Source organism: Amblyraja radiata, chromosome 29 (assembly GCF_010909765.2).
Source record: "Amblyraja radiata isolate CabotCenter1 chromosome 29, sAmbRad1.1.pri, whole genome shotgun sequence".
NCBI lineage: Eukaryota > Metazoa > Chordata > Chondrichthyes > Rajiformes > Rajidae > Amblyraja > Amblyraja radiata.
In genome coordinates this window covers 3,328,609-3,400,697 of record NC_045984.1, presented here as the reverse complement: position 1 = coordinate 3,400,697, position 72,089 = coordinate 3,328,609, and the positions used below count along the sequence as shown (strand labels likewise).

Here is a 72,089-nt window from a genome sequence, read left to right as displayed (position 1 = left end):
TCTTACTTTGCCGATACCTACAACCTCATCTGCACCTGGTCAGTGAGAGCTGCCAATTGTCACATCCAAGCACCCTTTCGTTACCTTATTCAATTCCAATCAAAATTAAGTAAGGAAGGATATTAATTTTTCGTCCACACTAGGATAATGTAGAAAGAGTGTGCGGGTGATCGATGGTCGGCGTGGACTCGATGGGCCAAAGTATATAAAAAGAATAAGATGGATTACAACAAAGTGGATGAGGAGCCAGTGATGACTGAATGGACCGAATGGCCTCTTTTGCGGTGGATGGTTTGATTTTGTGATTGACTCTTGGTCTCTGTTTTTCCAACAGGTCGAACAAAAATAATGGATGGAGACTTGGCTGAGTTGATCGTGGGCAAGGCGGTGGAGCACATGTTTGAGAAGGATGATGGATCCAAGAATGAATGGCGAGGGATGGTGCTGGCCCGTGCACCCGTCATGACCACTTGGTATTATATCACCTATGAAAAGGACCCTGTTCTGTATATGTACCAGTTACTGGAGGATTACAAAGAGGGAGATCTGCGCATCCTGCCTGATTCAGGTACGCACTTGGCTGCAGAACTGCTTCCCAATGGTGCACTCATAGACCCGCACGCAGTACGCCCGGGCGGTTCGTACATGATAGGAGCAGAATTAGGCCATTCGGCCCATCAGGTCTACTCCGCCATTCAATCGTGGCTGATCTATCTGCCCTCTTAACCCCATTCTCCTGCCTTCTCCTCATAACCCCTGACACCCGTACTAATCAAGAACCTACCTCAGCCTTAAAAATATCCATTGACAACCTGCTGTGCCAATGAATTCCACAGATTCACCCCCTTTCCAACTTTCAACCAAATCCTGTTCATGGGCACGGTGTTTAAAAGGCACCGTAGCTTGGTGCTGGCTTTGTTGAGTCCTGAGTTTACCACTATTGGTCGGATATGCCACCTGATCGTTTATTATCAGGCGACATTTCAGGACAGGACCCTTCTTCGGACCCAGTCTGGAGATGGGCCCTGACCAGAAACGTCACCTATCCATGTCCTCCAGAGATGCTGCTTGAACCGCTGAGTTACTCCAGCACTTTGTGTGCGATGCAAGATTCCAGCATCTGCAGTTCCAAAATAGTTTCAAAACAAGGGCTGTCTTCCGATAGAGATGACGAAAGGGCATATTTTCTTGGCGCAGCAGTTGAGTTGCTGCCTTACAGCACCAGAGACCCGTGTTCGATCCTGACTATGGGTGCTGTCTGTATGGAGTTTGTACGTTCTCCCTGTGGCTGCGTGGGTTTTCTCCAGGTGCTCTGGTTTCCTCCCACACTCCAAAGTTTTGTAGGTTAATTGGCTTCAGTAAAAATTGTAATTGTAAATTGCCCCTAGTGTGTAGGATAGTTGTGTACGCTGGTCGGAGCGGACTCAGTGGGCCGAAGGGCCTGTTTCTACGCTGTATCTCTGAACTCTGAGAAGGCTGTGAATATTTGGAATTCTATTCCTCGGAGAGCTTTGGAAGCAGAGTCACTGAATATGTTGAAGGTGGAGACCAAGCAATGTTTGAACTATGTAAGGGAGTCAAAAGGTATGGAAAAAGAGTGGGAAAATGAGTGGGAAAGGAGAGAAGGAATGGGTGATGTTTCGGGTCTGAAGAAGGGTTTCGACCCGAAATGTCACCCATTCCTTCTCTCCAGAGATGCTGCCTGTCCCGCTGATTTACTCCAGCTTTTTGTGCCTATCTTCAATTTAAACCAGCATCTGCAGTTCTTTCCTACATCTATTAAATCTTTCCCCTCTTAAACCTTTCATCCTCGGGTTTTTTGATACCCCTAGCTCGGATAAAAGATTCTGTTCATTCACCCTATCTATTCCCCTTGTGATTTTATACACCTCTGTAAGATCACCCCTCATCCTCCTGCGCTCCAAGTCCTAGCCTGTCGTGGTCAGTTTGGAAGGATATGGGCCAAATGGGACGGCTTAAATGGCGCACCTTGGTCAGCATGGACGAGTTGGGCTGAAGGGCCTGTTATCATGCCGTCTTACTTTAAGCTTGATCAGGCTAGTCATAGAGTCATACAGTGCAGAAACAGGCCCTTCAGCCCAATTTGCCCACACCGACCAACATGTCCCAGCTACACTAGTCCCACTTGCCTGGGTTTGGCCCATATTTCTCCAAACGTGTCCTATCCATGTGTAAGAAAAAACTGCAGATGCTGGTTTAAACCAAAGATAGGCACAAAAAGCTGGAGTAACTCAGCGGGACAGGCAGCATCTCTGAAGAGAAAGACTGGGTGACGTTTCGAGTCGAGACCCTTCTTCAGACTCTTCTTCAAAGTCTAAATTGCCCCTACTGTATAGGGAATGGATGCAAAAGTGGGATAGCATAGACCTAATGTGATGGTTGGCATGGACCCGGTAGGCCGAAGGGCCTGATTCCATGCTGTACCTCTGAATAGGGTGATTTCACGAAAGGTCACTGGAGCGTAAATCCCCACTCACGTGACCGAAAATTTTAACTGGGGGACAAGCGTCACTTCCGGTACATGTTAGTGAATGGGAAAACACGCACTTTCACACCCGTTAAAAACATCGAAAACGGCCAGTTTTTGAGCTGCAATTAAGTGAGCCAGTCGGGGTGACCGTGAGGAACAGCTACCTAAATTTACAGTCCAAAAAAAAGATAGAAACTAAGGTAAATACAAGAGGGAGCTGAAGGTGTAAAAAAGGCGGAAGTTGATTGCCGACATTTTTCGTGGAGATTTAAAGATCCAAAATATCGGGAATTATCGCGTTTGCTCGCTACATTTCATCAAAAGTGGCATTATTGACTTTTTATCTTTATTCATTTGTTATATGAAAAGTATTAAAAGTTAGAAACCCGTCAGTAAAATTGCAAAATCGCCCATGGTTCTCGGGTGGGTTTTAACATGCAAAATGAACACGCTTCTGAAGCTCCATTTACCATTTAAATAATCGTAAACTTGCATCTCAGTAAAATTGATTTCCAAACGCATTGAGAGTTTACGATTATTTAAATGGTAAATGGAGCTTCAGAAGCGTATTCATTTTGCATGTTAAACCCCACCCGAGAACCATGGGCGATTTTGCAATTTTACTGACGGGTTTCTAACTTTTAATACTTTTCATCTAACAAATGAATAAAGATAAAAAGTCAATAATGCCACTTTTGATGAAATGCAGCGAGCAAACGCGATAATTCCCGATATTTTGGATCTTTAAATCTCCACGAAAAATGTCGGCAATCAACTTCCGCTTATTTTGCCCCTTCAGCTCCCTCTTGTATTTACCTTAGTTTCTATCTTTTTTTTGGACTGTAAATTTAGGTAGCTGTTCCTCACGGTCACCCCGACTGGCTCACTTAATTGCAGCTCAAAAACGGGCCGTTTTCGATGTTTTTAACGGGTGTGAAAGTGCGTGTTTTCCCATCCACTAACATGTACCGGAAGTGACGCTTGTCCCCCAGTTAAAAATTTCGGTCACGTGAGTGGGGATTTACGCTCCAGTGACCTTTCGTGAAATCACCCTATTGAACTAAACTCTACTGATAAAACAAAGCCCCCCAATTGGGAATCAGCAACTCCTGCATGTGAAAAATAAATGGTTTTACAGTATAAGGAGGGTTGAAGACAAAGTCTAGACCAAGGGTTCCTAACCTGAGGTACATTTACTACCCCCAAGGGGGTAAGTTTCGCCCACCCAGGGGGTAAATTTGTTGATTCTGGATTTGTACATATTTTTTCTCATGGACTAACTGTGTTTGGTTCTTGTATACCGGTATCATTAGTTGTTCATAAATAAGTGAAATAACATTGTTATGTGCTATTAAAGTTGCCAGGGGTAAACGGGACGAGAAAGGTTGGGAACCCCTGGGTCTCTAGAGGATGCGGAAGTGAGTTCAGTGAATCCAAAGGAAGCAGCCTTGGACAGTGCTCATGGTTGCTCTCTAGTGGCTCACTGTGGGAAGTGCATGTTTGCCTGCCTTTCAAGAGAGGATGGTTCCAACCATCAAAATGTTCAGGGTGAAAGCTAAGGTGTGAATTGCAGACTCCCGGGCAAGCTTACACATTTCCTTTCAGTAGCCACACGAAAGGGAACTGATTCCCTCTAGCCCAGAGATGGAAATTAATTAGAGAATTCAGGTTCAGATTTATTATTGTCACAAGTTTGATGAAAAGCCTTATTTTTGCATGCTATCCGATCAAATTAGATAACACTTGTACATAAATACAATCAATCAATCAATCCAAACTCAGGTACAATAGGTAAAGTGAAGAGGAAGATGCAAGGTAGACAAAAATGCTGGAGAAACTCAGCAGGTGAGGCAGCATCTATGGAGCGAAGGAATAGGCGATGTTTCGTGTCGAGACCCTTCTTCAGAGTCTGTACAACTGTACAACTGTACACCTCTCAGTGGCGCTTCCATTCACAATGTCCTTCCTTGGTCCGCATCCCAAAATTCAACGTCACACTTAAGTAATTTGAACGCCATTTGCCATTCATTGGTCCACTTACCCAGATGGTTAAGACCCCACTGTAATTTTTAACAACCACCCTTCACTGCTTATGCTGTGTCCTATTTTAGTTGCATCTGCAACCTGTACCCTCTCACGCAAATCGTCAAGTCCGTTTCTCTCTATTTGATGTTGTTGAGTTCATGGATAGTGTTGAGTTCATTAATGGTGTTGGTTCCAGCAAGAAGGGAATATTTTACCACATTCCTCACATTCCTTGTTGATGTCTATAGGGCGGTAGAGTTGCTACCTTCCTCGCCAGAGATCCGGGTTCGATCCTTACTGCAGGTTCTGTCTATACAGAGTCTCTACCTTCTCCCTGTGATCCCGTGGGTTTTCTCCGGGATCTCCAGGTTCTTCCCACATTCCAAAGACATTCCAGGTTTGTAGGTTAATTGGCTTTGGTAAAAATTGTAAATTGTCCCCAAGTGTGTAGGATAGTGCTAGTGTACGGGGTGATTGCTGGTTGGCCTGGACTTGGTGGGCCGAAGGGCCTGTTTCCACACTGTATCTCTAAATTAAAGTAAACTGGAGTAAAATGATCAAATATTAGAAGGCATAGCTTTAGAGTGGGAGGGGCAAAATGTAAAGGAGACGTGCGAGACAAGTTTTATTTTTACACGGGGGAGAGGGGGGAACATTGCCAGAGGCAGAATCAATAGTGGCATTTAAAAGACTTGTGGATAGGCACACGGAAATGGAGGGATATGGGTTATGTGCAGGTAAATAAGTGTTAGTCGTGGCATCATATTCGACACAGACATTGTAGCTGAAGTTCCTGCATGTACTGTTCTTTTCCGAAGACAGACATAAAGAGCTTGAGTAACTAAGTGGGTCAGGCAGCATCTCTAGAGAAAAGGAATAGATGACGTTTCGGGTCGAGACCCTTCTTCAGACTCAGAGTCAGGGGAAAGGGGAACGAGAGATATAGATGGTAATTAGGACAAATGAATGGATGATGTGCAGAAAGCAACAATAATCAAAGAGGTGCCCACAATGGTCCATTGTTGGCTGTGGGATAGGTGATAACCAGTTGATACAGATAATGGAACTCAGCAGTGAAACTAGTATGGGGACTTGGGTGGGGGAGGGAAGGAGAGAGAGGGGGATGCAAGGGAACTGGAAGTTAGAGAAATCAATCTAGATCCGACACTATTCATGAACTCAACAACATCAAGTGCTGAGCAACAGACTGGACGATTTACATCAGCGCGTGTTCAAGGCAAGGATAGTAATTTTGCAGATGACATTTAAATAGAAGGTAACATAGACAGTGAAGAAAGTTGTCAAATATTACACTGCAATCTTGATCAGCTGGGGAAGTGGCCACGGAATGGCAAATGACGTTCAATTTAGTTAAGTGTGATGTGGCATTTTAGAGAAATCATATTCAAGTACTGTTCTGTGTTCTGGGATGGAAGGCTTTGAGGTGCTGGGAGGTGTGCCTGCATGATACCCAGTCATGCCTGCTCTTGTAACGGCCAGGTATTCCACAAGGGTTCGTCTAGAAGATCACCTATAACTTTGGAATTTCATTAGTCTGAAGGAGGGTCTCAACCAGAAACGTCACCTATTCCTTCGCTCCATTGATGCTGCCTCACCCGCTGAGTTTCTCCAGCAATTTTGTAATGACCTTATAACTAAAGATGAAAAGCAACAAGCATGTCATGTGTTTGTTGATCGTCAAAGCAGGCGTTAAACGACGGTACAAAGTGTAGCTCCATCCAAGATGTTGCAGCCCAGACCATCATACAAACCAACCTCCCTTCCATTGACTCCATCTCCACTTCACGCTGCTTTGGCAAGGCCAGCAGCATAATCAAGGACCAGTCTCACCCTCTTCTCCCCTCTCCCAGCAGGCAAGAGGTTTAGAAGTGTGAAAACACAGACCTCCAGATTCAGGGACAGTTTCTTTCCAGCTGTTATCACGCAACGGAACCATCTACCAACAACTAGAGAGCGGTCCTGACCACCCATCTACCTCACCGGAGACCCTCACTCAGACCATCTGTAATCGGACTTTACTGGACTTTATCTTGCACTAAACGTTATACCTTTTATCATGTATCTGTACACTGTGGATGGCTCGATTGTAATCATGTACATAGTCGTTCCGCTGACTGGTTAGCACGCAACCTTAGACTGGTTAGACTTGTTAATTTTCTTTCCTCCCCCCACCCCCTCCACAATCAGTCTGAAGAAGAGTCCTGTCCCACATAGGTGATTAGTGGGCAAAATTAGAGCACATGATATTGGAGGTAGGGTATTGACATGGATAGAAAATTGGTTGGCAGACAAAAAACAAAGAGCAGGGATTAACGGGTCCCCTTCAGATTGGCCGGCAGTGACTAGTGGGGTACCGCAAGGCTCAGTGCTGGGACCGCAGCTATTTACAATATACATTAATAATTTAGATGCAGGGATTAAAAGTAACATTAGCAAATTTGCAGATGACACAAAGCTGGGTGGCAGTGTAAACTGTGAGGAGGATGCTATGAGGATGCAGGGTGACTTGGACAGGTTGGGTGAGTGGGCAGATGCATGGTGAGTGGGCAGATGCATGGCAGATGCAGTTTAATGTGGATAAATGTGAGGTTATCCACTTTGGTGGCAAAAACAGGAAGCAGATTATTATCTGAATGGTGTCAAGTTGGGAAAAGGGGATGTACAACAGGATCTGGGGGTTCTTGTTCATCAGTCTGAAAGTAAGCATGCAGCTACAGCAGGCAGGTAAGAAAGCGAATGGCATGTTGGCCTTTATAACAAGAGGAGTTGAGTATAGGAGCGAAGAGGTCCTTCTGCTGTTGTATAGGGCCCTATTGAGACCACACCAGGAGTATGGTGTGCAGTTTTGGTCTGCAAATTTGAGGAAGGACATTCTTGCTATTGAGGGAGTGCAGCGTAGGTTCACCAGGTTAATTCCCGGGATGGGGAGACTGTCATATGCTGAGAGAATGGAGCGGCTGGCTTGCATATTCTGGAATTTAGAAGGATGAGAGGGGATCTTATTGAAACATATAAAATCATTAAGGGTTTGGACACGGTAGAGGCAGGAAACATGTTCCCGATGTTGGGGGAGTCAAGAACCAGGGGCAACAGTTTAAGAATAAAGGGTAAGCCATTTAGAACGGAGATGAGGAAAAACTTTTTCATACAGAGGGTTGTGAGTCTGTGGAATTCTCTGCCTCAGAAGACAGTAGAGGCCAATTCTCTGGATGCTTTCAAGAGAGAGTTAGATAGAGATCTTAAAGATAGCGGAGTCAGGGGATACGGGGAGAAGGCAGGAACGGGGTACTGATTGTGGATGATCAGCCATGATCACAGTGAATGGCTGTGCCGGTTCGAAGGGCCGAATGGCCTATTCCTGCACCTATTGTCTCTTGAAACATCACCTATCCATGTTCTTCAGAGATGCTGCCTGAACCACTCCAGTTACTCCAGCACTTTGTACCTTTTTTTCCACATGGAACTCCTTTCACCTTTCAGACGTGACAAAAAACGAAACTAAACTCAGGTTCAATCCTGACTACGGGTGCTGTCTGTATGGAGTTTGTACGTTCTCCCTGTGACCCGCGTGGGTTTTCTCTGGGACCTCCAGTTTCCTGCCACACTCCAAAGATGTGCTGGTTTGTAGGTTAATTGGCTTTGGTATAATTGTAGATTTTCCCTAGTGTGTGTAGGGTAGTTTAGTGTGGGGGGATCGCTGGTCGGCGCGGACTCGGTGGGCCGAAGGGCCTCTTTCCGCGTTGTATCTCTAAACTAAACCCCAAAGACGTACAGGTATGTAGGTTAATTGACTTGGTATAATTGTAAATAGTCCCAAGTGTGTGTAGGATGGCGTTAAGGGCCTGTCCCACTTACGCGACTTTTTGGTGACTGCCAGCACCCATCATAGGTCGTTACAGGTCACCGAAAATGTTCAACATGCTGAAAATTCAGCGGTGACCAGAACAAGGTACGACTCTTTGGCCGACTACTCACGACCATACAGGCTTCACCCCGCGACATGTCGCCAGGGTGTCGCCCATATGGTCGTGAGCAGTCTCCTAGTCACCCAAAGAGTCGTAGCGTCTTTCTGGTCGTCGCTGAATTTTCAACGTGTTGAAAATTTTCGACAACCTATGACGGGTGTCGGCTCGTAAGTGGGACAGGCCCTTTAGTGTGCGGTGATCGCTAGTTGGCGAGGACTTGGTGGGCCGACGGGCCTGTTTCCGTGCTGTGTCTCTAAACAAAACTAAACCATAAATTAAAACTCTTCACGAGGACTGCCTTGGGGAGACTGCCATGATGGACGGTGGGAGAACAAAGGGGGACCCGGTGTAGGGGAGGGGGAGGGGGGCACTTCTCTGCCCAGGGGATAAGTCTGCGTGCATGCGTTTGTTTGTTTGTTTGTTTGTTCCAGTGAAGGTGCTGTGCACACGGCAGTCGCTTGTCTTGCTCTTTATATTTTCACTTTTAATTTAATTTTAATTTCAAGTCACCGTGTACCTTGTTGTGTGTTACGACTGTTGGCAGACCAATTTCCCTCCGGGGATGAATAAAGTTGTATCGTATCGTAATTAATTGTGCGCTCTCCTGTGACAGAGAACAAGCAAGTGTTGCCCACGGAGCCCGGAGAGGTGATCGAGAGCCTGGTGGGGAAGCAAGTGGAGTACGTGACCGAGGACGGCACTAAGAGAACGGGGCTGGTCATTCACCAAGTGCAAGCAAAGCCATCCGTCTATTTCATTAAGTTCGATGACGATTTCCACATCTATGTGTATGACTTGGTCAAAACCTCCTAGCTGCATGCAACACTTGTCATTGCCGTCACAAAGAGATTTTACTGTGAACTGTGAGCTGATCACTGAAGAGACTTGTGTTCTTTATGTTAGCCCTCCCCCCCCCCCCCTTCCCCCCCACTGTGTGTTTAATTCCCAGACTCGGAAAAAGTGACATATACGCATCCGTCTTTTGACATTTCCCCCGGAACTTGGCCTTCGCACGCCGCTCTGCTGCACCGACCAATGCAGCTTCCGTGGGCTGTAACGCTGTCCGTGAAGCCAATGGAGAAGTCCTTCGCTGGCAGAGTCTGCTGATCCCAGCCCTGTTGGACCCCTGAACTTACCAGCATAAGTTATGCTGGTTCCAATGCGATCACTTTGTGCAAGGGGTTATAAAGGAGACTGCACCAGCCTTGGGCTCCACCCAGCTCATCCCCCCCTGTGCCTGACAGTGGCTGGGCTCCTTCCTATTGAGCAGGAGGCAGCAATACAGGGGGAATGCAGTGACCAAATTAGGCAGTAGACTCCTATTTCAAACAGATCCTAAAATGTTTGAGAGATGTTATGTTTGTCTTTAAAATGTGTGGTGCTCCCAGGATAGAATGTTTTCTGATTCCTGTCAAAAGAGCAGTTTTAAAGAATTTAATCTAGTTTTGCTGAGGGGATGGGGATATTCTTGAGTGGGGAACTACACAAAGATATCTTTGCGGCAATTGTTTTACTATTTCAGATTGGCGGTGGTGTCTGGTGTCATGCATGCTGGTCAACGTTAATACTCAGCTACCTGTGTTAGGCTTCCATTTGTTATAAACCTCTTTTTCTGTACAATTAGATCCGGTATAAATGTCTGTTTGCGTGAGTGTGTGTGTGTGTGTGTGCGTGTGTGTGTGTGCGTGCGTGCATGCGTGCGTGCGCCAGTGGGAGAATCAGTTCGTCATATCTACCATGCTACGGCTAACACAAAGAATATTGTCTCTCCGATGTGCATCGTTTGTAAGACTCGTCCGATCTTGAGTTTGTCTTTATTCTGTGTCTTTGACTTTTTTTTTTAAGGTAAATATCTTGGATTTCATGGCCTTATTCCTTTTGAAGCGAAACTCTTTCCAATTTTCAGTCCAAATGGTGTGGGGGATGTGTTCTCCCAGGTTCACTCACTTCTGCTTTGAATAAAACTCATCCTTTAGAAAGAAGGCAAGAAGGTTTCTGGTGGAGAAGCAAACTGCAACCCCTCCCACCTTTCTTCCCTCCAAGTCCTGGTACATCAGCGTAACTCCTAAACACCGTGTAACTTCTAAAACACAGTAAAGCGTTGCCATTGCACCAAACCAGATAAAATCTTACATCTTCTCCCCAGAATAGAATCATTCGGGTGAGGAGGGAGCAGGGTTGTGGCAGTGCAGTAACGCAAGGGGTATTAGATTTTGGAAGATTAACCCTGGAGAAGTTTGCAACCAGGGCGACACGGTGGCGCAGCGGTAGAGTTGCTGCCCCACAGCGCCAGAGTCCCGGGTTCGAACCTGACCACGGGTGCGGCCTGTGTAGAGTTAGTACGTTCCCCCCGTGACCACATGAGTTTCCTCTGAGTGCTCCAGTTTCCTCCCACATCCCAGACACGTGCTGGTTTGTAGGTTAATTGGCTTCAGTAAAAATTGTAAATTGTCACCAGTGTGTACGGAATGGATGAGAAAATGGGATAAGATAGAACTAGTGTGAATGGCCGATGGGTGGCAGGACCTGTTTCCATGCTGTACCTCCAAACTAAACATTTTCCAATGGGATCCAGATGTGCCTGTTCATAGATCAAGTGCTAGATCAGAATTAGGCCATTCGGCCCATCAAGTCTACTCCGCCATTCAACCATGACAGATGTATCTCTCCCTCCTAACCCCATTCTCCTGCCTTCTCCCCATAACCTCGGTACCTGTACTAATCAAGAATCTATCTATCTCTGCCTTAAATATATCCACTGCCTTTGCCTCCACAGCCTTCAGTGGCAAAGAATTCCACAGTCACCACTCTGACTAAAGAAATTCCTCCTCATCCCCTTCCTAAAAGAGCATCCTTTATTTCTGAGGCTATGACGTCTAGTCCTAAACTCTCCCACAAGTGGAAACATCCTCTCCACATCCACTCTATCCAAGCCTCTCACTATTCTGTACGTTTCAATGAGTTCCCCCCCTCATTCTTCTAAACTCCAGCGATGTTAACCTACTCATTCCTGGGATCATTCTTGTAAACCTCCCATGGACCCTCTCCAGAGCTAGCACATCCTTCCTCAGATATGGTGCCCAAAACTGCTCACAATATTCCAAATGCGGCCTGACCAGCGCCTTATAGAGCCTCAGCATTACATCCCTTTTTTTGTGTACAAGCTCACTCGAAATAAATGCTAGCATTGCGTTTGCTTTCTTTACTACCGATTCGACTTGCAGATTATCTTTTTGGGAATCCTGCACCAGCACTCCCGAGTCCCTTTGCACCTCCGATTTCTGGATTCTCTCCCCATTTAGAAAATAATCTATAACCATAAGAATAATTCTTGCTACCGAAATGCATGACTTTACACTTTGCTACACTGTATTCCATCTGCCACTTCTCTGCCCACTCTCCCAACCTGTCCAAGTCTTTCTGCAGAGTCCCAGCTTTCTCTACACTACCTGCCACTCCACCTACTTTCGTATCATTTGCAAACTTGGCCACAAAGCCTTTAATCCCCTTGTCCAAATCATTAATATACAACTGTTATTACCATTGTGGTAAAAGTTTGCTTGGCATGGGCAAAATGTCCACACATTTCAGGGAAATACTTCATTGTACAATAAGTATTTCATGTGAATTATTTGTAATTCTCTTTTAATGTTTAACTTTTTTTTAAGCATGTTAGTTACAGTTCCTATCCTTTTCTTCAGCACACTTGATGCTGAATGTTCACAGAGATGAAAAATGTTACATTACACCAAGGATTTCTGCTACAAGTTTGGCACATTGTTGGTTTTCTTACCGGGACCTCATGGTTTCAGCTTCGGTTGCGGAGAAAATGCTGTGTGATTCTATTCGGAACAAGGAGCATGGCCTAAAAAATAACTAGTCTGAAGAAAGGTCTCGACCCGAAACGTCACCCATTCCTTCGATCCAGAGATGCTGCCTGTCCTGATGAGTTATTCCAGCATTTTGTGTCTATCTTACATTAAGCCATTTCTAGTTTAAACCACTAGTCCTGAAGGGAAAGAACAGAAAAAAGTGTGTGCACTTGAACACATAAATAAATCCCAAATTCTATTAGAACCTAATGGTGCAAGTAAATTTGGCCCAATACCTCGTCTTACTGATCATCACCCTCTCAAGCAGGTGATACCAGCCTTAAAATCTCATCAGAAATGGAAGCCTTGGATCGGATCTCAACATTCAAGTGAAGAGAGGATTCTAGATCTATTTTCATGACTAGGATGGTACCTCCATTCTAGACGGTGTGAGGGGAGCAATGAGATCAATGTACCCCCTCTCCCCTCCCCAGCTACTTTCCCCACCTCCCCCTCCCCTTCCATATTTGCACTGTAAGATGTTAACTAGCACGCGATTCTGCTTGTGAGTTAAACAGTAGCAGCACTGAGTTTGGGTGTTGGCAAAGCCTAACATGGGTTCTTCAACTAGTCATTAAGCTTGGCAGGCTTGTTAAGATGCGCGCTTCTGGCCTAGAGGCCAAAATGCTTTCAAGATATATGTATATAATTATAAAATATGCAACACGTACAAAAGAAATGTAATTCATTATTGATTTATGTATGTAAACTTTGTTTGCCTTCCCCATGCTCTTTGGGGCGGGGGAGGAGGTGTTATTTTATAGTGTTGCCTTTATCATTCTGCAAATGATTGCTCCCCAGATTAATGACTTCAAAACTCTTTGCGAGTTTTATTGCGATCGTGCGGCTAATATGGAGCAGCTGGTGGAGCTGCTGCCCCGGAACGACAGAGACCCAGGTTCAATCCTGACCTCTGGTGCTGTCTATGCGGAGTCTGCATGTTCTCCCTGTGACCGTGTGAGTTTTCACCCACATTCAAAAAACGTGCGAACTTGCAGGTTAATTGGCCACTGTAAATTGCCCCTTAATCTCCTAAGGGAGTGGAAGCGAAAGTGGGATAACATAGAACTAGTGTGAACAGGTGATCGATGGTCGGCGATGATCGAGGGCCCGTTTCCACATTGTGTCTCTAAACTAAATACACTACTCAGTCTTAACTGTTTCTGATATTTTAAGTGATATGAACCTGTTTAGCATTTGTGTTTTCTGGTTGAAAGTGTTCTCATCAGAATAGTTTGGTTCATATTATTTGGCTTCTGGGCCAAGGTTTGTTTAGCTCTGTGACACTGAACTTTAACAAGGAAAGTGCATCTGTGAACTGTTAATACCAAGAGAGTAATAAGTTTCCAAAGCCTGCAGTGCAATTAAAAGCTCCAGTATCAGGGAGTGTTTTGGCCTGTACTCCCAAATGGACTTCACAGTCAGTTGAAGGCAAAAGGATAAGTTACGTGATAACATCCCACCCATTTGTTGCATTGAACACAGGGCTCTTGAATCTACATCAGTAAGTCTGTGAATGAAAATGTGTTGTCTTTCAGTAAAAACAATGGCTAGAGCAGGCAAGAGAAGGCAGCAGTCAAATCTGCCCACTTAGATATTTTCAAATGTAACAAAACAAAAATAAGAGGCACGATGGCGCAGCAGTAGAGTTGCTGCCTTACAGCGCCAGCGACCCAGGTTCGATCCTGACTATGGGTGCTATCTGTACTGAGTTTGCACGTTCTCCCCGTGGCCTGCGTGGGTTTTCTCCGGGAGCTCTGGTTTCCTCCCACACTCCAGACGTACAGCTTTGAAGGCTAATTGGCTCTGTAAAATTGTAAATTGTCCCCAGTGTGTGTAGGATAGTGTTTGTGTGCGGGGATCACTGGTCGGCACGAATCTGGTGGGCTGGAGGGCCTTTTTGTGTGCCGTATCACTAAACTAAACTAAATCTTGTAGGTCTGAGAACTCTTGCCATGATGTATGGGGGCTGTCGTGCAATGTCCATCGAATAGCTGTAATAGTAACCTGACTTTGTTGATCAAATCCCATCTTCTCAGCTTGCTATGTAACGAGATAATCCTGTAATAAAATGTATTGATAATGCTTGCAATGGAACTATGGAACATGTAGAGCTGCTGCCTCACAGCGCCAAAGATCCGGGTTCCATCTTGATCTGTACACAGTTTGCATGTTCTCCCTAGTTTCATCCAGGTGTTCCGGTTTCCTCCCACATCCCAGAGAAGTGCGTGTTTGCAGCTTAATTTGCCTCTGTAAATTGCCCCTGGTGCGTAGGGAATGGATGGGAAAGTGGGATAGCATGGAACTGGTGCCAACAGCGATCAATGGTCGACATGAGCTTGGTGGGCCAAAGGGCCTCTTTCCATGCTGTCTCTCTTTACAAAATTAAAGTTGTAGAAGCCTTTCTGATCCTCAGCCCAACTTCCCCACACCGACCAACATGTCCCATCTACACTCGTCCCACTTGCTTGCATTTGGCCCATATCCCCATAAACCTGTCCTATCCATGTACCTGTCCAATTGCTTTGTGAATTTCTGACCATATTCTGCCAGGCGTCTCATTCTCTCGGTGCCAGACACTGCGCTGAAAGAGCAAGGTGTCCAGGATAATTGAAGACATCCTACAGATCCTGCATCCACTTTGGGCACCGAATCCTTGAAGCAAACCGTGGTCTATCTTGGCACATCCTGGTAGGTTTAGGTTTGGTTGCACAAGGTCTGGCGGCAAATCTTGTAACACAAAAACATCCTTTAGTTTTGGTTAATCATGCCTCTGTTACCTTTGTCCTCACGTTAGGAGGTGGAGCATTAGTGCTGTCAAATTGCTTTGTAGATAATCGAGCCTACATCTGTGGTGTGGTCTTGTAGTTGCATTTGTTTCTAATTGTTGTGTAATTTGAGCAGTATCAGATCCATCAGGGTCAATAAATCGATGTGGGTGAATCCACCCTGCTGCAGTTGTACAGTTCAACTCGATCTATTCTCGACAGAAGCCTGCTTTATAGTGTGGCAAAACACGGGATAATATAGCATATGATCACACAAACTGCTGGAGTAACTCAGCAGCTGGGGGAACATGGTTCTGGTCGGAACCCTTCTTCAGACCCGACCCGAAACGTCACCTTTCCATGTTCTCCTGGCCCGCTTAGTTGTTCCAGCACTTTGTTTTTGTTTTGTAAACCAGCATCTGCAGTTCCCTGCTTCTACCCAGTGTAGCATCTAACTGGATTTAGTAATGCGAAGGTTTAGATAAATCATCCAAGTCCATCAAATTTCCACTCGGTAAATTTAAAAACACCGTTGTAAAAAAATCTGTACTTAAAAGTTGGTTTAGTTTAGAGATACAGCGCGGAAACAGGCCCTTCGGCCAACCGAGTCCGCACCTACCAGCGATCCCCGCACATTAACACTGCCCTACACACACTAGGGACAATTTTACATTTATACCAAGCCAAACCTGCACGTCTTTGGAGTGTGTGAGGAAACAAGAGCTTGGAGAAAACCCACACGGTCACGGGGAGAACGTACAAACTCCGTACAAACAGCTCCGTAGTCGGGATCGAACCCGGCTCTCTGGCGCTGCTGTAAGGCCGAAACTCTACCGCTGCGCCACAGTGCCGCCCTACATTATTGTTTGCTCATGACTAGGAAAATAAATCTTTTCTGACCTCATCCAATCTGTCCTTTCACCTACACCAAAAAATGCCGACTGAAATGGCCTCCTTCAGACACTCAATTCAAGGGCAACTTGGATTGGGAAAATTGTGCCAGACTATGTAATGCCTACACATCCTACAAATTATTTCATTCTAATATGGGTGGCACGGTGGAGCAGCGGTAGAGTTGCTGCCTTAAGGGGCTGTCCCACTTGGGCGACCTAATTGGTGAATTTAGAAGACTTTTGGAGAGTTTGAAAAAATGTCATGTTGAAGACCTCCTTCGACTATAGTTTAGTAGACTATCTAGCTATGGGAAAATTGGACACCAAATAGTGTAGAGTGAAGACGACCTCCTTCGATCTCCTTCGACCTCCCTTCGACCATGATGAAGACTACCTTCGACTACCCTCGATTACCTACGACTAACATGCCGACCTACTACGACTAAACCTACGAGTAAAAAATGTATCGATTTCTTCCATGGCGACCTTTTTTTACTCGCAGGCATTTTTCAACATGTTCAAAAATACGCCGCGACCTAGCTGAGGCCTTGAGTACGCGGGGACTACTCTCGAGCATGAAGGAGAGTTACAAAGACCTATGACCTTGTGTCGACCATGCTACGAGTATGAGTCGAGGGCAAACTCACCAGAACTCGCGAATTAGGTCACACAAGTTGGACAGGCCCTTTACAGCGCCAGAGACCCGGGTTCGATCCTGACTACGGGTGCTGTCTGAATGGAGTTTGTACATTCTCCCCGTGGCCGCATGGGTTTTCTCCGGGATCTCCGATTTCCTCCCACACATGAAAGACGTACAGGTTTGTAGGTTACTTGGCTTCCGTAAATTGTCCCAAGTGTGTGGGATACAACTAGTGTGCGGGGATCGCTAGCGGGCACGGACTCGATGGGCTGAAGGGCCTGTTTTCGCACTCTACTATAACTAAACTAAAGCTTTTCAATAAAATGTCTGAGGACTACCTTTACAGTGAAATATCCAAAGGCTTTTCACAGGAGTTAGCAAGCAAAGGTTGACGCGAAGAAAGATAATGAGGTTGATGATGAAAGGTTGATTTTAGATTTCACAGTTAGGAAGCTATGGAGTTATGGAGCATGTTCTTGGACCAGTCCTCGACAACCTGGTCCTAGGTCAGCAGTGCCAACCTGAGAGGCTTTAGCTGCGGGTAAATCTGAACTTAATTCAATCCTTAACCCTTCTCTCACTCCCACACCCATCATTAACCTTGTAATTATTGTCCTTCCCTCGCACCCAGACTCCATGTCCTACCCACAACCCTCACTCTTCTGCCACAGAAAATGATCTTCCTCCTCTTAAAGCTTTAGTTTAGAGATACAGCAAGGAAACAGGCCCTTTGGCCCATCGAGTCCATGCCGACCATTGATGCCCAACACTATCCTACACACACTAGGAACAATTAAAAATCTACCGAAGTCAACTTACAATCTTTACTGAAGCCAATTAACCAATAAACCTGGACGTCTTTGGAATGTGGGGAGGAAAGCCCACATGGCAAACTGTGTCTATAGACAGCTCCGGTGGTCGGGATAGCACCCGGGTCTCTGGCGCTGCAAGGCAGCAACTCTACCACTAGATCCCTGGCCCACCCTTGTATCTCCGTGTTACCAAACCCGCCACCCAAGCTCACTGCGGCTGCCGCCTCCATCACGGGTCGGTTGCCAAGTAGCGCTGGGGTCCCAGCCATCCACACCAGCCACGCGCCCCGGGTGAGTGTGGATGACAAGTGTGGCCAACCCTGGCGTACAGCGCGGCACTGCGGTACCGTTGCTGCCCGAGTTACAGCCCCAGCCACTCGGGTTCGATCCTGAACACGGATGCTGTCTGTGCCGAATTTGTATGTTCTCCCTGTGACCGCGTGGGGTTTCTCCTGGTTCATTGGCTTCTGTAAATTGTCCCTAGTGTGTAGGATAGTGCTAGTTAGTGTACGGGGAGATCGCGGACTGTATGGGCTGTTTGTCTAAAGTGTGGCAAGAGTACAGAGGGATTATTTGGGGAAAGGTGGATTGCGGGTGTGAAACGTGCACAGTGATTCTGTAAAAAGAGGACAGAAATCACACATTATTTCTGCTGGCTTCTCCGTTGTTGGGGTGATTGATGTGCCTGCTGTGGGCGGTGTGTGAAGGTGGATACATGTGGTGTGCTGGGCTGGGCGCACGTCGTCTCGAGCACCACAGATTTATTTCCCGAAAAACAAACTTTATTCAGAATAATATAAATATATATATACAAAACAAGAACAGTACAAAAACTCTTCCAACATTCACAGCGCCAGTGGGTTGAGTTGCTGCCTCACGGTGCCAGAGACCCGGGTTCGATCCTGACCACGGGTGCTGTCTGTGTGGAGTTTACACGTTCTACCCGACCACGTGGGTTTTCTCCGGGTGCTCCGGTTTCCTCCCACACTCCAAAGCCGTAGGTTAACGGTTGACGTCTGTAGGTTAATTGGCTTCTGTAAGTCGTAAATTGTCGCTAGTATGTAGGATGGGGGTAGTGTTGACTGGTCGCCGAAGGGCTTGTTTCCACCTGTAAGTCTATACATATAGAAACATAAAAATAGGTGCAGGAGGAGGCCATCCAGCCCTTCGAGCCAGCACCGCCATTCATTGTGATCATGGCTGATCGTCCTCACTCAATAACCCGTGCCTGACTTCTCCCCATATCCCTTGATTCCACCAGCCCCTAGAGCTCTATCTAACTCTCTCTTAAATCCATCCAGTGACTTGGCCTCCACTGCCCTCTGTGGCAGGGACTTCCACAAATTCACAACTGGGTGAAAAAGCTTTTTATCACCTCAGTCTTAAATGGCCTCCCCTTTATTCTAAGACTGTGGCCCCTGGTTCTGGACTCGCCCAACATTGGGAACATTTTTCCTGCATCTAGCTTGTCCAGTCCTTTTATAATTTTATATGTTTGTCTAAGATCCCCCTCATCCTTCATGTTCATTAGTGCTATACTGGGTAGTGTTCACAATACTTATACCGAACACCCTTGCCACTCACCTGGGGTCTTCTTGCGTATGGTGTGCACAGCCTAAAGTTGTAGGTCAACTTGTTCTATTTGATCTTTTTGCGTACGTCGGGTTGATTGCATTAGTCGAAACAGGGTGGACTAGGTTGCAATCTCCCACCGCTCCCCCTGGGGTGGCATCCCTTCATTGTCTGAGGGGCGTCTCCACCACACCCTGCCCCCCAATGACCAGTAACGGACCCTTGACTGTGGTCCTCCCCCACCGAGCCTTGGCATTGGCTACACCAAGCTTCCGCTGGGAGGTAAACAAGTCTCGGGCAGACCAAAGAGTGTCTTTCACCAAGTCGATGACCTTCCAACAGCAGTCGACATCCGTCTCCGCATGTGTCCCCGGGAACACTCCGTAAATTGTAGCGTCCTCGGTTACAGAGCTGTTTGGGATAAACCATTATGCGAACCCTTGCATCTTTCTCCAGACTAGGAGTTAAAAAAAATGTTCCCAATGTTGGGCTAGTCCAGAACCAGGGGCCACAGTCTTAGAATAAAGGGGAGGTCATTTAAGACTGAGGTGAGAAAAAACTTTTTAGTTGTGAGTTGTGAATTTATGGAATTCCCTGCCACAGAGGGCAGTGGAGGCCATGTCACTGGATGGATTTAAGAGAGAGATAGAGCTCTAGGGGCTAGTGGAGTCAAGGGATATGGGGAGAAGGCAGACACGGGTTATTGATAGGGGACGATCAGCCATAATCGCAATGAATGGCGGTGTTGGCTCGAAGGGCCTAATGGCCTCCTCCTGCACCTATTTTTTATGTTTCCAAGACTCATCGCAAACCCATACTCTGCGAAGAGATGGGCAACCAATGCGTGGTCCCAATCTCACTGCCACGTCAGAACTTTGGTCTCGGGACTGGGTCTCCTGGTGAGGTGTGAAAGGTCCACTCTTGGCCCTGGGGCAAATGGAACAGATGACTTCCAGAAAACGGTGTAAAAAAAACCCAAGGTATCAAGCCTTCAGTAAATCATGGATTATCAAACCTACTTGAGGGTTTCAGTTGGCACAGGTCATTCAGATTTGATCGAGATTGAGTTCAGCCTAATGGGTTTTTGCTACAGAATGTGGTATTGACATTTTCAGACCAATGACTGGTGATTTTTCCTCAGGCTTCCTCTCAAGAGCTTCTGCCTTTGGTGTGAGACAATTTTAGCACCACCGCATGGTAGCACCAAGGAGACTGTGTAAATTGTTTAATTAGGAAAATTAGTGAAGAGAGTGTAGGATCCTATTTCACTGCTGCCTATAAGGGAGCACACTGCGTTGTTATGGTGAGCATGAAGCATGGCCAGTCAAGTCATTATATTTGGGTTAAAGTTCCCTGAACTGCCCCCATTCCCCAGAAGGTGCGCCTTGAATCTATACACTCTCCAGTTGTGCAAGCCCATTTTAAAGGGGAATGGGCCAGAAAATAGGGTCAAATGGACATGTCTGGAAGCAAGTGTAAATGCTGCAGTGAGCAAAGATGGCTGGCGAGTTCTTTCCAATTGTGAAGGCTGATTGCTGAGGAAATTGTAAATGTTATAGGTTTATTATGCTAAATATTATTTGCATTGTGTATGTTCTCCCTGTCAAGGATGTATCTTCAGTGTTGGAGACGGCTTGGTCACCTCCACTGGTTGAACCTCCCCAACTAAACAAATGTTCCGTTGAGTTCATTGAACGATCTGTCTGAACTCCTCCTTGACTTTTTATTCATGTATATATGTGGACGGTCTCTTTGGGTGTGAGTACAAGTTTGAAACACTTCAATTTCAAACGATTTGAAGAAACATTTTGATATTTCTCATTGTCATGTTGAATTACCCAGTTGGACAAACACCAAAATATCATCGTTGATTCCCTTGTTACTCATGATCCGAAAGGTACTGGCCCCGAGCGAGACCGGTGACATTTCTTCTGCAGAATTTAATATTGAAATTAATTAAAATACAAAAAAAATAGATCTTGTGTGTGTACATAGTTCCTGTCTGTAAATTGCATTTGCTACGATTCCTTCTGACCAGCAGTTAATGTAAAAAGTGTCATTGCAATTGGGATTTCCATAGGAAATAGATCCAGATAGCAATGTCATTCAGCCACTCTGGCATTGTCTGGTCTTTTACATCAGTACCACATTAATGCACTAACAACATATCCCACGATTGCCTTGATATCTGATAATCCACCGTCTTGATTATAGAGTGACTGAACCTCCACAACCCCCTTGCTTGAAGAATCCTTACACATCACCACCCTCTGGGTGAAGGCATCTCATCCCTTGCTGAATGGCCTACACCTTACAGTCATAGAGCTGTACGACATGGAAACAGGCCCTTTGGCCCACCTTGTCCATGCCAACCAAGTTAGCATACTGGGCTAATCCCATTACTGCCCGCATTTGGGCCGTAGCCTTCTTAGCCCTTCTTCCTATCCATATATCTATCCAAATGCTGTGAAAATTCATAGTTATGTCTGCTTGTACAGATTCCTGGGGCAGTTTATTCCAAGTTGAAGAAGGTTCAAGGTTCTAGACACCTTGCGAGTCAGTGGAAATGTTATTGACTGGTCAAGCCCGCTAAGAACTTGGCACATTCCAGGGATGTCACCTCTCGTTCTTCTAACCTGGAGAGTACGGGCCTCAACGATGGCACCACAGTGAGCACAAGGTGTCTTTCTGTTTCCACTGGGGTCCAGTGCCATTGCCGTACTGTGAGCAACACCACAATGGGCGCCCTGGTGCAAACAATACAAGGTGCAGTGCATGTGGCATCAGATTCAGTGCCAGGCTGGTGTTCACTCAGCCGGCAATCCACATGATACGTCCGCACACATTTGGCCAGATGGAAAGGATCAAGAACCAGAGGCCATAGGTTTAAGGTGAAGGTGGGGGAAAAGATTTAATAGGAACCTGAGGGGTTACTTTTTCCACACCCACAGTGAAGGGTGTATTGAACGAGCTGCCGGATGAGGTTGTTGAGGCAGGTACTACCGTGACGTTTAAGAAACATTTGGACAGCTGCATGGATAGGACAGGATTAGAGGCATATGGGCCAAACGCAGGCAGGTGGGACTAGTGTAGATGGGACATGTTGGTTGGCATGGGCAAGTTGGGCCAAAGGGCCTGTTTCCACACTAAGACTATGAGAGGCAAGAATCCTGCCCACACACCTTTGAGGGACCGTTGAGCGGGCAGGCTGGGGATTAGGCTTTGATATTGAGCAATTTGCCCAACAACATTAAAACAGCGGCTGATCGGTCTCGGGCTGGCATCCCAGGAAGAATGTGTGTCCTGAAGGCTGTGGTGGTGGGGGGGGGGGGGGGGTTGTTCACAGCAGACTGCCAAAGAGTGGAGAGGATGAGTGTAGTTCATGCCTTTAGTTGAGCACAGGAGAACATGGGTCCCTTCTCTTTGCCCACAGTCTTGCCCCTGTGGCAGCAAACCTGCTCTGTAATTACCCGCTACCTTTAACATCAGTGTTAGAACTGACTGACTTTTGGTTTCCCTCTCAGAAGGAAGAATCTCAACAGCTTTTAGAGTCAGACTACATCATCGAAACCTGTGCTAACGGCCACATCGGAATGGCAGCATTTTAAAACCGTTTCAAACTAAGTTGCTGCATTTTAAATAAAAATAATAAATGTCTGGTTGATATTTTTATTCCCCAGTTGTGATGTCCTGCAGTCATTTCCATGAAGAATCACACACAAAAAATAAAAATCCTTATTACTGAGCGGTGGACTGAGTGCCTCGGTTATTCCCCAAAGATTTTGTTCGTCTTCCCTCCTGGTTTATTTATCTAATCCATAGCATCCGGGCGCCTCCTACATCCTACAGTCAGTCCGCTGCCGTTGGGATTTTCTGGGACATTGTTGGAGGTACAGTTCAGTTCAGATTATTGTCACATGCACTGAGGTGCAGTGAAAAGCTTTTTGTAGCGTGCAACCAGTCAGCGGAAAGACAATAGCTGATTACAATCGAGCCATTTACAGTGTAAGAATACTTTATGTCCCACGTGAGTAGGCACACTCAGATTCTTTGTTTGGTTACACGATGTATACAGATAGCAGCCACCTACAGCGCTGACAAAGTTACAATTCACGCCCACTCCCCCTTTTGTGCCCCCCACAGTGGTTCCCCCATGCCATGTATAGATACACGATAAGGGAATAACGCTTAGTGTAAGGTAAAGCCAGCAAAATCTGATCAATGATAGCCCGAGGGTCGTTAATGAGGTAGATAGTAGTTCAGCGCTGCTCTCTGATTGTGGTAGGATGATTCAGTTGCCTGATAACAGCCGGGAAGAAAACGTCACCCATTCATTTTCTCCAGAGATGCTGCCTGTCCTGCTGAGTTACTCCATCATTTTGTGTCTAACTTCCGAATAAAGTCAATTTTTGGTTTGGACATTACCCCTGTGACTGCGTGGGTTTCCTCCAGGTGATCCGGTTCTCTCCCACATCCCAAAGAGGTGCTGGTTTGTAGGTTAGTTGACTGTAAAATTGCCCCTTAATTGGGATAATGTAAAACTAGGGTGAATGGGTGATCGCTGGTCGGCGTGGACTCGGTGGCTCCAAGTGCCTGTTTCCCAGCTGTGTCTCTAAACAAAACTAAACTGAACTTTGTTCATCGCACAAAACTATGCCCTCAGGTCTTTGACATTTCCACCCTGCAGAAAAAGGTTCTGGCTATGGACTCAAAATATGAGGCAGCACGGTGGCGCAGCGGTAGAGTTGCTGCCTTACAGCGCCAGAGACCCAGAGATCCTGACTACAGGTGCTATCAATGGAGTTTGTATGCTTTCCCTGTCAACACGTGGGTTTCCTCCGCGTGCTCCGTTTTCCTCCCACACTCCAAAGACGCACTGGTTTATAGGTTAATTGTCCCTAGAGTGTAGGATGCTGCTAGTGTACGGGGTGATCGCTGTTTGGCGGGGACTTGGCGATCTGTAGAGCCTGTTTCCGCACTGTATCTCTAAAGTCTAAAGTAACTCTAGCAATGTTTAAGAAACATTTGCATAAGTACATAGATAGGACAGGTTTAGAGGGATATTGACCAAATGCTGGCAGGTGGGACTAGTGTAGATGAGACATGTTAATTGGTGTGGGCAAATTGGGCTGAAAGGAATGTTCCCAAACTGTATGACTCGATAGTCTAATGGCCTGAAGTATCCGGCTTTGTTCCATGCCATCGACTAATATTTCAATCTAATGCACCATCTGCAAGACAACACTTTCAACAACGCCACACTCCCTCAATAGAAAGTCTCTGGAGTGGGACTTAAACCAACCAGTGTCTGACTAGGAGGTGTGTGTTGTTACCCAGTGAGTTGGCACAGACAGTCAAACTGAAGTAAAGATAGACACAAAAAGCTGGAGTGCTCAGCGGAAAAGGCAGCATCTCTGGAAGAAAGAATGGGTGATGTTTATGGTCGAGACCCTTCTTCAGACTGGAGCCTGAACAAGGGTCTCAACCTGAAACATTACCTATTCCTTCCCTCCAGAGATACTGCCTGTTCCGCTGAGGTAGTCCGGAATTTTGTGTCTATCTTCGGAGTAAACCAGCATCTGCAGTTCCTTCCTACACAAACTGAAGGATCATTTTTCAGTCCCTACAGGAGAATGTAGATGTCAGTGTTGAGAAATTGTTTTTGGAAACGTGAACTCACTTTACTCATTGTGCGTAGGTTTTGTTGTCAAGTTGCCAGCAGCCTCAACACAGGGGAATTGTGTTGAAATCAGGTTCCCGGAGGACATCCTGCTGCAGATGAGATGAAGTGAGGAGCAGAGGGAGGGAGAGAGGGAGGGGGACATCTGAGCCTTTCACATTAAAACTCATGGACACAGATTTGCTCCTGAATACCACTTTTCTGGGTCCTGAAACGTGCGGTATGAATATTAATTTCACTCACTTCAAGTAATCCTTGCATCCCCTCTCTCTCCGTCACTTCCAAACTAAATTCACTGGAATTTCGAAGGATGAGAGGCAATCTTATAGAAACATATAAAATTACTAAGGGATTGGACACACTAGAGGCAGGAAACATGTTCCCGATGTTGGGGGAGTCCAGAACCAGGGGCCACATTTTAAGAAAAAGGGGTCGGCCATTTAGAACGTTGATGAGGAAAAGCATTTTCACCCAGAGAGTTGTGAATTTGTGGAATTTTTCTGCCTCAGAAGCCAGGGGTGGTCGATTCACTGGATGCATTCAAAATAGAGTTATAGAGCTCTTAGGGCTGGTGGAATCAAGGGATATGGGGAGAAGGCTGGAACGGAATACTGATTGTGGATGATCAGCCATGATCACATTGAATAGCAGTGCTGGCTCAAAGGGCCGAATGGCCTACTCCTGCACCTATTGTCCATGTATCTATGTAAACCCAAGTCGTGGTACTAGTTTCACTGTCATCCTGTTGAGGTTCACTGTCTATATAACTCATTATCACCTTCCCCACAGCCAGCATAACAGGCAGGTTTGTTAGTGCTACATGGGTGGGTTTAATCAAATAGTGCAGGGGTGGGGTCAGCAACGTGGAAACGTATTCGTGGAGTTAACGGAAAAGAGAGTGCAGGAAAGATAATAATAATAATAATAAATTTTATTTTTGGGCGCCTTTCAGAAATCTCAAGGACACCTTACAGAGATTAACAAGAATAATAAAACATATAATCAGAATAAAATAAATAATAAAAACATCACAGAGACACAAATTAAAAACAGAATTCAGTCCAAAAACAAAAAAATCAAAAACACAGTGTGAAGAGAGAGCAGCGGCAGCTAAAGCGCGCCAGCGTCCACTCTCCCTTCCGACAGCCATCTTGGACACAGACTAACAGGATTACTTACAGACAAAAAAATCATCCCCCCAACAATGGTTACCACTGTGGGGGAAGGCACAGAGTCCAGTCCCCATCCCCAGTTCACCCAAAGTCAGGCCTATTGAGGCCACCGCTATTGCCTCTACGGAGGCCCGATGTTCCTGGCCGTTCTCACCGGGTGGTGTTGACCCGGCGTCGGGAGAGTCCTCTCAGCGGCTGGGCCACCTGGAACGGCCGCTTCCTGACTGTGGACCGCGGCTTCCGAAGCCGACAAGGCCGCGCCGGTTTGGAGCTCCCAGGCTCCCGATGTTAAAGTCGGCGCCGCCCGCTCCGCTCCGCAGACCCGCAGCCCAGAGGTGTTGAACACGGCGGTCACAGCTCACCGGAGCTCCAGCGCGTCGATCCAGCGCGGCGACCCAGGCAAGGCATCGCCCGCTCCGCTCCACGATAGCGCTCCAGCGCTGTGCCGCCACCGAAGCCGAGGTGCTGGGCGGTCCCCGCCAGGAAACGGCGCTCCAAGCCTGCTGGTAGGCCACGAGGACGGGTCGACGGGCAGCCCGGAGAAAAAGCTGCCTCACCGACCAGGTAGGGACCTAGAAGTAGAGTTGACACCTACCCCCCACATTAAAAAGTCAATTTCTCCAACGGACGAAACACAGGACTTACTCAAAACTTTTTTAAAAAGTGACGGTCGGCTGCTGGTTAGCAGCTGCTCCCCAAGATGGCTCCTCCTCCGTAGAGATCAGGGAAATCTCCAAAAATAACAGGGCAGGAAGTTTGGATAAGTACATAGAAAGGGGGAAGAGAGTAAGGTCGGGTAAAATCGGCTGTGAGAGGAGGGGGTGGTCAACACCGAATTGAAGGTCTTATATTTGTATGCACGTCGCATAATGAACAAAGTGGATGAGCTTGTAGCACAGTTGGAAATTGGCAGGTATGATGGTGTAGGCATTACGGGGATGTAGCTGCAAGAGGATCAGAGCTGGGAGCTAAATATTTATGGCTACACATCCTATCGCAAGGACAGACGGGTGGGCAGAGCAGGTGGGGTAGCGCTGCTGGATCAGTCCTTAACAAAAGGTGACATAGGATCAGAAGATGTAGTCCCTGTGGGTAGAGCTGCAAAACTGCAAGGGTGAAATGATTCTAAAGGGAGTTATTTACAGGCCCCCAAACATTAGCCAGGATACAGGTTGTATCAACAAATAAAATCGGCGTGTCGGAAAGGCAATGCTTCAGTGGTCGTGGGAGATTTCAATATGCAGGTAGACTGGGAAAATCAGGTTGGTTCTGGACCCCAAGAGAGAGAATTTGTATAGTGCCTCCGAGATGGTTTCTTACAGCAGCTTGTAATGGAGCCTGCCAGGGAAAAGTCAATTCTGGATTTAGTGTTGTGCAACAAACCAGATTTATTAAGAGAACTTTAGGTAAAGGAACCACTAGGAGGTAGTGACCACAATATAAGATTTAACCGTGAAATGGTGAAGGTGAAATCGGATTTGCCGGTATTACAACTGAGCAAAGGGGACTACAGAGGCATGAGGGAGGAGCTGGCCAAAGTCGACTGGAAAAGGACCTTAGCAGGGATGATGGTGGAACATCAATGGCAGCAATTTCTGCGGATAAATCGGAAGGTGCGGGATCATTTCATTCCAAAGAGGAAGAAAGATTCCAGGGGGAGAATAAGTCTACCATGACTGACAGGGGAGGTCAAGGACAAGATAAAAGCAAAAGAGAAGGCATTCAACATTGCAAAGATTAGTGGGAAGCCAGAGGATTGGGACGGTTTTAAAGAACAACTAAAGGTAACTAAAAGGACAAGGTGTAGTACAAATGTAAGCTCGCCAATAATATCGAAGAGGATAGCAACAGTTTCTACGGATATATAAAGAGTAAAAAAGAGGCAAGAGTGGACGTTGGGCCGCTAGAGAATGATAATGGGAAACCAAGAAATGGCAGAGGAATTGAAGAACTTTTTTGCATCAGCCTTCACAGTTGAAGTCACCAGCAAGCCTAGAGAGTCAGGAGCTGGAAGTTAGTGCAGTGGCGTTTCCTTAGGAGAAGGAGCTAGGAAATCTGAAAGGTCTAAGGGTGGATGTCACCTGGACCGGATGGACTGCACCCCAGGGTTCTGAAGGAAGTGGTCTCAGAGATTGTGGAGGCATTAGTTGTGATATTTCAAAAATCACTAGAGTTAGGGGTGGTTCCTTGGTGAGACCACACCCGGAGTATTGCGTACAGTTTTAGTCTCCTAATCTGAGGAAATACATTCTTGCCATAGAGGGAGTGCAGAGTAGGTTCACCAGACTGATTCCTGGGATGTCAGGACTTTCATATGAAGAAAGACTGGATAGACTTGACGTACTCGCTAGAATTTAGAAGATTGAGGGGGGGATCTTATAGCAACTTACAAGATTCTTAAGGGGATGGACAGGCTAGATGCAGGAAGATTGTTCCCGATGTTGGGGAAGTCCAGAACAAGGGGTCACAGTTTAAGGATAAGGGGGAAATCTTTTAGGACCAAGATGAGAAAAACATTTTTCACACAGAGAGTGGTGAATCTCTGGAATTCTCTTCCACAGAAGGTAGTTGAGGCCAGTTCATTGGCTATATTTAAGAGGGAGTTAGATGTGGCCCTTGTGGCTAAAGGGATTAGGGGGCATGGAGAGAAGGCAGGTACAGGATACTGAGTTGGATGATCAGCCATGATCATATTGAATGGCGGTGCAGGCTCGAAGGGCCGAATGGCCTACTCCTGCACCTATTTTCTATGTTTCTATGTTTCTGTTTTCTGAAGATTGGAAAGTTACGAATATCGCCCCGCTGAATAAGAAAGGAGCAAAGCAGAAGAGCGGAAACTATAGGCCGGTTAACTTGACTTCGGTGGTTGGTAAGATTTGAGAGTCAATTATAAAGGATGAGGTTACGCAGTGCTTGGAGGTTCACGATACATTAGGTCGATGTCAGCATGGTTTTGTGAAGGGAGATCTTGCCTGACGAATCTGCTGGAGTTCTTTGAGGAAGTTAATGGCAAGACAGACAGAGGGGAGGCTGCAGATGTTGTTTACTTAGATTTTCAGAAGGTCTTCGATAAGGTGCCATACGTCAGGCTGCTAGGGAAGATGGGGGCCTATGGTATTAAAGGGAAGATACTAGCACGGATAGCGGGTCGGCTGGATAAAAGGAGTTGCAATAGGCAAGGCAAGGCAAGGCAACTTTATTTATATAGCACATTTCATACACGAGGCAGACTCAAAATGCTTCACATAAAAACATGTCATACAATAAAATGAAATAATAAAATGAAATAAAATAGAAGAATTAAAATAAAATAAAAGCAAAATTAAAAATGCATTGTAAAAAGTGCAAAAGTTAAAAGTGCAATGTAGTTAAGATTTAGCTGAAAGCTAAAGTAAACATAAAAGTTTTCAGTCTTGTTTTAAAAGTGGTCAAAGTTGAGGCAAGTCTTAAATCTTCAGGAAGTTTATTCCAGCTATTTGTTGCATAGTAACTAAATCCTGCTTTCCCATGTTTTGTATTTACTCTGGGAATCACTAACAGATTGGTTTCAGAAGATCTTAACGGTCTAGAAGGCTTATATAGTGGAAGCATGTCAGTGATATACTTTGGTCCTAGACCATGTAGTGATTTATAGGTGAGCAGCAGGATGTTGAAATCAATTCTCTGACATACAGGGAGCCAATGTAAGGATTTAAGAATTGGTGTAATGTGTTCAAATTTTTTGGTCTTTGTTAGAACTCTAGCAACAGCGTTCTGAACAAGCTGTAGCTGCCTGACAGTTTTTTTCGGAAGACCTGCAAGGAGACCGTTACAATAATCTAGCCTACTAGTAATAAAGGCATGTACAAGTTTTTCTAAGTCTTGAGCTGACATGAGTCCTCTTAATCTTGCTATGTTTTTGAGGTGATAGTAGGCCGATTTTGTTACTGATTTGATGTGACTGTCAAAATGTAAATCTGACCGGCCTCTACTTCCTGAGAAGATTACGGAGAGTCGGATTGTCAAGGAAGACTCTCTCTAACTTCTACAGGTGCACAGTCGAGAGCATACTGACCGGTTGCATCGTGGCTTGGTTCGGCAATTTGAGCGCCCTGGAGAGGAAAAGACTACAAAAAGTAGTAAACACTGCCCAGTCCATCATCGGCTCTGACCTTCCTTCCATTGAGGGGATTTATCGCAGTCGCTGCCTCAAAAAGGCTGGCAGTATTATCAAAGACCCACACCATCCTGGCCACACACTCATCTCCCTGCTACCTTCAGGTAGAAGGTACAGGAGCCTGAAGACTGCAACAACCAGGTTCAGGAATAGCTACTTCCCCACAGCCATCAGGCTATTAAACCTGGCTCGGACAAAACTCCTTTTTTTAAAAAAAATTTAATTTATTTTATTTTTATTAGAAGTACGGTAAGTTACAATAATACACAACACATGTGTCTTAATACATTTTTTTGTGCCGCTTCATTTTTTAAGCTTTAAGAAAAAGATAGAAGTAAAGAAAGTAAGGAAAGTGCGCAAGAGTCGTGAAGGTGCAAGAGAGTGTTGAGAAAAGAAAGCCTCTTAGAAAAGAAGTTAGAGAAGGAAGTAAAGAAAGAAAGAAAGAAAGTAGACCCTAGAAAAGAAGGAAAAAGAAAGGAGAAACAATCGCTCTATTATAACATTAAACTCCGCAGAAATGGAACTCCCAACCAAGTCTGTTTTTGTTGTTGTTTTTGTTGCCGGATCCTGGTACCATTTATTTATTTATTTTTTAAATTACTATTGCACCTCATGCTTGTAATAGTTCCAAAAACGTACACCACGTCTTTTGGAATTGGTCTGCTTTGCCTGCTAAGAGGAATCTAATCTCTTCCAGATGTAGTGTTTCAAACATATCTGATATCCACATTTTTATTGTTGGTGTGGGCGCGTTTTTCCAGAATTTAAGTATAAGCTTTTTTCCCATTATTAGCCCATAATTGAGTAAATTCTTCTGAAACACGTTTAGTTCAGGGTTACCTTCCGATATTCCAAAAATAATCCATTCTGGTTTTGGTACCAGTTTTATTTTAATTAATTTTGTAAAAATGTCAAATATTTCATTCCAGAATTTTTGTATTTTTGTACAAAAAACGAAAGAATACGCTATGTTAGCTTCTTGACACAGACATTTATCACAGATGGGTGAGACATTAGGGAAGAGTTTATTAATTTTAGTTTTTGAATAATATAGTCTATGTAATGTTTTGAATTGAATGAGAGTATGTCGTACATTGATCGAACATTTATGCACCTGTAGTAAGTGATTATCCCAGCTCTCTTTTGAAATTTTTATAGCTAATTCTTGTTCCCAGTCTCTTATAATTCCATCAGTTGTGGGTATTTCTATGTTTAAGATGATGTTATATAAGTACGATATTAAATTAGCTGATTCCGCCTTTGTCTTCATTGCTTCATCCAGTAAGTCTGTAGGCATATTATGATAGTCTTTTGTGTATTTTTTCAGATAATCACGAATTTGAAGATATTTAAAATATTGATTATTTTTCAAATTATATTTCAGTTGTAGTTGTTGAAATGATAGTAATTTTCCCAATTCATACAGATCTCCGAGCGTTTTGATTCCCATTCTTTCCCATTGTATAAATGATTTGTCTATAATTGATGGTTTAAACGATGGGTTATTAACTATTGGTATTGAGAGAGATAGGTTTCTTAATTTTAGGTTCTGTTTTATTTGTTTCCATGTTCTAATTGTGGTATGTATAATTGGATTTTTATTATAATTTTTGTTACTCAGATGTATTGGTGAGAGAGTCGCTCCTATAACGCTGGTGGGTGTTGTGTACAGGCCACCTAACAGTAGTAGTGAAGTTGGAGATGGTATCAAACAGGAAATTAGAAATGCGTGCGACAAAGGCAAAACCGTTATAATGGGTGACTTCAAGCTACATATAGATTGGGTGAATCAAATTGGCAGGGGTGCTGAGGAAGAGGATTTTTTGGAATGTATGCGGGATAGTTATTTAAATCAACATGTAGAGGAACCAACGAGAGAGCAGGCTATTTTAGACTGGGTATTGAGTAATGAGGAAGGGTTAGTTAGCAGTCTTGTTGTACGTGCCCCCTTGGGCAAGAGTGACCATAATATGGTTGAGTTCTTCATTAGGATGCAGAGTGACATTGTTAATTCAGAAACAATGGTTCTGAACTTAAAGAAAGGTAACTTTGAGGGTATGAGACGTGAATTGGCCAAGATTGACTGGCAATTAATTCTAAAAGGGTTGACGGTGGATATGCAATGGAAGACATTTAAAGACTGCATGGATGAACTACAAAAATTGTTCATCCCAGTTTGGCAAAAGAATAAATCAGGGAAGGTAGTGCATCCGTGGATAACAAGGGAAATCAGGGATAGTATCAAAGCGAAGGATGATGCGTACAAATTAGCCAGAAAAAGCAGCATACCGGAGGACTGGGAGAAATTCAGAGACCAGCAGAGGAGGACAAAGGGCTTAATTAGGAAAGGAAAAATAGATTATGAAAGAAAACTGGCAGGGAACATAAAAACTGACTGCAAAAGTTTTTATAGATATGTGAAAAGAAAGAGATTAGTTAAAACAAATGTAGGTCCCTTGCAGTCAGAAACGGGTGAGTTGATCATGGGGAACAAGGATATGGCGGACCAATTGAATAACTACTTTGGTTCCGTCTTCACTAAGGAAGACATAAATAATCTGCCGGAAATAGCAGGGGACCGCGGGTCAAAGGAGTTGGAGGAATTGAGTGAAATCCAGGTTAGCCGGGAAGTGGTGTTGGGTAAATTGAATGGATTAAAGGCCGATAAATCCCCAGGGCCAGATAGGCTGCATCCCAGAGTACTTAAGGAAGTAGCTCCAGAAATAGTGGATGCATTAGTAATAATCTTTCAAAACTCTTTAGATTCTGGAGTAGTTCCTGAGGATTGGTGGGTAGCAAACGTAACCCCACTTTTTAAGAAGGGAGGGAGAGAGAAAACGGGGAATTACAGACCAGTTAGTCTAACATCGGTAGTGGGGAAACTGCTAGAGTCAGTTATTAAAGATGGGATAGCAGCACATTTGGAAAGTGGTGAAATCATTGGACAAAGTCAGCATGGATTTACAAAAGGTAAATCATGTCTGACGAATCTTATAGAATTTTTCGAGGATGTAACTAGTAGCGTGGATAGGGGAGAACCAGTGGATGTGATGTATCTGGACTTCCAGAAGGCTTTCGACAAGGTCCCACATAAGAGATTAGTTTACAAACTTAAAGCACACGGCATTGGGGGTTCAGTATTGATGTGGATAGAGAACTGGCTGGCAAACAGGAAGCAAAGAGTAGGAGTAAACGGGTCCTTTTCACAATGGCAGGCAGTGACTAGTGGGGTACCGCAAGGCTCAGTGCTGGGACCCCAGCTATTTACAATATATATTAATGATCTGGATGAGGGAATTGAAGGCAATATCTCCAAGTTTGCGGATGACACTAAGCTGGGGGGCAGTGTTAGCTGTGAGGAGGATGCTAGGAGACTGCAAGGTGACTTGGATAGGCTGGGTGAGTGGGCAAATGTTTGGCAGATGCAGTATAATGTGGATAAATGTGAGGTTATCCATTTTGGTGGCAAAAACAGGAAAGCAGACTATTATCTAAATGGTGGCCGACTAGGAAAAGGGGAGATGCAGCGAGACCTGGGTGTCATGGTACACCAGTCATTGAAAGTGGGCATGCAGGTGCAGCAGGCAGTGAAGAAAGCGAATGGTATGTTAGCTTTCATAGCAAAAGGATTTGAGTATAGGAGCAGGGAGGTTCTACTGCAGTTGTACAGGGTCTTGGTGAGACCACACCTGGAGTATTGCGTACAGTTTTGGTCTCCAAATCTGAGGAAGGACATTATCGCCATGGAGGGAGTGCAGAGAAGGTTCACCAGACTGATTCCTGGGATGTCAGGACTGTCTTATGAAGAAAGACTGGATAGACTTGGTTTATACTCTCTAGAATTTAGGAGATTGAGAGGGGATCTTATAGAAACGTACAAAATTCTTAAGGGGTTGGACAGGCTAGATGCAGGAAGATTGCTCCCGATGTTGGGGAAGTCCAGGACAAGGGGTCACAGCTTAAGGATAAGGGGGAAATCCTTTAAAACCGAGATGAGAAGAACTTTTTTCACACAGAGAGTGGTGAATCTCTGGAACTCTCTGCCACAGAGGGTAGTCGAGGCCAGTTCATTGGCTATATTTAAGAGGGAGTTAGATGTGGCCCTTGTGGCTAAGGGGATCAGAGGGTAGGGAGAGAAGGCAGGTACGGGATACTGAGTTGGATGATCAGCCATGATCATATTGAATGGCGGTGCAGGCTCGAAGGGCCGAATGGCCTACTCCTGCACCTAATTTCTATGTTTCTATGTTTCTATGTTTCCTATATTACACGGAGAGCAGTCCTCTCTTTCCATTACAATCCAGTCCACCTGCTGGGCAGAATTGTCCAGCAGGTGAATCATATTTTTAATATTTACTGCCCAATTATAATACAGCTCGGACAAAACTCTGATTATTAATAACCACTTTCTGTTATTTGCACTTTACCAGTTTATTTATTCATGTGTGTATATATTTATATCATGGTATATGGACACATTTATCTGTTTTGTAATAATAATAATAATACATTTTATTTGTTGGGCGCCTTTCAAACATCTCAAGGACACCTTACATAGATTAACAGGAATGCCTACTGTTTGTAGTAAATGCCTACTAATTTCTGTGTGCTTAAGCAAAGCAAGAATTTCATTGTCCTATACAGGGACACATGACAATAAACTCACTTGAACTTGAACTTGAATCCATAATAACCCCAAGATTTCTGGCTTTGTTTGAAGTTTTCAGGGACAGAGAGTGAAGGTGTTGGGTTACTTTAAGCCTTTCTTTTTTAGCACCAAAAACAATCATCTCCGTTTTGTCCTTATTTAGTTGGAGGAAACTTTGGCACATCCAGTCTTTGACTTGCTCAATGCACTGGCACAGCAGATCTATGGGGCGATAGTCATTTGGTGATAGCGCTGCATAGATTTGAGTGTCATCGGCATAGCAGTGGTGGTCAATATTATTATTTCGCATGATTTGCCCTAGTGGGAGCATGTAGATGTTGAATAAAGAGGGCCCTAAGATCGAACCTTGCGGGACTCCACACGTCACGTTGGTTGGTTCTGATACAAAGTCGCCAATGGAAACAAAATAGTTCCTATCTTGTAGATATGACCTGAACCAACTTAAGACTGTGCCTGAGAGCCCCACCCATTTTTCCAACCTGTCCAAAAGTATTGAGTGATCAACAGTGTCGAATGCAGCACTGAGGTTTAATAGCATTAATATTGAAACTTTGCCAGAGTCTGTGTTAAGACGGATGTCGTTTACAACTTTATTAAGGGCGGTCTCGGTGCTATGAAGAGGTCGAAATCCTGACTGGAAGTTGTCGTAGCAGCCAGTTAAAGCCAGGAAGTGATTAAGTTGCTGGAGGACAACTTTCTCAATGATTTTACTTATGAAAGATAGGTTTGATATTGGTCTATAGTTGTTAATAATAGAGGCATCTAGGCTCCGCTTTTTTAAAAGAGGTTTAATAACTGCAGTTTTCAAGGCTTTTGGGAAATTGCCTGATTGAAGAGAGCTGTTAACTATTTGCAGTATGTCTATTGCTAGGCAGTCAAAAACATTCTTAAAGAAGTTGGTAGGTAAAGCATCAAGGCAGCAGGTGGATGGCTTTAGTTGTGTCACCATTTTCCACAAGAGTTTTAGAGTCTATGACATTAAAGCATGTCATCATTGCCACGTTACTTTTGCCTAAACAGGGTGGTGATCCAACATTTTTGTTTGAAGCGGAGATATTGATGGCACGTCTGATGCCTTCAATTTTATCAGTATAAAAGAATGCAAACTCATTGCATTTTTGCGTGGAATGGAGTTCAAGTGGTATTTGTGTTGGGGGTTGGTCAGTCTGTCAACAGTTGCAAATAGGATTTTTGCCTTATTAGTGTTGTTGTTAATGATATTGGAGAAAAATGTTTCTCTAGCATTTTTTAAGTCTAAATTGTAGGCACGGAGGCTCTCTTTATAGATGTCATGGTGAATATGAAGTTTTGTTTTCCGCCAGATGCGTTCAGCTTTCCGGCATTCTCTTTTCTGGGCTGTTACAAAAGCAGCTTTTCTCCAGGGTGCCTTTTGCTTACCAGAAATCGTTTTAACCGTAACAGGTGCAATGACATCTATAACTTTCACAATTTTGGAATTAAAGTTATCTACAAGATCATCAGCAGAACATGGGTTTAGAGGTGGTAACAAGAAGATGGCATTTTTAAAGAGATGGCATAATAAAAGGCGCTTTTCCAGTTTGGCTGCCAGTGACTAGTGGAGTTCTGCAAGGGTCGATGCCTGGGGTCACTTCTCTTCACGTTGTATATTAATGATTTGGATAAGGGGATTGAAGACTTTGTGGCCAAGTTTGCAGATGATGCTAAGATAGGTGGAGGGGGCAGGCAGTGTAGAGGAAGCAAGGACTCTGCAGAAGGACTTGGACAGGTTGGGAGAGTGGGCAGAGCAGTAGCTGATCAAATTCAGTGTAGCGAAGTGTGGAGTCATGCATTTTGGTAATAAGAATAAAGGCGTAGATTATTTTCTTAATGGAGAGAGAATCCAGAAATCAGGGGAGCAAAGGGAATTTGCAGTGCTGGTGCAGGACTCCCAAATAGTTAATTTGCAAGTCGAATAGGTAGAAAGGAAGGCAAATTCAATGCTAGCATTTATATCAAGAGGACTAGAATACAAAAACAGACATGTAATGCTGAGGCTCTATAAGGCTGATTTTGCAGTACGGTGAGCAAATCTGGGCCCCATATCTGAGGAAGGATGTGCTGGCTCTGGAGAGGGTCCAGAGGAGGTTTACAAGAATGATCCCAGGAATGAGTGGGTTAGCATATGATGAGCGTTTGACAGCAATGGAGTTTAGAAGGTTGAGGGGGAACCTCATTGAAACTTACAGAATAGTGAAAGGCAAAAATAGAGTGGATGTGGAGAGGATGTTTCCACTGGTGGGAGAGTCTAGGACCAGAGGTCATAGCCTCTGAATTAAAGGGCGCTCTTTTAGAAAGGAGGTGAGGAGGAACTTCTTTAGTCAGAGGGTAGTTAATCTTATTGCCACCGAGGGCTGTGGAGGCCAAGGCAGTGGATATTTTTAAAGCAGAGATAGACAAGTTCTTGATTAGAACGGGTGTCAGGGTTATGGGGAGATGGCAGGAAAATGGGATTAAGAGGCAGAGATCAGCCATGATTGAATGGCGGAGTAGACTGGATGGGCCGAATGGCCTAATTCTACTCCTGTAACTTGTGAACAGTGGACCATTGTGTATCCACCTTTCCTTGATCATCATTACTTTTTGCTTTCATTCATTTGTCCTTTGTGACTTCTATATCTCTTGTTCTATATCTATATATCTCAGTCTGAGCAAGGGTGTCGACCCGAAATGTCACCTATTCCTTTTCTCTGGCGATGCTGCCTGGTCCGCTTTTTGTGTCCAGCTTTTGATGTTCATCTGCGTTCAATTTAAGCATTGATTCCGAAATATACACCGACTTCTCAAGAACTGTTCCTCCCAAGACTACCACCTTCAGCCTATAACTCTTCACCATCTCACACGTCCAGGAGTCGGGAACTGTACAATGCTGCAGGCTATCGGGGTAATGTATCTGTGTGGGTGGGGAAAGTTACACAGGCCAATCCCACCCTCCAGTGTTTGGTCTGTAGACCTACAATGCACAGCCAAGTACTTTTTGAAGAAGGGTCTCGGCCTGAAACAGCACCTATTCCTTTTCTCCATAGATGCTGCCTGACCCACTGAGTTTCTCCAGCTTTTTGTGTTTACTTTTGTTTAAATGTGATTAAAGTTTCTGTCTCAAGTCTTCCAGTCACTGTTTTCCAGATCCATGCTTGTCTCAGTTCAGAACATTTTCCTTGCCTCTCCTCTAACTGGCAACTGAACCATCCTCACACCAACTAGAGTGGTCCTGACCTCCCATCCACCTCATTGGAGACCATCAAACTATCTTTAATCGGACTTCACTGGGCTTTATCTTGCATTAAACATTATACCCTTTACCTTGTATCTATATAGTGGATGGCTCAATTGTAATCATGTATAGTTTTGTCCCTGACTGGATAGTGTGCAACGAAAAGCTATTCACTGTACCTCTGTACACGTGACAATAAACTAAACTAATTCCACTACCAATTATTATAAATCCTTTTTAATATCTCACTGCTATTGTATATAGATGCTTCCTTTTTATTTTATGTTTAGTTTAGTTTGTAGTCACAAAGTACAGTGAAAGGCTTTTTTGCAAGCTAACCAGTTAGCGGAAAAACAATACCTGATTACAATCAAGCCATCCACAGTGTACAGATATATGATAAAGGGAATAACATGAATAACGTTTAGTGCAAGATAAAGTCAGATCAATGATAGTCCCAGGGTCTCCAATGAGGTCGATAGTAGTTCAAGACTGCGCTCAAGTTATTGGTAGGATGGTTCAGTTGCCTAATAACAGCTGGGAAGAAACTGTCCCTGAATCTGGAGATGTGTTTCACACTTCTGTACCTCTTGGCGGATGGGAGAAGGGAGAAGATGGAGTGGCCAGGGTGCAGCTCATCCTTGATTATGCTTCTGACCTATCAAATTTATGTACAGTGCCCTCCATAATGTTTGGGACAAAGACCCATCATTTATATATTTGCCTCTGTACGCACAATTTGAGATTTGTAATTAAAAAAATCACATGTGGTTAAAGTGCATATTGTCAGATTTGATTAAAGGGTATTTTATACATTTTGGTTTCACCATGCAGAAATTACAGCTGTTTATACATAGTCCCCCCCATTTCAGGGCACCATAATGTTTGGGGCACATGGCTTCACAGGCGTTTGTAATTGCTCAGGTGTTTAATTGCCTCCTTAATGCAGGTATAAGAGAGCTCTCAGCAACTAGTCTTTCCTCCAGTCTTTCCATCACCGTTGGAAACTTTTATTAAACGTCACCTATTCCTTTTCTCCAGAGATGCTCCAGAGATGCTGCCTGACCCGCTGAGTTACTGCAGCTAAACAGACTAGGGTGGAGCAAAATGGACGGGAAGAGAGTATAAGCGGTAGTTAATAAAAAGTAGAGAATTCAATGTTAATACCGCTGGGTTTGTCAGCGAAATATGAGGTGCTGTTCCTCCAATTTGTGCATGGCTTCACTCTGGCAATAGAGGAGGCCCAGGACAGAAAGGTCAGTATGGGAAGGGGAAGGGGATTTGAAATGGTTGACAAACAGGAGATCCTGTGGGCCTAGGTAGATTGAGCGTAAGTGTTCAACAAAGCAGTCACCGAGTCGACATTTGGTCTCCCCGGTGTACAGGCCACATCTGGAACACTAGATGCAGTAGATGAGAATAGAGGGACATGTGAATCTCTGTCTAACTGGAAAGGACAACTTGTCAGCCACTGTAGAAATCACACCAGCCCATGTTTACATATAAACAACGGGCGACTCAGTGGCACAACTGGTACAACTGCTGCCTCACAACATCGGAGGCCCAGGTTTGCTCTCGACCTTGGCTGCTGTCTGTGTGGAGTTTACACGTTCTCCCTGTGACTGCGTGGGCTTCTTCTGGGTGCTCTAATTTTCTCTCACATCCCAAAGACGTGCAGGTTTGTAGGAAGTGGTTGCGAAAGTGGCCCCTACAAGGACAGAGAACTAGTGCGAATGGGTGATCAATGGTCGGCGTGGACTCGAGGGGTCCGAGAGCCTGTGTCCAAACTATATCTTGTAATCAATCAATATAAAAGGTGACAGTCACTGAATTACTGCTGTGTTTTACTGACCACAAGGGGCTCAAAAGGAAACTATAAAATCAGTTAAATAAACTTTATTACCATCATATAATATTTACATGTTGTTACATTCAAGTCATGAACATAATATGTTAAGTCATGAACATAATATGTGAAGTTAATGATGGTGCTTTTCACTCGGTGCTGCTAGTCATCTTCTTGATGTACTGCCATCCCGTCTCCGTATATTCGTTGAGTTTTGTCGGTGCATTCGACAAGAAAGATACAATACTCTCAATTCCTGCAAAATCATTCAAATGATAGCTGGTTCAGTCATAGAGTCATGCATTACAGAAACACGCCCAACTCATCCATACCAACCAAAGTTCCCCCATCTCAGCTAGCCCCGCTTGCCCATATTCGGCCCATATCCCATTGAGACTTTCCTATTCATGTACCTGTCCAAGTGTCTTTAAAATACCATTATAGTACCAGCACAACTGACTCCTCGCTCCATTTACCCACCACTCTCTGAGTGAAGAAGTTGCCCTTCAGGTTCCTATTTAATCTTTCCCCTCTCACCAACCCCTGTAAAAGACTCTGTGCATTCATCCTATCAATTCTCCTCATGGTTTTATATACTTCTACAAGATCACCTCTTAGCCTTCTGCACTTTAAGGTAAAATAAATTCTCGCCCAATCTCTCCCTATAGCTCAGGCCCTTGATTTCTGGCAACATCCTCGTAAATCATCTCTACACTCTTTCTAGCTTAATAAAAGTCTTCCCACAGTAAGATGACGAATAGTAAACGCAATACTCCAAATGCAGCCTCACCAATATCTTGTACAACTGTAACATAACATCCCAGCTTCTATACTCAATATCCTGACTGATGAAGGCCAATGTACCAAAAGCCTTCTTTACCACCCTATTTACACCCTGGTGATAGCACTTTCAGGGAATTATGTATCTCGCCTCTCATCCTTCTAACCTCCAGCGAGTGCAGGCCCAGAGCCGTCAAGCACTGCTCATACATGAACCCAATCATCCCCAGGATCATTCTCATCAACCTATATGGACCCTCTCCCACTTCAGTATTTTTCTAGTGACATGGGTGCTGCTGAGATATCACACTGCAGGCGGCCTGAGCATTACAGCATCTTCTCTAACACTCTTCCCCTTGGTCAGGGGCCTACTTGAATGTGGAGCACTTCACACCCAAGCCTGGTCGCAGTCAGTGTCAGGGAACAGGCCTTTTGGCCCAACTCATCCATGCCGACCAAGATGCCCCATCTAACCTAGTGCGATATTCCTGCAAGCTTTGTCTATCCAAGTACCTGTCCAGAAGTCTTCTGGCAGCTCGTTGAATGTACCCAGAGTGTAAAAGTCACTCCTCGGTTTCCTATTAAATCTTTCACGTCTCACCTTAAACCTATGCCCACTAGAAAGGCCTGGATAGAGTGAATGTGGAGAGGATGTGTCCACTAGTGGGAGAGTCTAGGACCAGAGGCCATAGTCTCAGAATAAAAGGACGTTCCTTGAGGAAGATGATGAGGAAGAATTTATTTTGTCAGAGGGTGGTGAATTTGTGTAATTCTTTGCCACAGAAGGCTGTGGAAACCATCAATTAATATTTTTAAGGCTTAGATAGATAGATTATTTATTAGTACGGGCATCAAGGGTTATCGGCAGGAGAATGGGGTTAGGAGGAAGAGATAGATCAGCCATGATTGAATGGTGGAGTAGACTTGATGGGCCAAATGGCCTAATTCTGCTCCTATCACTTATGGCCATAGGAGGGACAGCACCTCACATGGGTAGCTCACACAACCCCGGGGATGGCTCAGTGGTGCAATGGTAGAGATGCTGCCTTACAGCGCCAGAGACGTGGGCTCCATCCTGACTACAGACTGTAAGAAGTTTGTACATTCTCCCTGTGACCTCGTGGGTTTTACCCAGGTGCTCTGGTTTCCTCCCACACTCCAAAAACGTAAAGGTTCATAGGCTAATTTGCTTCGGTAAGTTGAAAAAAAATGGTCCTGAATTAGGTTAGTGTACCATTGGTCGGCACGGACTTGGTAGCCCGAAGGGCCTGTTTCTGCGCTGTATCTCTAAAGTCTAAACCCAACATTATGAACATTGAATTCTCCAATTTACTGTGACACCAACCCTACCCGTTCTCTTCCCTATTGCCCACCTGGCAGCACATCCATTGCTCCCACTATCTCACCCCCTTCCCCCTTCTTCCCCCTCTCCCACTCCATCAATATCCCTTCCCTGGGCTTCACATTTCACTCCTCTCTCCTTGTCCTCTTTTTTTCCGGCACTTTGAGGGGCCGGCCCACACACCTGCCTCTCAAAACTCCCTCACCCGTATCCACCTATCACTTGCCAGGTTTTGTCCTGCTGCTACCTGCCTTTCCCAGCCTTCTACCACCCCCCCCCCCCCCAAATTACAATCAGTCTGAAGAAGCGTCCCGATCCAAAACATTTCCTATCTATGTTAGATGCTGCCTGACCCACTGAGTTACTCCAGCACTTTGGGCTGTTTTCTAAACAAGCACCTACAGTTCCTTGTGTCTCATGCCTTTACTGGTATTTATGTTCCACAAGTATCACCATAAGCTTCTTATTCTCTGCCCTCGGTTTCTGTTAAATGTGCAGTAACCCAAAAATCCAGTACTACAGGAAGGCCCTGTACCTGGGCACAGTTAAATTCTTTTTTTGCACACAATTCAATAAAAATCTTACTATAGATAGGCACAATCATACAAAAGGGGAAGAAGGTAGACACAAAATGCTGGAGTAACTCAGCAGGACAGGCAGCATCTCTGGAGAGAAGGAATGGGTGACGTTTCGGGTTGAGATCCTTCTTCAGACTGATGTCAGGGGAGTGGGCGGGACAGAGGTAGAATGTAGTGGGAGACGGTAAGACTGGTGGGAGATCTGGGAAGGGGAGGGGATGGAGGGAGAGGGAAAGCAAGGGCTATTTGAGGTTAGAGAAGTCAATGTTCATACCGTTGGGGTGTAAGCTACCGAAGTGAAATATGAGGTGTTGTTCCTCCAATTTGCACTGGGCCTCAACTCTGACAATGGAGGAGGTCCAGGACAGAAATGTCAGATTGCTAATGGGAGGGGGAGTTAAAGTGCTGCGGGAGTTGGGAATGGGAGGGGGAGTTGCAGTGCTGAGCAACTGGGGAAGAAGCGCAGAATGCCCCCTCCTGACTGACAGTAGTTGCTTGTGCATGCACATTAAATTATGCCCATTGCCTCTCTACGACCAAGTGTCTCCCACTCAAAGCCTTAGTTCACTTGCACCAGAGCAGGCACGTTGACATTAACGGGCCTGCAATAATCATTGCCTTTACCTGACGTCAATGTATGAACATTTCACTCATTTACCTGAATTCCAGTATTCAGCGACGGGGACATTTGTTTTGGGAAGTTCTGGCAGCTGAAGAAAGAATTAAAAAAACATCAGACATTACTATTTATTCTACAGCTGAGTTCAGAAAATCGTTACACTCAAAGTATTCAGTAATTCTGAATACGGTGAATGGTGGCATAGTTGCAGAGACTAAAGGGGCTGTCCCACCTGGGCAACCTAATTGGCGAGTTTAGAAGAGTTTAGGAGAGTTTGAAAAAATGTCATGTTGAAGACCTCCTTCGACTATGTAGAAGACCAGCTTCAACTAGCTACGACTAGTTTCTGGAAAATTGGACACCGAATAGTGGAGAGTGAAGACGATCTCCTTCGACCTTCCTTCAACTATGATGAAGACTATCTACGGCTACCTTCGACTACCCTCGATTACCTATGACTAACATGACCAACTGCGACCTACTACGACTAAACCAACAAGTAAAAAAAGTATCTATTTTTTCCATGGAGACCTTTTTTTACTCGCGGGCATTTTTAAACCTATTGAAAAAAACGCCGCGACCTAGCTGAGGCCTCGAGTACGCGGAGACCACTCTCAAACATGAAGGAGAGTTACGAAGATCTCCTACGACCTCCTGACAACCATGCTGAGAGTACGAGTCGAGGGCAAACTCGCCAGAACTCACGGATTAGGTCGCCCAAGTGGGACAGGCCCTTTAGGTGCTATCCTGACTAGGGGTGGTGTCTGTACGGAGTTGTACGTTCTCCCCGTGACCTGCATGGGCTTTCCCAGGGTGCTTCCATGCACAAGACGTACATGTTTGTATGCTAATTGGTTTGTAGGATAGTGCAAGTGTGTGGAGATCGCTGGTCGGAGCGGACTTGGTGGGCCGAAGGGCCTGTTTCCACACTGTATCTCTAAACTACATTCCTGTGCAGTCAGCAAGTTCAATTCAATTCAAATTCAATTCAAACCACTAGATGGAGCTATATAGACCTTCAAAGATTACGCCGGCGCAGCGCAGAAGGGAAGCTCCCGTGCAAGAACGGACCCGGCGGCCACCGAGAACGAAGATTCAGCGTGACGCCCGTGGGAAGAAGAGCCTGGCGGGCCACTGACGACGACGGACGCGAGAGGGACCGGGGTATCGCCTCCAGCGCCTTCAAGGTCGGCTGTAGGAAATATCTTCATGCTCTATCTCTAAACTAAACTAAGACACTATTGAGTGGTGGGCGCCTGGACCGCACTATCACGGGTGGTGGTGGACGCTGAAACAATTGTGGCGTTTAAGAGGCTTTTAAATAGACACATGGAAGCGCAGGGAATGGAAGGAATGGGAACTTAGGTAGGCAGATGAGATTAGTTTAACAGCATCATATTCAACACAGACAATGTGGGCCGAAGAGCCTGTTCCAGTACCTTAATACTGCTCTATAGATCCGGTCTAAAAAGGTTTCATGGGAGTATGTTAAAGATCTATATCTCCCCCATCAGCAGACTAGTAATTATTGCTGAACTAAAGGGCCTGTCCCACGAACATGCGACTTCATGCGAACAAGCGCGACCTAAAGCCCGCAGCCGCCTCAACGCCGTACGCATGGAGGTCGAGTGAGTGACGTAAAGTTCGAGCGAAGTCCGACGGGCGTACGGCGTCGAGGCGGCTGCAGGCCGGCAGGCCGTTGCCGCGCGGAATTTTTTAACCCGGTCAGTTTTTTGGAGCCCCGCGCGATGTCGGGACCAGCTCCGCACAACTCCATACGGCTCCAGCGATCGAAGTGGGACCGGCCCCGCGAGGCCGTACGGCACAAGCGACCACGTTAGGTCGCGCTTGCCGCATGGAGTCGCATGCTCGTGGGACAGGCCCTTTACGCTGTTAAAAGATGTAAAAAAAGACAAAGTGCTGGCGTAACTCAGCAGGTCAGGCACCATCTCTGGAGAACATGGATAGGTGGCTTTTAGTGTCGGGACCCTTCTTCAGACTTCTTGAGTCTGTCATTTTGAAAACAATATATATACATCAGATGTGTAAGAAAGAACTGCAGATGGTGGTTTAAATCGAAGGTACACACAAAATGTTGGAGTAACTCAGCGGGACAGGCAGCATCTCTGGAGAGAAGGATTGGGTGACGTTTCAGGTCGAGACCCTCCTTCAGACTGATGTCGGGAGTGGGCGGGAAAAAGATAGAATATAGTCGGAGACAGTAAGACTGGTGGAGAACTGGGAAGGGGAGGAGATAGAGAGGGAAAGCAAGGGCTATTTGAAGTTGGATAAGTCAATGTTCATACCCATGCAAAATATGAGGTGCTGTTCCTCCAATTTGCACTGGGCCTCACTTTGACAATGGAGGAGGCCCAGGACAGAAAGGTCAGCTTGGAAATGGGAGAGGGAGTTGAAGTGCTGAGAAACTGGGAGATCCGGCAAGTTAAGAGGGACTGAGCGGAGGTGTTCGGCGAAACGAACGCCGAGCCTGCGCTTGGTCTCACCGATGTAGAGAAGTTGACACCTGGAACAGCGGATATAGTGGATGAGATTGGAGGAGGTGCATGTGAACCTCTGCCTCACCTAGAAAGACTGTTTGGGTCCTTGGATGGTACTTTCCGCTGCAATTGCAGGAGATGCAACACCAGTCCCTTTACCATCTCGACTCCATCGAAGGACCCAACCAGTCTTTCCAGGTAAGGCTGAGGTTCACTTACACCTCCTCCAACCTCATTTACTGTATACGCTGTTCCAAGTGTCAACTTCTCTGCATCCACAAGACCAAACTCAGGCTCGGTGATCGTTTCACTGAACACTTCCGCCCAGTCCGCCTTAAACAACCTGATCTCCCGGTTGCTCAACACTTCAACTCCCCCTCCCATTCCCAATCTGACGTTTATGTCCTGGGCCTCCTCCATTGTCAGAGTGAGGCCCAGTGCAAATTGGAGGAACAGCACCTCATATTTCGATACACCCCAGCGGTATGAACATGGACTTCTCTAACTTCAAATAGCCCAGGCTTTCCCTCTCCCTCCATCCCCTCCCCCTTCCCAGTTCTCCCACCAGTTTACTATCCCCGACTACATTCTATCTGTCCCGACCACTCCCTTGACATCAGTCTGAAGAAGGGTCTCGAACCGAAACGTCACCAAATCCTTCTCTCCTGAGATGCTGCTCGTCCCGTTGAGTTACTCCAGCATTTTGTGTCTACAATATACTTCAGTCTCATATCAAGTAGTCAGACTTCTAGAGTCTGCAAAAGGGCCCCGACCCAAAACATCACCTATCCATTTTCTCCAGACGCACTGCCTGAACTGCTGATTTTTTCCAGCATTTTGTGTCTTTTTTTGTAAACCAGCACCTGCAGTTCCTTGTTTTTCCTTATTAAAAGACTACCTGGTCGTTATTGGAGTGTGTAGGAAGAAACTGCAGATGCTGGTTTAAATTGAAGATTAGACACAAAAAACTGGAGTAACTCAGTGGATCAGGCAGCATCGCTGGAGAAAATATCCGAAGAAGGGCCTCGAACTAAAACATCACATACTCCTTTTCTCCAGAGATGCTCCATGACCAGTGGAGTTACTCCATTATTGGAGTGTCCTTTATGAGCTTTCTCACAAGTTCACGTTATAGGAACAGAATTAGGCCATTCGACCCAATAAGTCTACTCTGCCATTCAATCATGGCTGATCTCTGCCTCCTAATCCCATTTTCCTGCCTTCTCCCCATAACCCTTGAAACCCGTTCTAATCACAAATTTGTCTATGTCTGCCTTAAAAATATCCACTCACGGCCTCCTCAGCCATCTGTGGCAATGACTTCCACTGATTAACTACCCTCTGACTAAAGAAGTTCCTCCTCACCTCCTTTCGAAAGGAGCGCCTTTTAAAGCTGAGGACATGACCTCTGGTCCTAGACTCTCCCACCTCTCCACATTCACTCTATCTGTGCCTTTCATTATTCTGTAAGTTTCAATGAGGTCCCCCCTCAACCTTCTAAACGCCAGCGAGTAAAGGCCCAGTGCTGTCAAACACTCATCATATGCTTACCCACTCATTCCTGGAAACCTCCTCTGGACCCTCTCCAGAGCCAGCACATCGTTACTCAAGTATGGGGCCTATATTTGCTCCAAATGCAGCCTGACCAGCACCTTATAGAGCCTCAGCAGGATACTGTAGCAGAGTGGTTACAGAAATATAATTGTATCAAGGGCTGGACTACTGATGCATAGATACAAGTCTAAATCCCACCGCAGCAAGTAGGAAGTTTAAATTCATTAAACACAAAGAGCAGCTGTATTGGGACTGGTGTGCTGTCCCCACAGCAACACAGGGACAGAGGACGAGTGGTGTACTGTACCTCCACTTCAAAGTACTTGGACCACTGGTCGAGAGCCTCTGGCACTGCTACCGACACCTTGTTCAGCACTTTGCAACTCTGCTCACCATCGCCCAACAAGCCCTGGTCGTAGGCAAGGTACACACTGCCTCCAATTATCCCAGTCTTTGTAACGATCCTAGAAAACAAAACCATGACAATGTACTTCAGTTTCATTTCAAGAACAGTAAGACTAGCTCAGAACACCATACAGTCACGTACCAGTCCGCCCACCCATCTTATACAGTGCCCTCCATAATGTTTGGGACAAAGACCCATCATTTATTTATTTGCCTCTGTACTCCAAAATTTAAGATTTGCAATAGAAAAAAATCACATGTGGTTAAAGTGCACATTGTCAGATTTATTAAAGGGTATTTTTACACATTTTGGTTTCACCATGTAGAAATTACAGCAGTGTTTACACAGTCCCCCCATTTCATGGCACCATAATGTTTGGGACACATGGCTTCACAGGTATTTGTTATTGCCTCCTTAATGCATGTATAAGAGAGCTCACAGCACCTAGTCTTTCCTCCAGTCTTACCATAACCTTTGAAAACTTGTTTTGCTGATTCTCAACATGAGGACCAAAGTTGTGTCAATGAAAGTCAAAGAAGCCATTATGAGACAGAGAAATAAGAATAAAACTGTTAGAGACATCAGCCAAACCTTGATATTTGCCCGCAAGTGGGTGTAGACTCCTGGTAACCCAATCTGCTAACTCCATCATGGGCTTTCCAAGGTGGCTCAACACCGACTGAATCCAAAATTTGCCACAGACAGAGCATTCATTCTCTGATCCCATCCATCCACCTCCTTGCTGCCTTCCTTCGATTCTGTTTCCTTACACTTGACTGAGCACAATCATTTTCCATCCCCGCTGTTTGTCACATCATAAAACATATACATTCTAAAATGCATCAATTCCTAGTAGAGCATCAAGGCCTCGAGGGAGCAATATGCTCCATCTGGTCCAGGATTGAATACATGCTTCATAATGCCCAGAAGAGATGGAACTGCCTCCTCCAGCATCATTTATTAAGTTTAGTTTTAAATACAGAGTCTTTTACCCAGAGTTGGGGAATCACGAAACAGAGAAAATGGGTTTAAGCTGAAAGGAGAAAGATTTAATGGAGACCTGAGGGGCAACTTTTTCACTAATAGGGTGGTGAATATGGAACGTGCTGCCAGAGGAGGTGGTTGAGGCAATATTTTTAGACATTTGGACAGATGGGGGAGGAAACTGAAGATCTCGGAGAAAACCCACGCGGTCACGGGGAGAATGTACAAGCTGCATAGGCAGCACCCGTAGTCGGGATCGAACCCGGGTCTCCGGCGCTGTAAGGCAGCAACTCTACCGCTACTCGACCGTGTCGCCCTATGCTGCTCTCCTTGTGCACAAGTAAATAAAGTGTGTCTGGATAAGAGTGCATGTTGCCAGAGTTCTACATTATTCGGCGACAACAGAAGCTGTAGTTGAGGGCAAGGACGAAATTACTCAGATCCTGAACAAAATCCTGCTGTTCATTCCAAATTGATCCCTCTGCACATCATCCGTGTCAGGGTGGAAGAGATGCACTCTCTGGCAAGGCGTGGTCAACAATGCAGAGGAATTCAACTACAGTGGGCGGCACAGTGGTAGAGTTGCTCCTTCCCAGCGCCAGGCACCCGGGTTTGATCCTGACCTCGGGTGCTGTCTGTATGGAGTTTGTATGTTCCCCCCGTGACCTGCGTGCGGTTTCTCCGGGTGCTCCGGTTTCCTCCCACACTCCAAAGACGTACAGGTTTATAGATTAATTGGCTTCAATAAAATTGTAAATAATCCGTAGTGTGTAGGACAGTGCTTTATACGGGTGATCACTGGTCGGCGCGGACTTGGTGGGCCCAAGGTCCTGCTTCTGCGTTGTATCTTTAAAGTCTAAACATCTCATATTCCAGTCGGGTAGCCTGGGAAACCCACACTTTCCAGTACTCTCTTCCCACACACACCCATGTCTATTGGTAGACAAAAATGCTGGAGAAACTCAGAGGGTACGGCATCATCTATGGAGCAAAGGAAATAGGCAACGTTTCGGGCCGAAGCCCTTCTTCAGACTGATACGGGGGGGGGGGGGGGCGGTAAGCGGAAAGGAAGAGGAGGAGCAAGAGGGAAGAGGGAGAGTTGAGAAGGGGAGGAGACAGCAAGGGCTACTGGAAATTGGAGAAGTAAATGTGCAGGCCACTGGGATGCACATTGCCCATTGGAATATGAGGAGATGCTCCTCCAGGTGGTGCTCACTCTGGCCATGGAGGAGGCCCAGGACAGAAAGGTCAGATTCTGAATGGGAGGGGGCGTTGAAGTGCTGAGCCACAGGGAGATCAGGTTGGTTAATGCGGACCGAGTGGAGGTGTTCGGCGAAATGATCGCCAAGCCTACGCTTGGTCTCACCGATGTAGATCAGCTGACATCTAGAGCAGCGGATGTAATAGATGAGGTTGGAGGAGATGCAGGTGAACCTCTGTCGCACCTGAAACGGCTGCTTGGGTCCTTGAATGGAGTCGAGGGGGGAGGTAAAGCGACAAGTGTAGCATCTCTTGCAGTTGCAAGGGAAAGTGCCCGGGGAGAAGGTGGTGCGGGTGGGAAGGGAAGAATTGACCATGGAGTTACGGAGGGAGCGGTCTTTGCGGAAAGCAGACAGGGGGGGGGGGGGGGGAGATGGGAAGATGTGGCGAGTGGTGGGGTCACGTTGGAGGTGGCGAAAATGACGGAGAACTATTTGTTGTATGTGACGGCTAGCGGGGTGGAAGCTGAGGACTAGGGGGATTCTGCCCTTGTTCCGAGTGGGGTGATGGGGAGAGAGAGCAGTGTTGCGGGGTATTGAAGAGACCCTGGTGAGAGCCTCATCTATGGTAGGGGAGGGGAACCAGCGTTCCCTGAAGAATGAGGACATTTCCGATGCCCTAGTGTGGAACACCTCATCCTGGGAGCAGATGCGGTGTAGACGGAGGAATTGGGAGTAGGCGATGGAGTCCTTACAGGAAGCAGGGTGGGAAGGAGTGTAGTCTAGATAGCCATGGGAGTCAGTGGGTTTATAATGGATGTCGGTCAAAAGTCTATCACCTGCGATGGAGATAGTGAGGTCAAGAAATGGTAGGGAAGTGTCAGAAATGGTTCAGGTGTATTTGAGTGCCGGATGGAAGTTAGTGGTGAAGCGGATGAAGTCAGTTAGTTGTGTGTGGGTGCAGGAGGTGGCCCCAAAGCAGCCGTCGATGTAGCGGTCGGGGATGGGGCCCTGGTACGTCTCGAACGAGGATTGTTCGACGTACCCTACAGAGGCAGGCATAGCTGGGGCCCATGCGCGTGCCCATAGCTACGCCCTGTATTTGGAGGAAATGTGATGAGTCAACCGAAAGGTTTGACATGTCTATTGGGACTGCCTCTCCCTTTGTTCACCTTCCCTGCCCCAACTGGTTCTACCGGTCCCCTTAATTTCCAGGTTGAGTTGGTAGTAAGAAATGCAAGTGATATGTTAACATTCATTTTGAGAGGACTAGAATATAAGAGCAAGGATGTATTGCTGAGGCTTTATAGGGGACTTGTCAGATCTCATTTAGAATATTGTGAGCAGTTTTGGGCCCCTTATCTGAGGAAGGAAATGCTGGCATTGGAGAGGGTCCAAAGGAAATTTATGAGAATGATCCAAGGATTATTAAGTTAGTCTATGAGGAGCGTTTGATGGCTCTGAGCCAGTAATCACTGGAGTTTTAGAAGGTTGAAAGGATCTTATTTATTCAGTATTCACTTTATTGTCATTTCACCGAGTACTTGCATACACAGAAGAAACAAAAAATTGTTTCTCATCAGTTTTTGTCGTCAGTGCAATGAATAAAAACAGAAATAAATACTTACATGTTAAAAATTATCATCTCTAAAATAGAACTAAAATAGAACTAAAACAGACATTCAGGCAGAACAATCGATCCCTAACATAGGAACAATTTCAAGGTGCTGTTCAGTGGCTTTACCTTGACAGGTGTCTAGCTGTCAAGGTGTTGGGCGAGGTTAGATGTGGGGGTGTATGTGTATGGGGAGGGGACACACAGTCCGTTAACCATTTTTATTGCTTGTGGGAAGAAGCTGTTTAGCATCCTGCTGGTTCTGCAGCTGATACTCCTGTACCTCTTCCCAGATGGCAGGAGGGAGAAGATGTAGTGGGAGGGGTCCTTAATGATGGGGATGGCTCTGCGGATGCAGCCCTTCTGGTAGATCTCCAAAAGGAAAGGGGGGGGCACAAATGATCCTGCGGGCTGTCTTCCCTATCCTGTTTAGCTGTCTTTGTTCATAGGCCTTGCAGCTCCCAAACCAGGAAGTGATGCCGTAGGTCAGTATGCTTTCAATGGTACCCCTGTAGAAGGTGGTAAGGTGAACAGTAGGGAGACCTGCTTTCCTGAGTCTCCGGAGGGTGTGGAGCCGCTGCTGTGCTCTTTTGATGACTGTTGTGGTGTTGGTCGTTGAGGTCAGGTCGTCCGCTGGGTGAACTCCCAGGAACTTCACGCTGCTAACCCTCTCCACAGCAGCACCGTCAATGTGCAGCGGTTATGATGGTGTTTGCCAGCCCTCGTGAAATCAATCACCATCTCCTTCGTCTTGTCCACGTTGAGGGTGAGGTTGTGAGATCTGCACCACTCTGTAAGCAGCTCCACCATCCTGTATGCCGACTCATTATTGTCACTGATGAGACCCATCACTATTGTGTCGTCAGCAAACTTGATGATGTAATTGTTGCTGAGTCTGGCAGTGCAGTCATGGGTAAGCAGACTGAACAGCAGGGGGCTCAGGACACAGCCTTGGGGTGAGCCAGTGCTCACTGCGATGGTTCTTGATATACGGCTGCCCACCCTGACTGTTTGTTGCCGCTGCGTCAAAATGTTAAGGACCCAATTGCAGGTGCCACTGTCCACCTACCGAATAATGCAAGGCCTAGATAGTTTAGTTTAGTTTATTGTCACGTGCACCCAGGTACAGTGAAAAGCTTTTTGTTGCGTGCTAAACAGTCAGCGGAAAGAATCTCTATGATTACAATCTAGCCGTCCAGCGTACAGATATATGATAAAGGTAATAACGTTTAGGGCAAGATAAAATCCTAGTAAATCCCGATTAAAGATAGTCAGAGATAGACTGGATGTGACGAGGATGTTTCCACTTGTGGGAGACTCGAGGACCAGAGGGCACAGCCTCAGAATAAAAGGACATGCCTTTAGATGGGAGATGAGGAGGAATTTATTTTGCTAGGTGGTGGTGAATGTTGAATTCTGCCATAGACAGCAGTGGAGGCCAAGCCATTGGATATTTTTAAAGCAGAGATTGATAGGTTCTTGATTAGCAAAGGTGTCAAAGGTTAGAGGGAGAAGGCAGAAGAATGGGGGAGGGAGGGAAAAATAGATCAGCCATAATCGAAAGGCGAAGCAGACTCGATAGGTTGATTGGCCTAATTCTACTGCTATGTCTTATTCTGTGGTTCCACCTATCACCGGTTATGTACCACCTACCCCTCACACAGTTACACACTGCCAGTTTTCCCTCTCAGTCCTGATGCAGGTGCTCGACGCGAAACGTCAACTTACACTTTTTACCCCCCAAAGCCTGATTGACCCACTGAGTTCTTGCAGTATTTGTCTTGTTGTGTTCTTGCATTATTTGTCTTGTTCTAGGGCCCGCAGTCTCTTTAAGCTTAAAATAATAATAGTATTGCTCCTGAGTTGCGTCGAGCAGCGGCAGAAGGCACCTGGGATGCGCCACAGAGCTGAGCGACCGGCGGGCTGAGAACAACTCGGCAGGCAGGCTGCAGAGAACAAGGGGAAACTCGGGGAAAAAGCCGAGAACAAAGAGAGACTCAACGGGCCATACCACCCAGAACAAAGAGAGCCCCAGCGGACCATAGCACCGAGAACAAAGAAGGACCTGGGAGGGGCCGCCGAGAACAAAGCGGAACCCGGTGAGGGGCTGCCAAGAACAAAGACAGATCTGGCGGGCCTGATTCGCCGCCGCGAGATGATAAGATGGAACTAAGAACTTTGGACACTTTTTTGGCACCAGAAACACGGCAACTGTTTACTTGTGCACTTCTATGGTGTGTACTTCGATGGTGAATCATAAGGTTATAAGGAATAGGAGTAGAACTAGGTCATTCGGCCCATCAGGTCTACTCCACCATTCAATCATGGCTAATCTATCTCTCCCTCCTAACCCCATTCTCCTGCCTTCTCCCCATAAACTCTGACACCTGTATTGATCAAGTCTGCTGTATGATTTTACCTGATTGTATGCAAAAACAAAGAATTTCACTGTACCTAGGTACATGTAACAATAAAGTATGATCACATCTTTGACTTGAATCATTGCTACACAGACAGATGGCAAACTTGATAACATTTAAACCAGAGTGAAATGCTTCAGTCATGAATGCACAATCCCATCATCCACACTCAATGGCGGACTGGGTCTAAAAATATTGGTTGCCAGGAGACAAAGGGGGCCCACTTCATCAGGGGCCCACTTGATATAGGGGCCCCACTTGCCATCAGGCAAGCTGACACCCTGGTCAGTCCGCCACTGTCCACACTAGGAGAAACACATTATTCGAGGGAAAACGACTCCAACTACTCATCAGTAATTAGACACAAAGTACAAATGTAACTCGACAGGTCAGGCAACATCTCTGGTGAACATAGACAGATGAAGTTTTCTTCTTCATCCCTTCTTCAACGTCACCAATCCATGTTCTCCAGAGATGCTGCCTGAGCTGCTGAGTTACTCCAGCACTTTGGTCCTTTTCTGCAAACTGGCATCTGCAGTCCTTTCTTTCTACTCCTCAGTAATTGCTGTGGAGTGTTCCAGTTGTATGCCACAGGGTAAGTCACTGCCAAAAGTCGATTCTGAACTGCAGAAGATTCGTGCCCTTAATTACAGAAGTATTCTGTCCATCTGGAGAGAATGGACATGATCTTCACACTGCTATTAATGTGGGAGCAACACCAATCTATTTACATGGGTTCGCAACCTCACTATAGGATGTGATTTTTAATCGGAGAGCTACTGATTCTCACATTCTGTAACCCACAGAAATCCATCCCCCAACTTAGATTTGCCCCACAGAAACAAACAAACCCTGATACCAAGCAGCAAGTCTAATACAGCAAAATACACAATGCAGGAGGAACCAAGAAGGTTGACGAGGGCAGGGCCATAGATATTGTCCATATGGACTTCAGCAAGGCCTTTGAGAAGGTTCCGCATTCCGATCTAGCCTGTTCTAGTAGGTGAGATCGCATAACATCCAGAGAGAGCTAGCTGCCTGGATACAGAATTGTATTTGTGGAAGGAAGCAAAGATTGGCGATAGTGGGTGTTTTTCACACTGGAGACCTTTGACTAATGGTACGTCGCATGGGTCGTTGCTTTTTGTGGCTTAAATCAAAGACTTGAGAATGTGTAAATCATGATTAGTAACCTTACAGATGATGCAAGTATACTAGACAGTGAAGATGGACATCAAAATTACAGCAGGATTTTGATCAGCTGGGCAAGTGGACAGATGGAGTGTGTAACGTAGGTAAGTGTGAAGTGTTACGTTTTAGGAAGGCAAACCAAAGCAGGACCTGCACAGTGAATGGTAGGGACCTCGGGAATGTGTAGAGCAGAGGACCTAAGAGTACAGATATATAGTTCTCTGAAAGTGATGTCACAGGTAGATAGGGTGGTTAAGATAGCGTATTTCTCTCTCACCTTAAGGCTTAAGGTGAGAGAGAAATACGATCTAAAGGGACAACATTTTCCACTCAGAGTAGTGGGTGTATGGAACGAGTTGTCAGAGGAGGTAGTTAAGGTAGGCACTTGGACAGATACAGTGCATTCAGAAAGTATTCAGACCCCTTCACTTTATCCACATTTTGTTACGTTGCAGCCTTATATTAAATTGATTAAATTCATTTTTTTAATCATCAATCTACACACAATACCCCAGAATGAAGAAGCAAAATCAGGTGTTTAGAATTTTTTGTAAAGTAATTAAAAATAAATAACTGAAATATCACATTTACATAAGCATTCAGGACCTTTCTTATGACACTCAAAATTATCCGTAGACCTCCGAGACAGGATTGAGTCAAGACACAGATCTGGGGAAGGGTATAAAACATTTTCTGCAGCATTGCAGGTCCCGAAGAGCACAATGGCCTCCATCATTCTTAAATGGAAGAACTTTGGGACCACCAGTACTCTTCATAGAGCTGGATTCCCGGCCAAACTGAGCAATCGTGGGAGAAGGGCCTTGGTCAGGGAGGTGACCAAGAACCCGATGGTCACTCTGACAGAGCTCCAGAGTTCCTCTGTGGAGATGGGAGAACCTTCCAGAAGGACAACTATATCTGCAGCACCCCACCAATCAGGCCTTTATGGTAGAGTGGCCAGACGAAGCCACTCCTCAGTAAAAGGCACATGACAGCCCACTTGGAGTTTGCCAAAAGGCACCGAAAGGACTCTCAAGACCATGAGAAACAAGATTCTCTAGTCTGATGAAACCAAGATTGAACCCTTCGGCATGAATTCCAAGCGTCACTTCTGGAGGAATCCAGGCACTGCTTATCACCTGGCCAATATCATACCTACGGTGAAGCATGGTGGTGGCAGCATCATGCTGTGTGGATATTTTAAAGCAGCAGGAACTGGGAGATTAGTCAGGATCGAGGGAAAGATGAACGGAGCAAAGTACAGCGATATCTTTGATGAAAACCTGCTCCAGAGCGTTCTGGACCTCAGACTGGGGTGGAGGTTCACCTTCCAACAGAACAACGACCCTAAGCACACAGCCAAGACAACGCAGGAGTGGCTTTATGACTTCTGTGAATGTCCTTGAGTGGCCCAGCCAGAGCCCGGACTTGAACCCGATCAAACATCTCTGGAGGGACCTGAAAATAGTTGTACATCGACACTCCCCATCCAACCTGACAGAGCTTGAGAGGGTATGCAGAGAAGAATGGGAGAAATGACCCAAATACAGGTGTGCCAAGCTTGTAGTGTCATACCCCAGAAGACTTGAGGTTGTAATCGCTGCCTCAACAAAGTACTGAGTAAAGGGTCTGAATACTTATGTAAATGTGATATTTTTGTTATTTCTTTTTAATTACTTTGCAAACATTTCAAAACACCTGTTTTTGCTTTTTTTATTATGGGGTATTGTGTGTAGATTGATGATTAAAAAAAAAAAGAATTTAATCCATTTTAGAATAAGGCTGTAACATAACAAAATGGAAAAAGTGAAGGGGTCTGAATACTTTCTGAATGCACTGTACATGGATAGGAAATGTATACAGGGATGTGGGCCAAATGCAGGCAAATGGGAGTAGCTTAGATGGGGCATCTTATTCGGCATGGACGAGTTGGGCCAAATAGTCTGTTTCAATGCTGCAGGACTATGATTCTAACTCAGGATGGTACACAAAATTGCTGGAGGAACTCAGCGGGTGCAGCAGCATCTATGGAGCGAAGGAAATAGGCGACGTTTCGGGCCGAAACCCTTCTTCAGACTCAGCAGGTCAGGCAACATCGATGGAGGGAAATTATCAGGCAGGCTGGATCACCTCAGATAAGGTCAGGGTCAAAGCAGGCTGCACCATTGCCCCAAAACCCTCTACCTGCAAGGCTGCAGATCAGTTCAGTTTAGTTTATTGTCACGTGTACCGAGGTACAGTGAAAAGATTTTGTTGCGTGCTGACCAGCCAGCGGAAAGACAATACATGATTACGTTTGAGCTATTCACACTGTACAGATGCATGATAAAGGAATAACGTTTAGTGCAAGATAAAGCCAATAAAGCCCAATCAAAGATAGTCCCCAATGAGGTAGAAAGTAGTTCAGGACTGCTCTCTCTGGTTGTGCTAGGATGGTTCAGTTGCAACAGATACACCCCACAGGAGAGGAGCCAGTGCTGACATGGTGAAAACCTTTCTTTTCCATGTATCTAGCCAAATGTTTTTTTAATTTATTTGGGCATCATATCTGAGGGATACCAGGGATGTGCTGGCCCTGGAGAGGATCCAGAGGAGGTTTACAAGAATGATCCCAGAAATTAGTGGGTTAACCTGATGAGCGTTTGACGGCACAAGGCCTGTACTCGCTGGAGTTTAGAAGAATGAGGGGTCTTCATTAAAATGTACCAAACAGTGAAAGGCTTGGATAGAGTGGATGTGGAGAGGATGTTTCCACTAGTGGGAGAGTCTAGGACTAAAAGTCATAACCTCAGAATTAAAGGACATTCCTTTGGGAAGATGAGAATGAATTTCTTTAGTCAGATGGTGGTGAATCCGTGGATTTCTTTACCGTAGAAGGCTGTGGAGGCCAAATCAATGGATATTTTTAAGGCAGAGTTAGATAGGTTCTTGATTAGTACGGGTGTCAGAGGTTATGCGGAGAAGGCAGGAGAATAGGGTTAGGAGGGAGATAGATCAGCCATGATTGAATGTCGGAGTATTACTATTACTCCTATTACTTATCACCTGATATTGCTGTAACTACCTTCTCCAAAAGCTCGTTCCACACATCAATCACCCGCTTGCTCCACTTCTGAGGGAAGTTTCTATCGGGATTGAGCTGCAAACTTGCAGGGAGAGGGTGCTGGGGAAATGGTGCAGCTAGTTTCTACCCTGACCCTCTCTGAGGTGCGCTCTGCAAGAGACCCAGTCTAAAGAAGGATCTCGACCCTCTATGTATTGTATTGTATTGTAACCTTGCCTGTCTATTTCGCTCTACAGATGTTGCCTGACCAGGTGAGTTAGAGTCACACAGCACAGAAACAGGCCCTTCAGCCCAACTCATTTAGAGTATTGTGTCCAGTTCTGGGCACCATGCTATAGGAACGATGTTGTCATGTTGCAAAGGGCACAGAAGATTTATGAGGATGTTGCCAGGACTTGAGGGCCCGAGCTATAGGGAGAGGTTGAGCAGGCTAGGACTTAATTAATTGGAGTGCAGGAGGATGAGGGGTGATCTTAGATCACAGAATCATGAGAGGAATAGATCGGGTAGATGATGCACAGTCTCCTGCCCAGAGTAGGGGAATGGAGAACCAGAGGACATAGGTTTAAGGTGAGGGGGGAAGATTTAATACAAACATGAGGGGTAATTTTTTCTACCCAGAGGGTGGTTTGTGCATCTAACAAGCAGCCAGAGAAGGTAGTTGAGGCTGGGACTATCCCAACGTTTAAGAAACATTTGGACATGTACATGATAGGCCAGGTTTGGAGGGATATGGACCAAATACTGGCAGGTGGGACTAGTGTAGCTGGGACATGTTGATGGGTGTGGGCAAGTTGGGACGAAGGGCCTGTTTCCAAGCTGCTTCACTCTATGATTCTAAGCCAATTAACCTACAAACGATGAGCCTGTGACCACTGCAGCCGGGGCCCAATGTCAGGCGGCTGCCCGCTGCCCGCTGCAGCCCTGGACCAGACGGCGAGGCCGCGCCCCAGCCGCAGCAGCGACCATACCTGGCAGCCGTTACCCCTGCGGCCGCAGCTATTGTCCCTCCGCCCGCCGCTACCCCTTGTCCCACTCACCTGACGGCGGCCAGCGCCCGCGACGCCATCTGCAGGCACTTGAGGGGGGAGCAGAGACTACAACTCCCAGCGGCCCCCGGGCCCACCTCACCCGCTCAACTTTCACCCCTGACCGCGGCGCGTCATCCGCAGACAGCGAGCGCGTGAGCAACTGTTATTCTGCCGCAGGTACACAAAATTGCTGGGGAAACTCAGCGGGTGCAACAGCATCTATGGAGCGAAGGAAATAGGCGACGTTATATTCTGCCGCCTCGGACTGTATCCCCCCCCTCCCCTCCGGGCTCATCATCGTGTCGCCAATGGAGGGCGCCATGTTTGGTGCTGGCAGCGGCGACGCCAGGACCGCCCCCGGCGCGTGCGCGAGCCTGCGGGGGAGCTCCCCCCCCCCCCCCCGCCCTTGGCCAGGCAAGGTTGAGTGAAGGTTGTCTCTGCTTTTTTTTGGAGGATTAAACAACATCTACCTGGGGACTCGTCAACTACTGGGGACCAGTCAGCATCTGGGCTCCAGACTAAGCCAACTTCTGGAAGATTAGAAACATGGAAAATAAGTGCAGGAGTAGGCCATTCGGCCCTTCGAGCCGGTACCGCCATTCAATATGATTATGGCTGACCATCCAAAAGCAGTACCTTTTCCTGCTTTCTCCCCATAATCCATTTATTCTGTTAGCCCTAAGAGCTATATATATTGAATACATCCAGTGAATTGGCCTCCACTGCCGTCTGTGGCAGAGAATTCCACAGATTCACAAACTCTCTGGCTGAAAAAGGTTATCCTCATCTCAGTCCTAAATGGGCTATCCCTTATTCTTAAACTGTGTCCTGGTTCTGGACTCCCCCAACATCGGGAATTTTTTGCCTGCATCTAGCCTGTCCAATCCCTTAAGAATTTAATATCTCTATACTTATCTTGGATAGAATAGAATAGAATGCTTTTATTGTCATTCAAACAGACAAGGTTTGAACGAAATTTCATTCCTACAGTCATGACATTACACAAAAAACCAAGACACACACTTAACACAGTTTACACAAACATCCATCAAAGTGAATCTCCAACACCTCCTCACTGTGATGGAAGGCAAAAGTCTTATCTCTTCCCTTTGTTCTTTCCTTGTATGTATTTGTGTGTGTGTGTGTGTGATGTTCGTCTGCGTTTCACATCTCATCGAAAACACGACGTGCTAACGGTGACATTTTTACATATAGAGATTTACGCCATGATGTCAAAAATCGACATCTGAAAATTTCACGCATTATTTCTCGAGTTATTTATGAAAATGTTCACAAATCTCAAATAACTTTAAAAATAAATGAGATGGTCTCGCTGATGACATCACCGTGGATCTGACTGCCTGCCTCTGCTCATGCCGCGAGTGACGTCACCCCTGTTCTGTTTTCTGTACTTCTTGGCTTCTTAACTTTCACTTCTTTAAATTTGTTACTTAGCGTTTTTAAACTGCTGCTCAGGTCGTGCTGCGCGCTCCGCTGGGCTCCTTGAAGTTCTAGTACATGGCGGCAGTGGTCATTATCGCCACGCGGGCGCGGGGCAGCATGGTGGGAAGGTGGCCCGGACGCCCATTACTCTCTCTGGGAGAGGCCGTTTATGGGGACCTGCGATTCCTCCGTCGATCGCAGGGACTCGGGGAATCGTGACGTCTTTTCCTCGCTGGTGATCCCGATCCCACCTGCCGATTTCTGGCTGTCACGGGGGACGACTTCCTCTCTGTCTCCCCCGCCCGATCGTCTGTCACACGGGTGGGTGGGCTTACCCTTGCGGAAGCCACAATCTGCCGGCCCTTCGCCGCTTTTGATCGCCCCAGGTCTTGCTTGGGTCCACGTCGGCTGCAGCCTCGCTCGGGCACGGCGCCTGGTGGGGAGGCTGCTGCTCTACAACCTGGGTAGGTGCTGCCTCTACCCCCTCCCCTTCCCTCTACGCCCTCCCCCTCACACTCCCACTCTGCCCCCTCCCTCTCTGCCCCCCTCCCTCTCTGCCCCCCCCTCTCTGCCACCCTCCCTTCCTGCCCCTCTCTGCCCCCCTCCCTCTTTGCCCCCCTCCCTCTCTGCCCCCCCTCCCTCTTTGCCCCCCGCCCTCTGCTCCCCCTCCCTCTCTGCCCTCCCTCCCTCTCGGGAGTGGTGAATATCGTGACCTATGGGTGAGTGGTGGAGTATTGCGTTCGGGAACCAGCCCTCCCCTGTAATGCCGCGCGCCCCCCACCCCTCAATCTCTACCCCCCCCCCACCCCCCACCCCAGCTGCGCCTGCGCAGTTGGGGGCTATGTGAGTGGATAGGGCGGGGGATGGGGTAAAAGGAGCGAATGAATAATATTAATATAATATCAAGGGGTGGGTTAGTGTGTGTGTGTGGGGGGAGGGTGGTTAGTTAGTGTGTGTGTGACGCTGAAGGCTGCCCCCCCACAACAGCGCATTGAGGGGACGGGACCCAACGGGTCCCCCTTGTTCTAGTGTTTCTTTAAATTTGCCTCTCATCCTTCTAAATTCCAGTGAATACAAGCCCAGTCGTTCCATTCTTTCATCATATGTCAGTCCCACCATCCCAGGAATTAACCTGGTGAACCTATGCAGCACTCCCTCAATAGTAAGAATATCCTTCCTCAAATTAGAAGACAATACTTCTAATTCTCTAAGGAGTGGTCTCACCAGGGGCCTGTACAACTGCAGTAGGACCTCCTTGCTCCTATACGCAAATACTCTCGCTATGAAGGCCAACATGCCATTTACTTTCTTCACTGTCTGATGTACCTGCATGCTTACTTTCATTGGCTGATGTACAAAGACCACCAATCCCTGCACACTAGCACTATCCTACACACACACTGGGGACACGTTTGCAATTTTACCAAGCCAATTAACCTCCAAACCTACAAAGATCAGAGCCGGTGATGGACTGTAGTGTTCACAACTTTTTGCAGTCTTCTACGTTCCTGGACATTCAAATTGCCAAACCAGGCCGTGATGCAACCAGTCAATATGCTCTCTACTGTACACCTGTAGAAGTCCAAGAGAATCCTCTCTGACATACCAAATCTCTGTAATCTTCTCAGGAAGTAGAGGCGTTGATGTGCTTTCTTTATAATTGCACCAGTGTGCTGGGTCCAGGAAAGCTCTTTGAAAATATGCACGCCCAGGAATTTGAAGTTTTTGACATAAACAGGATTTTGGGTCCTCATCCTTCTTCTTCCAAAGTCCATAATCAATTAATTTGCCTTACTGATATTGAGAGCCATGTTGTTGTGCTGCCATCATTTGGTCAATCGATCGATTTTACTTCTATACACTGACACATCACCATCTGTAATTCGTCCAACAACGGTGGTGATGTCGGTGAACTTGAACATGTCTTCTGAACCCTTTTCAAAGCCTCCACATCCTTCCTTTAATGGGGCAACCAGGATTGATGGAAATACTCCAAATGCAGCCTAACCAAATTCCTATAAAGCTGTAACATGACATCCTGACACTTATACTCAATGCCATGATGGATGAAGGCAAACAATCCATACGCCTACTTTACCCCTCTATTTATTTGTGTTGCCACTTTCGGGGAGCTATGGACTTGGACCACAACGTCCCTCTGTACATTGATGCTGTTGAGGATCTTCTTAAGGGGAAGGTATGCACTATATAACTGTACACATTCTCCCTACATTCGACCTGCCATCGAATTAAGTTTCAGACAATATCTAAAGTGTATAGTGAATGTTTTTATAAACGTTTTTTAAAATTTCATAAAGGTAGTTAATATTATTAATTACACGGTGGTAGGGAAATTGTCCTGAGAAACATTTTGCATGCAAGATAGAATAAGGCCACTGTTCGGTTAATTGATTTGGTAAGATATAGCGTGATGTTCTAAATCACGCTATATAGGGGGGTTGGGGGATGGCTGGAAAAAAGGGGTGGGGGCAGGAAAGGCCTGGTGAGTGATAGGTAGATGAGGTGAGGGGGGTTAGATTGGCAAATGGGTGGAGTAAGCGACAAAGGCTAGAGATTGAATGGAGCCAGGCTAAGGATAGAACTGGTGCCAGAAACAATCAGAGGGATGGATATAGGTAAAAGGGCATGGGGGTGAGGGGGGGGGGTGATGTGGGACAGTGGGTGAACACTAGATTCAAGGGGGAGGGGTGGGCAGGACAGGAAAGAGATAGTCACAGAGTTATACAGCGTGGAAACTGGTCCTTCGGCTCAACTTGTCCACACCAACCAACATGCCCCAACTACACTAGTCCCACCTGCCCGCGTTTGGCCCATATCCTTCTAAAATCTTCCTAGCCAAGTAGCTGTCTAAATTTTTTCTTTATGCATTGTGATAGTACCTGCCTCAACTACCTCCTCTGGCAGCTAGTTCCATATACCTACCACAAAAAATTGCCCCTCAGGTTCCTATTAAATCTTTCCCCCCCCCCTCACCTTAAACCCATGTCCTCTGGTTCTTGATTTCCCTTACTCTGGGCAAGAGACAGTGTGCATTTATCATATATATTCCTCTCATGATCTTATACACTTCTATAATATCACCCCTCATCCTCCTTCACTCTAAGGAATAAAGTGCACAACATGCACAACCTCTCTCTCTAACATGCACAACCTCTCTCTATAGCTCAGGCCCTTGAGTGCTGGCAACATTCTCCTAAATTTTCTCTGCAGCCTTTCCAGTTTAACAACATATTTCCTATAACAGGGTGACGAAAATGAACGCTATACTACAAATGCGGCCGCACCAATGTCTGTATAATTGTAACACAACCCTTCAACTTATATAATCGATACTGACTAATGAAAACCAATGTGCCGAAAGCCTTCTTGATCCCCCTCTCTACCTGTGATGCCACTTGCAAGGAACTATGCACCTGCACAACCAGATCCTTTTGCTCTACAACGCTCTACAGAGTCCTGCTACTCACTGTATAGGTCCTGCCCTAGTTAGACTTCCCAAAATGCAATACCTCACATTTCTCAGTATTAAACTTCATGAACTATTCCTCAGCCCACCTGTCCAACCAATGTAGATCCTGCTGCAATTTTTGACAACCATCTTCACTATCTACAATGCCACCCACTCGAGTGTCATCTGCAAACTTACAAATCAAGAGGGTGAAGTGGGGTGTATTACTTAAAATTGGAGAATTCAATGTTCATACTGTTGGGTTGTAAACTACCCAAGTGGAATATGAGGAGCTGTTCCTTCAATTTGCATAGGGCCTTGTTCTAGCAATGGAGGAGGCCCAGGCCAGAAAGGTTGGTCTGGGAACGGGAAGGGGAATTAAAATGGTTAGCAACCGGGAGATCCAGCAGGCCTTGGCGGACTGAACACAAGTGTTAGGCAAAGTGGTTGCCTAGTCTACGCTCGGTCTCACCGATGTGCAGGGACAATATAGCGATTTAAGTTATGCTGTATTTACAAATCTTGAGTTTCCCCATTGGTTACATAAGACATAGGAGCAGAATTAGGCCATTTGGCCCATCGAGTCTGATCGGCCAATCGACCATGGCTGATCTATTTTTCCCTCTCAACCCCTGCCTTCTCCCTGTAACCTTTGATGCCCCCACATGTTCAAACTTTTCGGCCATCTGCTGCGACTATGACGGGTGCTGGCAAGTCGCCGAAAAAAATTGCATAAGTGGGACAGGCCCTTAAAGAACTTCTTGGAAACTGGAAATAATAAGACTATGCAACAGTTGTGATTATGGCAGTAAAGATGTAGAAAAAATTGCAATTTTCACAGTATTATTAAAAAAATAGATATCCAATTGCCTCAAAGGTTACTTAGTCAAGATCCAACACAACAACACAGTAATGGATTTTTCTTCTTTGCTACAGGCTATTTCCAAACCTTATTTTCCCACCATTTTCTAATAAGACACTCTTCTTCTCCTTCTGTGGAACTTAGATATTACTCTTAAGGCTACGGAATCAAGGGATATGGGGAGAAAGCAGGAACGGGGTACTGATTTCGGATGATCAGCCATATAGGACAAAACAGTGCCTTTTGTCCTATATGGTGTCAAGCTTCTTTGGTGTTAGGAACATAGAAAATAGTTACAGGAGTAGGTCATAATAATATAATATATATAGCTGGGAATGCTTGGGGTGCTGTATGAGGTACCAACCAAAGGCACTCCAAGCATTCCCAGCTATATATATTATATTATTATGACCTACTCCTGTAACTATTTTCTATGTTCCTAACACCAAAGAAGCTTGACACCATATAGGACAAAACAGTGCCTTTGGTTGGTACCTCATACAGCACCCCAAGCATTCCCAGCTATGCCAAAGACACAGCAATAAAATGACAAGCCTTCTGTCATATGTGGGAAGGAACTGCAGACAGGGCCGGCCTTAAGCCGATTTGACCGATTGCCCCCAATTGGGCCCCGCGCCTAATGGGGGCCCCGCACTAATGTTCCGTATTTCGTACGGAAATACGAATTCTCTTTGTTAAATAAAGATTTTTTTTTTAATTCGCCATCCGGATTTTTTTTTAAAACGAACATGTATAACAACCGCTGCACGGCCATCAGACACAAACGATTTGTTAACTAGTACTGTTAGCACTTCTTAACATGAAGTAGTTAACAAGTTGTCATACAATGTCTTCAATCTGCATCCATCCACATTCCTCAGTAAATGTTATTGTGTTTTGAATGAGTATTAATGACGCCATGTTCCTTTGAATAAAATTCACGCGGCGTCAATAATACTTGTTTAAAACACAATTACATTTACTGAGGAATGTAGATCGATGACACATTGAGAATTTCTTTAAACTCACCATCATGAGTGAGGGCCCCGGACCGTGAGAAGGGGTTTCTTCCTGGTGTGCAGGTTAGTCATTCACCTATCGACCCACGTTGTGTCTCTCTGTGTTTTGCTCTCTCCCTCCCTCCCTCTCTCCCGCTCCCCATCTCGTCTCTCTCTAGCTCTCTCACCCTGTTGCCTCAGCATTCCCGGAATCATTGACGTTTAGCGGTAGACAAAAATGCTGGAGAAACCCAGCGGGTGAGGCAGCCGACTTGACCGCTGAGTTCCTCCAGCACTCTTTGTTTTTTGTTTGGCTCTGAAGTTGAAGGTGGCTCAGCGGGACGGGCAACGGCTCTGGGGAGAGGGTTGCGTTTCTGGTCGAGACCCTTCTTCAGACAATCACAAGTACTCTCACCGATGAGAGTTAAATTCAGTCTGAAGAAGGGTCTTCTCTCCAGAGTCGCTGCGCTGCCTGTCCTGCTGAGTTACTCCAGCTTTATGTCTATCTTCAATTTCAGAGAAATACAATTTCTCACGGGGGGCTTATAACATCTCTAAACCCCTCTGGGACCCTCTGAACAACTCTAAACCCCCTCTATTCCCCCCTATTTCCCTCTACAACACTTCTGAACACTTCTAAACCCATCTGAAGCCCTCTAAACCGTTTAAACCCCTCTAAACTAGGAGGCTACAAGGTGACTTGTATAGGCTGGGTGAGTGGGAAAACGCATGGCAGATGCAGTATAATGTGGATAAATGTGAGGTTACCCACTTTGGTGGCAAAAACAGTTAAGTAGACTATTATCTGAATGGTGGCCGATTAGGAAAAGGGGAGATGCAACGAGACCTGGGTGTCATGGTGCATCAGTCATTGAAAGTAGGCACGCAGGTGCAGCAGGCCGTGAAGAAAGCGAATGGTATGTTAGCATTCATAGCAAAAGGATTTGAGTATAGGAGCAGGGAGGTTCTACTGCAGTTGTACAGGGTCTTGGTGAGACCACACCTGGAGTATTGCGTACAGTTTTGGGCTCCTAATCTGAGGAAGGACATTCTTGCCATAGAGGGAGTACAGAGAAGGTTCACCAAACTGATTCCTGGGATGTCAGGACTTTCATATGAAGAAAGACTGGATAGACTCAGCTTGACTCGCTAAAATTTAGAAGATTGAGCGGGGATCTTATAGAAACGCACAAAATTCTTAAGGAGTTGGACAGGCTAGATGCAGGAAGATTGTTCCCGATGTTGGGGAAGTCCAGAACAAGGGGTCACAGTTTAAGGATAAAGGGGAAATCTTTTAGGACTGAGATGAGAAAAACATTTTTTACACAGAGAGTGGTGAATCTCTGGAATTCTCTGCCACAGAATGTAGTTGAGGTCAGTTCGTTGGCTATATTTAAGAGGGAGTTAGATGTGGCCCTTGTGGCTAAAGGAATCAGGGGGTATGAAGAGAAAGCAGGTACAGGATACTGAGTTGGATGATCAGCCATGATCATATTAAATGGCTGTGCAAGCTCAAAGGGCCGAATGGCCTACTCCTGCAGCTTGTTTCTATGTTTCTATGACTGCGTCCAACTGCTGTCTGGTTCGTTGATCGGTTTGCTAGATATGAACTGCTCACGGCAGAAATTGGTCAGATATTGAGCTTTACACAGTTTATTTATTTATTTAGCGAATGCAAAGTCCTTTAGCCAAGCAGTTGCCTCTTGATCTGCTGTATGAAGGGTGACAAGTCCTCCTTTGAGTCTTTGTTGAGGGCATGCTTCAATGATGTGTTGCATTGTTTGCTGCTCTCCACAAGCACACCGTGGGGTTGGGCTGCTGCCCCATTTGTGAAGGCTGGCCAAGCAGGGGCCATGTCCAGTCCTGAATAGCAAAGAAGATCAAAGCCATTGATGGTGTAACGGCCCGCTTCCTCTGTGCCCAACGTGAGTCTCTTGGTGACAGATGACGTCAATGGAGTGTTGGTGGGCGAGGACTTCGATGAGGCGTCGCTTGGCTGCAGAGAGGCCTTCAACATTCAGTTGTAGTATTCGGAGAGCAGGTCCAACTGCTAGGTGCTCTTGAGGCTGGTCGTTGTTGCTGCTTTCAGCTTTGGGATAATGACTAGGATTCTTTGACTTGGCTCTCAGGCGTCGTCTTGTAGAATTTAGTCTGCTGGGAGGATCATTGGCTTCCCCAGGCAAGCCTGGGTACTGACGGGGGGCGCGACGAGAACGCTGATCCATTGCCCCCATTGTAATAAATCATGTGAAATAACCACTGAATTTAATTTTAAATGAATGTACCTGCATGTTACACTGTTTAGTTTGGAGATACAACCAGATAGTCTGTTTTTGGATTGAATTCTGTTTTTAATTTGTATCTCTGTGATGTCTTTATTACTTGTTATATTCCGATTATATGTTTTTATTCCGATTACTATGTAAGGTGTCCTTGAGATGTCTGAAAGGCACCCATTAAATAAAATTTATTATTATTATTATTATAGTCCACTGAGTTCACACCGACCAGCGATTTTTGTTACAGATTTGACAATTTTATTTGGCGGCCAATCAATCGCTGTACAGAAAGGACGGGTTGCACTTGAACCCGAGGGGGACCAATATCCTGGCGGGGAGATTTGCAAAGGCTACTGGGGAGACTTTAAACTAGTATGGTTGGGGGGAGGGACTCAAATTGGGAAAGCTAGCAGTCAGTGTGTGAGGCAGGAGGCAGAGAATGGTAGCACTCTGACCCAAAATGTAGGGGAGAGAGAAGAAAAAGACAATAAACAGAGAATAAGAGAGGGTGGGTTTCTTAAATGTGTATATTTTAATGCTAGGAGCATTGTAAGAAAGGTGGATGAACTTAGAGCCTGGATTGACACCTGGAAATATGATGTTGTGGCGATCAGTGAAACATGGTTGCAGGAGGGCTGTGATTGGAAACTAAATATTCCAGGATTTCGTTGCTTCAGGTGTGATAGAATTGGAGGGGCAAGAGGTGGAGGTGTTGCATTGCTTATCAGGGAAGATATTACAGCAGTGCTTTGGCAGGATAGATTAGAGGGCTCGTCTAGGGAGGCTATTTGGGTGGAACTGAGAAATGGGAAAGGGGTAGCAACACTTATAGGGGTGTATTATAGACCGCCAAATGGGGAGCGAGAATTGGAAGAGCAAATATGTAAGGAGATTGCAGATATTAGTAGTAAGCACAAGGTAGTGATTGTGGGAGATTTCAATTTTCCACACATAGACTGGGAAATACATTCTGTAAATGGGCTGAATGGGTTGGAGTTTGTAAAATGTGTGCAGGATAGTTTTTTGCAGCAATACATAGAAGTACCTACTAGAGAAGGGGCGGTGCTGAACCTCCTGTTAGGAAATGAGACGGGCCAGGTGACAGAGGTATGCGTTGGGGAACAGTTCGGGACCAGTGATCACAATACCATTAGTTTCAATATAATTATGGAGAGGGTCAGAACTGGACCTAGGGTTGAGATTTTTGATTGGAGAAAGGCTAACTTTGAGGAGATGCGAAAGGATTTAAAAGGAGTAAATTGGGACTTTTTGTTTTATGGGAAAGATGTGGAAGAGAAATGGAGTACATTTAAAGGTGACATTTTAAGAGTACAGAATCTTTATGTCCCTGTTCGGTTGAAAGGAAATAGTAAAAATCGGAAAGAGCCATGGTTTTTAAGGGAAATTGGACACTTGGTTCGGAAAAAGCGGGAGATCTACAATAATTATAGGCAGCATGGAGTAAATGAGGTGCTTGAGGAGTATAAAGAATGTAAAAAGAATCTTAAGAAAGAAATTAGAAAAGCTAAAAGAAGATATGAGGTTGCTTTGGCAAGTAAGGTGAAAGTAAACCCAAAGGGTTTCTACAGCTATATTAATAGCAAAAGGATAACGAGGGATAAAATTGGTCCATTAGAAAGTCAGAGTGGACAGCTATCTGCAGAGCCAAAAGAGATGGGGGAGATATTGAACAATTTATTTTCTTCGGTATTCACCAAGGAGAAGGATATTGAATTATGTGAGGTAAGGGAAACAAGTAGAGTAGCTATGGAAACTATGAGATTCAAAGAAGAGGAAGTACTGACACTTTTGAGAAATATAAAAGTGGATAAGTCTCCAGGTCCGGACAGGATATTCCCTAGGACATTGAGGGAAGTTAGTGTAGAAATAGCAGGGGCTATGACAGAAATATTTCAAATGTCATTAGAAACGGGAATAGTGCCGGAGGATTGGCGTACTGCGCATGTTGTTCCATTGTTTAAAAAGGGGTCTAAGAGTAAACCTAGCAATTATAGACCTGTTAGTTTGACGTCAGTGGTGGGCAAATTAATGGAAAGGATACTTAGAGATAATATATATAAGCATCTGGATAAACAGGGTCTGATTAGGAACAGTCAACATGGATTTGTGCCTGGAAGGTCATGTTTGACTAATCTTCTTGAATTTTCTGAAGAGGTTACTCGGGAAATTGATGAGGGTAAAGCGGTGGATGTTGTATATATGGACTTCAGTAAGGCCTTTGACAAGGTTCCTCATGGAAGGTTGGTTAAGAAGGTTCAATGGTTGGGTATTAATGGTGGAGTAGCAAGATGGATTCAACAGTGGCTGAATGGGAGATGCCAGAGAGTAATGGTGGATGGTTGTTTGTCAGGTTGGAGGCCAGTGACTAGTGGGGTGCCACAGGGATCTGTGTTGGGTCCACTGTTGTTTGTCATGTACATCAATGACCTGGATGATGGTGTGGTAAATTGGATTAGTAAGTATGCAGATGATACTAAGATAGGTGGGGTTGTGGATAATGAAGTAGAGTTTCAAAGTCTACAGAGAGATTTATGCCAGTTGGAAGAGTGGTCTGAAAGATAGCAGATAGAGTTTAATGCTGATAAGTGTGAGGTGCTACATCTTGGCAGGACAAATCAAAATAGGACGTACATGGTAAATGGTAGGGAATTGAAGAATGCAGGTGAATAGAGGGATCTGGGAATAACTGTGCACAGTTCCCTGAAAGTGGAATCTCATGTAGATAGGGTGGTAAAGAAAGCTTTTGCTGTGCTGGCCTTTATAAATCAGAGCATTGAGTATAGAAGTTGGGATGTAATGTTAAAATTGTACAAGGCATTGGTGAGGCCAATTCTGGAGTATGGGGTACAATTTTGGTCGCCTAATTATAGGAAGGATGTCAACAAAATAGAGAGAGTACAGAGGAGATTTACTAGAATGTTGCCTGGGTTTCAGCAACTAAGTTACAGAGAAAGGTTGAACAAGTTAGGGATTTATTCTTTGGAGCGCAGAAGGTTAAGGGGGGACTTGATAGAGGTCTTTAAAATGATGAGAGGGATAGACAGAGTTGACGTGGATAAGCTTTTCCCACTGAGAGTAGGGAAGATTCAAACAAGGGGACATGACTTGAGAATTAAGGGACAGAAGTTTAGGGGTAACATGAGGGGGAACTTCTTTACTCAGAGAGTGGTGGCTGTGTGGAATGAGCTTCCAGTGAAAGTGGTGGAGGCAGGTTCGTTTTTATCATTTAAAAATAAATTGGATAGTTATATGGACGGGAAAGGAATGGAGGGTTATGGTCTGAGCGCAGGTATATGGGACTAGGGGAGAATACGTGTTCGGCACGGACTAGAAGGGTCGAGATGGCCTGTTTCCGTGCTGTAATTGTTATATGGTTATATGGTTATATGGTTATATGGTCTCTAAGGGGGTTGCATCCAATCACCAACCAGTTTGCTTTAAAATACCCGTCCAATCAACAAATAGGTCTCCTCCCGTCCAATCAGCCGCTGTCTCCAAGGGCATTGTGTCCAATCACATAATGCAGTTTAATGGTAATTAGCAGCTACGGTAAAGGTTGGAAGCCAGCGGAGCTACTGACAGTCAAACAGGAGGGAGCGGGAGAGATTCACACAGTGTATAGGGAGGTTTCACGGCAGTCGGGTCACGACCCATGACCCGTACTGTTGCTAGGCTACTCCAAATGGAGTACACGGGATGAACTGCAGGTCGGCACTTACCATTGTTTCCAGCGTAGCGGGTCCGTTAAAACCCGCTGAAATTGTCAATTTTTGCGTTGTAAATAATTATGGAAATCGGGATAAGCGTGTGAGACATTTATCCTACTTCAGAATTCCAAAAGTGAGGAGAAATGACAGCAGATAGAAACAAGAGCTGAAGGGACAACAACAGCCAGAGTGCTTGGCGAACATTGGCCGTTTGC

General features: G+C 45.7%; 2 protein-coding genes across 3 annotated transcripts in view; one reads left to right on the top strand and one right to left on the bottom strand.

Moving 5' to 3' along the window:
* LOC116989256 (spindlin-1-like) overlaps positions 1-10,374 on the top strand; it is a 126,476-nt gene extending 116,102 nt beyond the window's left edge. For both annotated transcript variants that reach the window (XM_033046449.1, XM_033046448.1), the window contains 2 exons: positions 335-568; positions 9,116-10,374. In XM_033046449.1, coding sequence (XP_032902340.1) covers positions 335-568; positions 9,116-9,315 — 434 coding nt within the window. In that variant the 3' untranslated portion in view covers positions 9,316-10,374. The remainder of the gene's footprint in view (positions 1-334; positions 569-9,115) is intronic.
* Positions 10,375-39,848: 29,474 nt separating this feature from the next.
* On the bottom strand, positions 39,849-59,253 carry micos13 (mitochondrial contact site and cristae organizing system subunit 13). Its single transcript, XM_033046447.1, has 4 exons — positions 59,105-59,253; positions 47,493-47,649; positions 43,173-43,224; positions 39,849-40,070 (listed from the first exon to the last, which is right to left on the bottom strand). Exons 1-4 carry the CDS (start codon positions 59,131-59,133, stop codon positions 39,964-39,966), a joined length of 345 nt encoding a protein of 114 aa, XP_032902338.1. The 5' UTR covers positions 59,134-59,253; the 3' UTR covers positions 39,849-39,963.
* Between the last annotated feature and the right edge of the window lie 12,836 nt (positions 59,254-72,089).

Coding starts and splice junctions, on each gene's coding strand:
- micos13 (XM_033046447.1), bottom strand. CDS start 59,133: ATGGCGTCGCGGGCGCTGGCCGCCGTCAG. Junction 43,225..47,492: donor CCAAGTACTTTGAAGTGGAG/GTACAGTACACC, acceptor TTCTTTCTTCAG/CTGCCAGAACTTCCCAAAAC. Junction 40,071..43,172: donor CGCTGAATACTGGAATTCAG/GTAAATGAGTGA, acceptor ATGATTTTGCAG/GAATTGAGAGTATTGTATCT.